A 72089-nucleotide genomic window follows, 5' to 3' on the forward strand; every position below is an offset into this window, starting at 1 on the left:
CGGACAAGTATTGTTCTGCTGAGAGGAGACCGTCGTTCCATTCTGCGACGCCTCGTGACACTCCTGGCTTCCCGCCAATGGACAACCGACATTCTCCCCCATCTATGTTGAGCAGAGTTGATCCAACGCTCGCTTTCCGCATGCCACGAAACACCTCTCGTCAAGATGCTGGATTAATCCACCGAATGCGACTCGATGTTGCCTTTACAGCTCAGTGGCGTTACCGCTTGAGACAAGTTGACTCTCCCGCCTGCTGCCACTGTGGTGCTCTTGAGGATCTGGAGCACGTCCTTCTTCATTGCCCTCACTACCAACCTTCCAGGACCTCACTCTCCGAGTCTCTTCGTCAGCTGGACTCTCGTCCCCTTCTCCCTCTCGAAATTGCTTGGTCCCTGGCCCAATCCAGCCCAGCAACGATCAGCGCTAAAAGCACTTTTGACATTCCTGGACACCACCGCACTCCGATCGTTATTGTGAAGGGGCTCATTATTTTATTCCCCACATCCCCACCAGCAATGGGGTAGAGTATCGCCTCTGGCGATGAACCTCCCACTCTCCTTCTGAAAATAAAGTTGTTGTTGTCGCTCGTCTGTTATCACCTAATCAGCACACATATCTTTGCAGTTTATGACCCGAGTTCGGCTTAAAAAAAAGGCTTCAAAAAAAAAAAAGAAAAATAAAAGAAAAAGGAAGCACCAATAATAACTGCAGATTTATTATTGTTCCCCGTATTATATTGCACTAATGAAAATCCTTTGTGATGTACACCTTGTTTAACACGTTATCATTTGTGTACTAAATAAACCGACGGTGAGGTCAAATGCCGGGAGTTAGCTTGTAGACACCATGACACAGAGTTTGCGTATGGGATACAGACACTAGCTTATACCCACCCGCCTCCCTTCTGTAGGCAAACGTTTTCATGTGCAGGAGCTTTCGAGCACATCATAAAGTGTAATTGCATACATATATAAAATGTAATATAATTCATTCCGATTCACACACACACACGATTTTACATTTATTACACTTTACTTACTTTTACGTTACATTCACATCCTACTAATAGTGCGCGGTGTTTCGACTGTCCTTGGAAAAAGAACTTGGAAGTCTTCGGAAGTCTGTCCCGGGGGTCTAGTTCGTCTTCTGTATTCTTACGGTATCGTTGTATTCTGGACACATTGAGCTTGAACACAGATCTGAAACAATTTGGTTGGAGTTGTTGTTAGCAGTCGAAAATTTATAGAACTATCGTAATTTCAAGAAAATTTGCCTGTAATTGTATTTCATAAACTGCGAGGGAAACCTTACTTGTGTATTGCTTCGTATTTCATACTTATCGAGAGAGCAACTGAATATCTAGAGCTACCACTCCTCTACACATAGAGGGTGTTTCACTTAAAAGTGACCCCCAATTATTTAAAAAAAAATTACTTGAGATAAAAATTAGAAACCTTTTGCGTCGTACTTGTGGAGATTTTTGCCGCCTAAACAGTGGTTTTCATCAGTGTACCTCATTAATGTTGGCAAATAAAGAAAGCGACAACATACGTGCATATAGCGCGCGCGCTCAGCCCACTCTGCGCGGGACGGTTGAATAAACCATTCTTGTTCTACCGTCACTGGATTGCTTTCCTCCGATCCACATCAATTAATTTGTCTAATTAGCTTAATTGAACTCGAAAAATTCCTAAGGAAAGGTAGCTTTTTTTACGCGAACTAGAAAACCCATGGCCACAACACCCCATTTGAGTCACAGTTACAGGATCTTTCACGATCTTTCCACAAAAATTTGACACCCGAACAACCGTCGCTCATCAAGTCCGTGCTCGTCCAAGTTGCCCCGCCTAAAGTATGGGTAGGAGGAAAGGACAACACAGAAAACAGCAAAGAACATCCGATGTCTGTGATTATCGGTAACTGATGGCCACGGACAGATAAGCTTGCGAAGACAAAATGCATGATTGGGCCGGTCCCCGCCCTCCCTTTATTTTTGTCCTGCTTTTCTCGTGCTGCTTCCATGCACAATGGGAGTGACTTCGGGCACAGTTCGGGCCTTGCCGATAGCGCCGCCACTGATGAAATCCGAAAACGGACTTGCAGGTTTCGGGTGTCGAATTTTTTGTGGAAAGATCGTGAAAGATCCTGTAATTGTGACTGAAATGGGGTGTTGTGGCCATGGGCTTTCTAATTAGCGCAAAAAACGTTACCTTACATTAGGAATTTTTTGAGTTCGATTAGGATAATTAGAAAAATTAATGAAGTACATTGATGGAAACCACCTGTTTGGGCGGCAAAAACCTTCACAAGTATCGCAGAAGGTTTGTAATTTTTATCTCAAGCACTAAGTGAAACACCCTGTATACATATGAGGGTGGTTCCATAAGTTTCCGGCCCGAGGTAGAAAATGCGCGCGAATTTGAAAATGCGATTAAGGACGCGTGGCGCCATCTGTTGGAGGGCCGGAGCACCACCTTCAACCCTCTCCATGCTTTTGTTGGTTGGAGAGCGGCATTTCAAACAGCCATGGTGCACTGTTCAGTTCAAATGGAAAAACATCGAGTACCGCGCTGCGATAAAATTCTTGACAAAAGAAGAACTTTCGCCTAAAGAAATTAAAGCGCGACTGGACAACGTGTACAGGGAAGCTTCTCCGTCGTACACAACGGTAAAAGACTGAGCTAAGCAGTTTCGACTGGGGCGAGGGTCCATTGAAGATGATCCACGCGATGGTCGTCCAGTGGAAGTGGTGACACATGAAAATTTGTCTCTTGTCGAGGAGGAAGTGCTGAGCGACAGGCGCCTGAAGGTGAAGGAAATCTCAAAAAGGCTGGGGGCTTTCCAAAACAACCGTTTTTCGCATCATCGGCGAGGGCCTTCACATGAAAAAGGTCAGTGCGAGATGGGTGCCACGACTTCTCTCGTCAGTTCAAAAGCAACAGCGCGTCGTCTGTGCCAAAGAGTTTTTGGAGCTCTGTCAAGAGAACGAAGAAGAAATATTGAAGTCAATTGTCACAGGCGATGAGACTATGGTGCTCTACTATGATCCCCTTTCGAAAAGGAGTCGATGGAATGGCGCAAACCAGGAGAAGCACCCCCAAGAAAAACCAAGGTCACACAATCCACAAAGAAGATCATGGCAACAATATTTTGCGATTGTCACGGGATCCTCCTCATCGACTTCAAAGAGAGGAACACCACAGTGAATGCGACTTATTATGCTTCACTCCTGCATCGACTGCGAGACGCCATCAAGGAAAAGAGGCGCGGCAGGTTGAGTCGAGGTGTCCGGTTGCTCCAGGACAATGCCCCTGTCCACATGGCTTCTGTTGCTAAGGCTGCACTGAAGGAGTGCGGCTTCGAAGAAATCCACCACCCACCCTATAGTCCAGACTTGGCACCCAGTGACCACTTCCTGTTCTCAAACTTGAAGAGGGATCTCAGAGGACGGAGATTTCAAAACGATAGTCAGGTGCAAGAGGCAGTTTTTCAGCATTTTACGGACAAAACTTCGGACTATTTTTTCAAGGGTATAAGAATGCTGGTTGAAAGGTGTCAAAAGTGCTTCGAAGTTAAGGGTGACTATGTCGAAAAGTGATACACTTGTTTCGTCTCTATGACTATTAAACGTTTGTCGGGCCAGAAACTTATGGAACCACCCTCGTACACCGTATATGCCGCTCCTTCACTAGTGACTTACGTTCAGGGCCTAGAGTTCGACTCCATGTGTCAACATAGTTTAAATGCATATTATGAAATGTACTTTTTGAAAAACAAAGAAAGCAAAACAAGACATTGGATGCATTGAAAGTATTGAAATTATGTACTGAATTCAACCTCAGCGTTTTATGTTTTGTTTTGCATTGCGTATGTGGTGCTTAAACGTGTTTGCAACGCGTCAGAGCTTTTCGGAACACTCTTGAGATCCACGCCAACTGTCAAGAGTCCCACAATGGCCACATCAAGTATTGCGTCAGGCATTAGTGCGATGTTGAGCCTTAATTGTTAATCCACTCCAACACAACATACCGTAGTTACAGTCGTAGAACGCGAACGCCGTCTGTCCTAGTTGTGTGTTTTCTCGTGTCTCCCTTTGCGTTATCTCACATTGTGCAGTCGCAAACGTATACAGGGTGTTTCACCTAAGGTGATAAAAATTCTAGCTCGCCGGAGGATTGTGGGACTTTCGGCAATTACCTTCTGAAACCTTTTGCCACCATTAAGGAAGGCTTTGGACAATTTTCAATTGCGGGAAATTTGTTTCTTCAATTGAACTTTGAAAATTGCCAAGCAAACCTCACTTTTTTTTACAGAAATTTGAAGCCCTCCACGGATAACCACAGACAATACAAAAACTCTGGACAGTATCGAACAGAAATAGTCGACAAAATTAGCGAAAATTACGCATTAGCCCCGCCTGCTTGAATTTCGCAAAAACGCGCGCGCGGCAAGTGCGTCTAGAGGATGAAATGTCCCCGCCTTCATTTGTTTTTCCTTCCTTGTGATAAGACGGTTGTTTGGTTTTCTTTGTGATAAGTCGGTAGTCACCAGCATCAAGGTCAAAGCGGGGGAACGAAAGTTAAAACAAGAGGCGGGGACACTTCCTCCTCTCCACGCACCTACGGCGCGTTCTTCTTTGCGAAAATCAAGCAGACGGGGCTAAAGCGTAATTTTCACTAATTTTTTTGTACTATTTCTGTTGCGATACTGTGCATAATTTTTGTTGAGTCTGTGGTTACCCACGAAGGACTTCCTATTTCTGTAAAAAAAGGTGACGTTCGCTTGGCAATTTTCAAAGTTCAGTTGAACAAAATAAATTTACCTAAATTAAAATTTGTCAAAAGTTCGTCCAAATCGCCAGTTAGAATTTTTTATCACCTTAGGTGAAACACCCTGTATATCCCCCAGTGGATAATATTGTCCGCACATCGCATGGGGCATACCAGAACATAGCTGACACCAGACAGAAGGAGAAGCACTATCGCAAGTTTTATTAGCACGAATATTTCACAAGGTACGTTCCCAACAAACAACAGATGTCCTCACGACGTCTGCAGGACATCCCATCTTGGACAATAGGATGTCCCTGGGAGCAGCCTGAATATCCCATAGTTATGCATGCGACATACACGAGACCAGGATATGGGCACTGTTTGAACGTCGCAGGTATATCCCTGCGAGGTCACATCGGGATATTGAAACAAATGTGGGACGTTTATGAACCGTTCTCTGAACTGTTAAAGTTGACTATAATGTGCACGTGCTATTACTTGATACATCAAAAGTGACGACGCCACGGTGATATGAATGGCAGGTACATACTTACGAATCATATACATATGTTAATTACTAAACGTTAGAGGTGCTCACGCTCTAAAAATAAGAGCAGTCTCCCTGTTTGACCCCATCCACCGCGTACGCGGAGGGAGACCAGAGCATTAACAATAGCGTCTCGGTTGCCGAATGGCCGCAGCATATGCTAAAATACAACTTGTTGGGGCATCTTCATTATAAGAGTATTTCGGCGTTAGACATTCGTAACGGTGACTGAGTGCGTCTTTGCAATTGACTCGTGTATCCGCAGATTCAAGGTATAAACAATAACGTTTCTGACATTCCTTCCTATCTAATATTGTGTTTTTCATACAGGCTATTGTCTTTAATGTGATTACCTGCTGAGTGGAGCTGTAAAGGTGATCGCATTGGTTTGATTCCTTTGTTGCTTGACGAGTGCTCAGCACAGATAAATACGTTCCAGTACCATGTGAAATCCGTCTAATAAATCTCTCCCACACAATACGTTCCACGGGCAGCAGCACGCGAACGATAGAGATATAGAACGATTTTAGTTGTTCCCCATACCTAGTTAAGGTTCACAGAAGTTTTTGCTTGCTCTCAGCACAAGAAAAACGCTGCTGTCGAAACAAAATGTCAAACGTCACATTTATCCGTATATCTCCAGGCGACGTCCTGGCGACATCCCGCAATTCAATGGTTCAATATCAGTGCCCAAAATCTGATATTACTGGATCTTCCCTGGATACCCTGGGGATTTGCAGGCTGTTGCTTTTCAAACATTCAAAGCGCGATATCCTTCTATGTACCTGGGACATCTGTTATTTACCAGGTAAAACTCAAACGCGAATGTTGTTCTGGGATATACCACAGGTATGCCCATATATTCAAGACGTTCACGACCTTGTAGGGATATCCTAGGGATATTACTGGTTTAGTGGGTTAAAGGTACCAGCACTCCACCCTCAGACCAGATGTTTATGCTCTGCTCAGTGTTAGTTGCTTTTCACGAACTAGTATCGCTCCATCGGAGAGTTGTACCGATTGTCGCGCACAACGTGCTATGGTGATTAAAGACCGGATGAACGGAACACATAGTTGACAGATTTCTCGGACGCAGCAAAGGTTTATTTGCAGAACTCAATCCTATAGACTAGCACAGTTCCCAGAGCTGGCTATCTCGATACCCTTTTAGTGGCCTTTCAAATCTGTCTGGTTCTCCTTACGAAGCTACTAAGTAACTTAGTGGATCCGTGGAGATAACCAACGCGGGGACTGTGTAAGAAGATCCTCACTTGTCGCTCTCCCTCCCCCTCAGGATTATCTGAGAGTATGGTGTTGGGCTGTGCAAATAAACATTTGCTGTGTCTCCGAAATTTGTAGCGTCATCTTGGTGCTCCGTGTGTCCGTCTTTTGTCCAATCGCTATGCACCAGACAGTATGTGCCCTTCGCAGTCCTTTGATGTAGACTAGCGTTGCATCTCTCCTCTGCATGTATCGTATCTCTTCTAGGCGAGTGCTACAGGTAGAATTCCTGACCTGATAATAAGAACAATTCGTGGCTGAACGTCGCGGGACAACTATGATCATGAGTGACGCCACAGTGGTCGGTTTGTGCGTAAATTTTGCCCACCTCAGTGTTGTTTACCGTGCGCCGAAATCGCAAGCCACACCGTATTTAATGTCCCTCACAAAACAACCACGAATGAACCACCTAACGTCCATACTTGAGCCGAACGTCTTTGCCGTTCTGGGACCAGCTGTGAACATCTCTGTTTGAATCAGCTTCGCGCGATCTCAAAAGTACGGCAAAGATTCACCGTGAACGTATGGGGGGTGGACATGCTTCGCGCTACCTTAAAAGTACGGCAAAGGTCCCCCGTGAACGCACGGGGGATGGACGGCGCGCGGCATCCCACCGCTCAGTAGGTGGCACTCGCAGAAATCTTTGGAATCACGTGATCTTCGTAGTGTGCGCATGCGCACCAGGCGAAGCCTGCTTGCCGCAGTGAAGACATTAAGCCCAGTCCAGCGACTTGTCGTTTTCATGATCCCCTGACCATCAACTTGTTCTTGCGCTCGTCTGAGGTATGTGTCTTATTTTGATACAACAACAACAACATAGATGAATGGATGATGATGATGATGTGGGATGTTTCCCTGTGATGAGTGCAGGACCCTACCCCATTCCAAAAAGGTTCACATGAAAGGATGGCGAGGGAAGGAAATCCCTACAGTTCGTGAAGGAGGCCGGTGGCCCTCAGAAAGGAAAGAAAAGCGCCAAGTGCACGGCACTGATGTCCAGGATTACTCCATGGGCCGAGAACTTTGCAGATGTTGAATGGCCTCTGATCCAGCATTTCAAGTTGACATTTAAAGGCCCGTCGCTCGCGTACGTACTGGCTGCAGTCTTCGAGAATGTGTCGGATTGTTGCCGGGAAACCACAGGTTGTACACAGCGCCGTGTTGCTGTGGCCCAGCCTATACCGTAGTGCAGGGGTGAATGCGACGCTAAGTCGTAAACGACGTACGGGAGACGTAGAGAGGCGAGGGAAACCGCCTGGCATTTCAAATAAAAGCGTTGGGTCAACAGCATACAGAAGCGACCACCGGGTGATGTCATGACACCATTCCTGATGGGCCCAAGGCGACGTCAACGCGGACAAGAGGGACCGCCTATCCCCATTCGAAAGTAGGGTAGGGACTGCTGAGCGGCGATGGTGAGCCGCAGCAGCTGCCCGATCCGCTACTTCATTGCCTCTTATTCCAATGTGACTAGGGACCCATTGGAGGGTGAGCCGGTGGCCCCTGTCTTCTAAAACCTTGAGCGTCGTCAGGATGTTCACTACCACCGGAGCCAAGGAGCCCGCGAATCTGTGTAAACCACCCAGAGGCGGGGGTGGTGACCCAAAATTGACTTTAGGAATAGCAGGATGGCATACAACTCCGCAGACGTGGCCGATGTGCGGTGCGATAGGCGGAACCCACGTGAAATTGACTCCTCTGGAATTACAAATGCCGCAGATGAGCCGCCAGTAGTGGAGGAACCGTCCATTTATACGGCGGTTTGGTTTCCGTATGCAGCGTCCATCCACTCCAGAGTAGCCTGCTTGAGGACTGGAGCAGGGGTTTGGCTCTTCGGCCCCTTGATCCCCGGGATGTGATACGAGATGGATGGTTTCGGCAGTGTCCATGGTGCTACTGAAGAAGAAGCGGTTGGGGCAACAGTGAAGGCAGGTATATGGTCCGTTAGTTCTTGCGCACACTGCGCGATTTTGCTGCGGTTCCGCTTACGAAGCTTATGTACCAGTGGGTGACGGCGATGGTGAGCGCGCAATCGCAAATAGTGGCGGAAAGTTTCTCTCTTGCGGAGGACGCCAATTGGGAGTTCCCTGGCTTCGGCTACCACCATCCTCGTCTCAGCGCAACGCGGAACGCTAAGACAGGTCCGCAAGCTGCGCGCCAAAACGCAACGGAGCTTGTGTTCGGACGTCCGTGAAAGTCCGTGCAACACAGGAAGGCTGTAGACTACTGAGCCACGAACAAGCGCTTTGTGGATTGCAAGAAGGTCCCGCTCAGTACATCCCCAGCGCAAGCCGGCAAAGTGACGTATCACATTTCCCCTACGTTGCGCCTTTGAAGTGAGATAATCAATGTGTCTTGCCCACGACAGGTTGGGGTCCAACACAACACCGAGGAACCTGTGGTGCCTGACCTGCCTTAACGGGGATCCCACGATGTGTACTTGGAACCGGCGCATCTCTTTCCGGGTAAACGGAAGGGTAGCACTTTTCTCAGTGGAGATGTCCATCCCTGCGTTCAGGAAGTAGGCATGTATGGCATCAAGTGAGCTCTGGAGTCAACGCTGAATTGCAGGGCGGGACTTGCCCACTATCCAGATGCAGATATCATCAGCATAGATGGACAGATGCACCCTCCGAGGAAGGCACCCCTTGAGGCCCATCAAGACAATGTTGAATAACAGGGGGCTAAGGATCCTTCCCTGAGGAACTCCCTGTGGCACAGTGATCTTTTCCGTGTCCCCATCGCCTGTAGTAACGAAAATCTTTCGTTGACGGAGGAAGTCGGAGAGCCACATCAGCGCCCTATGAGGCACCTGGGCCTGCAACAACCCATGAATAACACAGGATGGCTTACGGAATCGTACGCCTGTTTGATGTCCAGGAAGACAGCCATCGCTATTTGTCTTCGCGCCTTCGCTTCTTCGACCGAAGAGACTAAATCGAGCACCGAATACATGGAGATACGGTGCCTGCGGAAACCCGCCATTTCCTGAGGAAAAACAGATCTTCGCTCCAGCCACCACTCGAGCCTGTACAGTATCATACGTTCAAGGACCTTGCCTAAGCAGCTGGTAAGGCTCACGGGTCGGAAAGACGCCAGATCAGAGGGTTCTTTTCCCGGTTTCAGGATGGGGACTACACGTGCCTCCTTCCACGCAGCAGGGACCTGCCCATCCCTCCATGACGTGTTAGATTGATAGTAAGTATTCACTTCCCTTATTTTTACGATTGTGCCGCGTTTGGGGTGCGAGAAACGTGCACAACAAAATGTCTAAGAGCACGCGGCATCAGCAGCTATAACTGACTAGGCAGTGTTGCCACATCTACAGGTTTGTACGGAGATCTACAGATTTTCGGCAACATCTACAGATCTACATATTATTTCTGAAATCTACTGATTTTTTTACTCCATGATGAAACAAGCATGAGCATGACACAAAATACACGAACATACACAATGACTTTTGTGTGTGTTGTGTATTTTGTGCAGTCCATGCTCACGCAGGCTTGTTTCATCGGTTTCATGAACCGGCTAGTCTGCGTTTACGCTATGATGTGAGATTTTTAAACAATTCTTAAAAAGTTGTGACGAGAACCCCGATTCACGATGCGTCACTCTTGGGTGAAAAAAAAAACTAATTTTTAATTTCATGCTTGGCCCGTGTTGTTCGTGTTAAAAATGACTGTCAGTATAATCGTTGATATTTTCTATCACTCGTGGTACTGAAGCTGTTCGTACTTAATCACACTATATAGATACCAATCAACATAGTTAGATAGCGCTTATGTGTTGATTTGCCTGATGATGATGCTTGATTTGGTTGTTCATTCTTGCTGCCTCCACTGTAAGCAAATGGCCCTTGCTGTCGTCCACTGTCCTCCAGGATGCCTGCATGGCCGTATAACCTACCTGGTGAAACGGCTTCGATTTTGCTCTGCTAGTTTATAAACAAATTATGTAACGAATAAACAAAACACCGTCCATATTTATTACTGCGCGCCAGCGGAACTAATCCTTACGAGTGGTGCAGTTCACGCGAGCGAAAGAAAGAAAATAAACGTAGCAGTAACAACAGATAACACTCTGAGCCAAAAAAAAAAAAAAAATGATGCTAAACCTCTGATAAGTAGGTACCCTAGCAGCACAATTTCTTGCCCGGACGTTGTGGTAACTGAAATGGTGCAAAAACGTGGCTAATGTCCTCTTGAAAATCTGCGGCAGCAACGTTGCTGGAAAACATTTCTGCAACATTGCGACTGCACTAGAACCATGTTTTCCCAACACAAATACAAAATTGAGGCAACATTTCCATCATGTTTCCGCAATATTGACACTGTTACAGCAATATTCTTCAACGCAAACACGATATTGAGGCAACATTTAGGTAATGTTTCCGCTGCATTATAACACCGTCACAGCCATATTTCTTTAACACACCACAACATTTAGGCAACAGTATTGTTACGTTACCGCAATATTATAAAGCGTTACATCCATATTTGTCGAACATAACACCAGGTAGCACAGAATGGTACGGCAACATTTCACCAATGCCATAGCGCGATGTTGCCCAACCGTCGCTAATGTCCACGGCTTGAACTTCATTTGCAACGTTCATTTGTAACACTCGGGAAACGTGTACGCAACACCATAACAACATTGCGGCACTGTATGTACACATTTTCCAACGCGTGGGAAGCCCGATGCATAGCTGTTTCCAGAGGTACCATGCCCTTCCCTCCTGATTTGGGTGGGGGAGACTCTTATTGTCATCAAGCAGGGGAGCTACCCATGGATGTAGACTATGCTGAGGAAACCGCTTCAGCATCCCACTGTCTGGAGTAATGCTGTCTAAATGATGCAGAAATACAAAGCAAATGTTGACTCCACATTACTGTGTTGGAGAAATATGGGTGTAACGCTGTGTCTACGTTGCAGAAAGTAAGAAAAATGTTGCATTCATATCGCATTTGTATTGAACTAATGTGGCTGCAATGCCGTCTCAGTTTGCAGAAATACAACACAAGTGTCGCCTGTGCATTTTAAATATTTTGGACAAATATGGTTGTAACGCTGTCTCTACGTTGCAGAATAACACATAATTGCATGACACAAATATTGCCCATATCGTATTTGTGCTGAAGAGATATGTCTGTAATGCTGTCTGAATGTTGCAGAAATACAACGCAAAAGTATTGCATTGTGTTGGAAAGATATGGTTGTAATGCTGCCTCAATGTACCAGCAACATAACAGAAATGTTGCTTCAATATTGTATTTGTGTTGGAAACATCTGGCTGTAACGCTGTCTCAATGTTGCAGGAATATTACACAAATCTTGCCTCAATATTATATTTGTGTTGTAAAAATATGGCTACAACGCTGTCTCAATGTTGCAGCAACATTACACAAATGTTGCCTGAATTTTGTATTTCTGTTTGAAAAATATGGCTGTAACTCTGTCTCAATGTTGTCTCAATATTGAATTTGTATTGGAAAAATATGGCTGCAATGCTGTCTCAATGTTGCCGCAACATAACACAAGTGTGGCCTGAATATCGCATTTGTGTTGGATAAATATGGATGTTAACGCTCTCTCAATGTTGCAGCAACATACATAAATGTTGCCTAAACATTGTAGTGTGTTGGGAAAATATGGCTGTAACGGTGCCTCAATGTCGCAGCAACATAAAACAAATGTTGCCTATCATGGAATTTATCCACCAGTCTGCATTTACGCCATTCTGTCAATTACCGAATATTGTATTTTGCTGGAAAAATATGTCGGTAACGCAGTCTCAGTGTCGCCGTAACATAATACAAAAGTTGTCTCAATACTGTATTTGTGTTGGAAAAATGTGGCTTTAATGCAGTCTCAATGTTGCAGCAGCATAATACAAATATTGCACCCATCTTGTATTTGTGTTGACGGAATGTGGCTGTGACGCTGTCTCAATGTTGCAGCAACATAACGAACGTTCCATCCATATCTTATTTATGTTGAAGGAATGCAGCTGGCACGCTGTGTCAATGTTGCGGAAATGTTCTCCAGCATCGTTGCAAAAATTCAAGGGGACATTAACCACGTTCGCACAATGTTTGAGGTAGCATTTCCGCAACGGTCTTGCAAAATATTGTGGGACTATAAGGTACGCCCAGGTGCTTAGATGAGTAATATCTGCTCGAAGGTGACTGAGCAACGTTCAAGCACTGTTCCTCGGCAACATTGAAGAAACATTGCACTGCCACATTACAGGAACATCGTAAAATCGATAGTAACGTTGGCCCTCTTTGCCAATATTATAATAATGCTTACCAAACATTACATACGACAAAAAAATTGTAAAACGTCGCTCCACATTGCGTAACATTCGCAATATTGCTTGAACGTCGCGGTAACAACGTGTGCTACTAGGGAACTATAGCAATGAACATCGCGTCTGGATTCACACGCGCGAAGCATATGCATATCGTGTTTCATTATATGTAGACATTGGAAAATATCCACATCTGTGTCACGAACAAAATCATGGAACTCATGCTCTACACGACTCGAGCAATGTCTATGATGGACAGAAGGTTGATGATGATGATGATTGGAGCTTTTATGGCGCACGAGCAACTCAGGCCATTGTGCGCCAAGGGGATTGTTGTTAGTGACTAGGTAAAAGCAGAAAGATTAGACTAAAGTTTGCATTTCACAAAAATTCAGACCAAAGACAATATGAGCAAAGCTGGGTAAAACAATATAGCATTTAAATAGCCAATATCTTTAAAATAGTTATAAATTATCGTGAAGGGTAGAAGGGGCTCATCACCCCATGCAGTGTCAACTGATATCGGTAGAACTCTTTAAAGTGATACTGACGATGAGGTTCATGTACAAGACACATGACTAGGATGTGCAGCAAAGAGAGCTGCTCCCTACAGTGCGTGCATTCGGGTGGTTCCTCTCGGCGCAGTCATGGTGGTGGTCGTGGTGGTGGTGGTGGAAGGACTCGCCGTTGTCGGCCTCACAGAGATGGGCAACGTCACGACAGACGCCCTGGGGGAATGTGCCTCCTGGATCGACTTCTAAGGGAACTGTGTCGACATATGTCTGAAAGCGTCTGAGGAAAATCCAGAAAGAACCCCAGACAGCACAGCCGGCACCGGGATTCGAACCCGGGTACCTCCCATTCTCACCGTGACCTGGCGCGTGTGTCCAATGCGTAAACGAGTAAAACCACTGAATGTAAACGGTTTTCAAAACTGGGTATGGTTCTCAAAATTGTGTTTCTTGGCAACCAAGGCTTGTTGTTTTCTCGTGTAGCCCACTCTCGTTACCATTAATTTTCCTCCTCAGGATGGACCTGAGGTTGTGAGAGGGACTCTCCAAAAGGATCACTTCGCTTGAAAGTGCAGCTGCAGCCGCTGCACCTGCAAGTTCATTACCGGGTATCCCAACGTCGCTGGGCACCCAACACAAACCTAAGCAGAGACCTTTTTTCAATACTTTGTTCGCAAGATATTGGGGGCTTGATACAAGATGATTTTTTTGTTGGCGTATTGTACAGATAGCTTGGAGAGAATTTAGCGAATCGCTATAGACGATTGAAGACTTGATCCGACGGTCTAAGATGAAGCTAAGCGTCATGATAATTGCTACAGCTCTGCAGTAAAAATTGATACATAGTTCGGAAGCCGCTGCGACTACGTGTAAGATTCGGTAACCACTGCACACGACATCGATGTGTTGGTCTTTGAACCATCGGTATAAAAAGCAATGTGATCTCCAAAGCTTTCTATGAGATAACTGAATTCTTGTTGGAGAATACACGGCGGACTGCCATGTTTGTTATACGAGGGGCGTTCAAGTCAAACCGGGACTTTCTGTCTCCTGAGTACACAGATGGCTCGCGCTACTTCTTTTTCGTCATTTTCACACGCGACAGGCCTCCGCGTTCACCCCGTGGCGGTCCAAAATTTGTGCAAAACAGAAGACACGAGCTGGACAAGATGGCAGACAACGAGGTGTGCGTGCACGTCGAACAGTGAACTGTCATAACGTTTCTCGTGAATGAAGGCGTAAAGTCATCTGAAATTCACAGAAGACTTCAGGTTCAGTATGGCCACGATACACTTAGCGGCAGCAAAGCGTTTGAGTGCTGCAAACGGTTCCGAGACGGCCGTATATCAGTGCAGGACGATCCCGGCCGGGGCGGCTCAGAGCCCAGTGTCAAAGTTCCAGAGAACACCTAACTTGTATGGATAATATGTCTCGAGCTAAGGTACCGGTTCGACACCGAAGGACAGCCGCTCCCTGATCGGATCATCACGTGCGATGAAACGTGGGTGCACCATTTCACTCCTGAGTCTAAACTCGCATCAAAACAGTGGAAGCATCCGGGCTCGCCAGCTTCCAAGAAGTTCCGGAGCACCCCGAATGCGGGTAAGGTCATGACCACGGTTTTCTGGGACAAAGCTGGCGTCGTTCATGTTGATTTTCTGCCCTGTGCACCACCTATAGTGCATCAGGGTGTCGAACCGCAAAAAATACGGGTTCGGTTCGGGTTCGGGTTCGCGTTGTTTTGATTTCGTTCCGGTTCAGTTCCGGTTCGGCCAGGTCAGAAATAGAACCGGTTCGCAAACCGGTTCGCAGCCCCGAACCGGTTCGCGAACCGGTTGAACGCTTCCGTTATATATGTTCCATAAAACTGCTTTTATCAGGAAATGCGTGGCTAATAGCTTACTGCTGTTGTCTGCGTTGACGTCTTTAGCGGTGAGGTAGCCCTTTAGTGAGAGAAATGAGAAATGGATGAACACTTATTGCAACTAGAGTTCACGCTGTTGAAGCGGTGTAGTCCTGCTACTTTCTGTTCCTAAAATATCTTTTTTGACACGCACAGTGCCAGCAAGATACACTTACAGGAAGCCTAATAAGATGGACAGCGTAACATAGACGACAGTACTTGCCGGCACACTGCCTTCGTAGCGTGAATCGATCTGAAACCGTACTGAAGCATGTCGAAAATAAGCCTGCAAGCCTTACTCTGTCCGAGCTCACAGCAGTGTACTTGTTAATCTACAACACAACGGCAATGTGTCACGACGACACAACTGCGCTACCAATAAGCAGAACCACATTTACTTTTCAAAGCACGACCAATCAAACAGGCACCGTTCTGCTTACGCTCCTTCTCCACTTCTCATGTTTCTGACTTGTTTAATTTGTGCTGCTCACGTGTACAGGGAAATCTTGGGCGCTTATTTGATCACATATTCGTCCCGTAGAGCTATATAATTGGCCTACTCCATCTGTGCTTCATTCGTCCGCGTGGCACCTGGTCTCTGAAGAGTAGACGCCGCACCGCGTGCGTGGGGCGCTAGCCGCGGCACTCACAAGGACAACTGCGCTTCAACATGTTAAAAAGACGCTGAAAGTATACTTACTATACGTCGTCGTCTGACTGCTAGGTGCACATTTCTGAAATTTATGATATAGGCGCGTGATGATGATACCAATGTGTCTTCGTGCGGGGATAGAGAGGAACTCTTATGCTGGCTTCTTTTATGTCCGAACCGTTTTGTTGCGAACCGGTTACCGCTATTATTTTTTACGGTTCTGCTCCGGTTCGGGTTCAACAGTGTCATGAAAATTTCGGTTCGGGTTCGGTTCCGGCAAAAATAACGGTTCGGGTACGGTTTTCGGTTCGGGTTCGGTTCGACACCCTGGTGCATATTACTGCCAGGTTCCAGGGATGTGCATAAGGCGCTGAAGCAAAAGCGGCCGGGCCTCATCACCAAAGCAATCCTCCTCCTACAGGACAATGCACGCCCGCATACCGCGCATCCCACGAAACGCACGTCACAGGAACTTGACTGGGAGTTGCTGCCACATCCTCCTTACAGTCTAGACCTCGCCCCCAACGATTTCCATCACTTCGGGCCACGGAAGGCGTTCCTTGGGCGCCGCCACTTCAGCTGCGACGACGAGGTCAAGAATGCGGTCCGATCATGGCTGCTACGCGCCGGTAAGGATTTCTACGCTGCTGGCATCCAAGTCCTCGTGAAACGCTGGGACAAGTGCATTAGTGCAGCTGGAGATTATGTTGAAAAATAAAACTAATTTCTCGCCTGGAAGTTCATTTTACTTTTGCGAAAAATGAAAAGTCCCGGTTTGACTTGAACACCCCTCGTACTTAGCTAAAGAGTAATTGCATTCTGGAGGTGCGTCCAATGGCGGAGCTCCCACACACGCTTGCAAGATTGGGGTGTGTTACTAAGGAAGCTCATACGCTTCGATTCTCTGTAGCATACGCATACTGAAGGGAGGTATAACCGTGGGTTTTCTGAGAAAGAACTGTTTAAAATGTGCCTTCTTCACACATGGGAGCGCTGGATGTTCTGGGTAGCCTCTCACTCTAAGTACATAAGACGCTGAAACCCACGTCTCTCCAACGACCACTCCTTGGATTCGACATATATGCCCTCAACCGGTGATGTGCGAAAGGCACTGGTGCCAGTGCCAGTGCGCAACTCCTGGTGGTGTACTGGGTTCAAAATGTTGAGAACAGATTCGCGGGCAGATACGAAGACAACGCACTCCTTGGAGTGCTTGGCCTTAGTGGCGCAGGGAGCTTTATATTTCTCGCTGTTTTGCTTTTTAAACCGCGGCACCCATTCTACGTCATGGGAAATACGCTGAACAAACGAAGAGGAGATACGGAAAATGACAAGCTCGTGGCCGACGTTGAAACATGCAAAAAAGTTGATTACTACAGAAAACGTCTGCTCGCTTCTAAAAGAGAGAGATATATAGAAAAGTTTTAGTCTAGCTCCATGCACAGGAACAAGATCCTATGATGCTCCTGATTTTATCCCACATTTGCCCCCATGTGTTGCCCGCAGGATCATCTTTGGAATCTCGTTCTATCTTTTCAGACAAATTGGGGAGCCTGCAGGGATGTCTGCAGGATGTCATTTCTGTCCTTGAGTGATATACTCAGGATGAACTAGGGACGTTAGCGTGTTCGGCGCTAGAAAGTTGAATTGTTCGTTGAAGGCATAAATTATACATATGAAATTAAATTTTTAAAGGAGCATGGAAATGATCGGAATAAAATATCACGGAAGAAGTAGAAATTACGATTCTGAGCCCTGTGATACATATTCCCACAAAGAGTTTGAGCGTAGCACGCAATCCTGGCGCGCGAGGGAGCTTTGAATCTCGCGGCAGAAATGCCCCCTCACTCGGCTGCCAGCCGCTGACGTCATATGGCCGCGCCGTCTTTTCCTTTCTTTTTTGCGATTTCTCTGGCGTCGCGGCGCCGGCAAGCCGACCGAGCAGAAAGCGTTGTTGTTCATCGGGCGTCGTGGAAAGGACAGGTGATGAACTGAACACTCTTTAGGCGACACGTCTGCTCTTCTTGACGAAACGTTTTATGGAGTTGGAGCCTAAGCTCCGCCAGCTTCGATTTCGCCACACGAATGTACCGGAGGCTGGTAAGTGATGCTGCTCAGTGTGAACGAACATTCGGATTGAAATATAGTACTTCTTCTTGGTTACAAATGCACACTCATGAACACGCGGCGCAGTGACCAGTGTTTTCATTTGAAGAGGTCGTCGACCATCATGACTTCTCGGTGTTGTGGTCAACACTATGGGCTCTGAACCGCATGGACACTGGCATCTCCGAGGCGAAAGAGCGGACCGATGAATGCATAGCTGTGTAACATTGAGCTTACCATATCTTACTGATACCAGGAGCGCGACGTCTCCACAAGCACAACAACATGGATACCAAAATAAAGTCAGTAGAATTCATCTGCTAGCGATCTGTGGGAAACCCCAAAACACATGGCCAAATAAGCGTTTCCTTTTTTTGAATGGTCATACGCAGCATACAACAATGGCACATGGAATAAATCTCCAACTGTGAGGTATGTATTTAGTCGTATCCAGACCTATAAAAATTACTTTTCCAAAGTAATTGAATTACGGTTACATGTTCACAAAAGTAATTAAATTGCAGTTACAATTACTCATTTTCTATTGTAATTCAATTACGATTACAATTACTGAAAAAGTAATTGCATTACACTGAATTACATTTACAAAGTTGACTGCAACATGCAAATGACGTGCAAACCGCAAGATTTCGTGTACACATTTGTTGCACATGTTCTGAAAGATGGTGGTAGTTGGGCTTGTGGTAGAGAAACAAGTTAGAGAAGTCTAACCGAAGGACAAGTTCCTTGCCATGTTAAAGTAACGCCGAAAATCACAGTCAAAAGGCTTTCTTTGTTCAGGTATGTGAACAAAGTGCAGATCATGAGTGCATGTGTTGTGTTCCTTCTTAAAAGGGTTGTGAATCCAAATCCAAATATTACACAAAACTGTGTTTGGAATGTAGATTTATTGGTGCCAAACATTTCCGTCGAAACGCTATCACGCTGCGCTCCCGCGCCACTGAGTTATGGCGCTTTGAATATGAGGAGATACTTTCACTCTTGGCTTGCCTCCTCCTCGCCCGATCTCGGTATGACGTAGTACCGAGCGCGCCACGGAAGTGCGGAGTTCCCGTCCTCATGACGACGCCTGTAAACAGGGACGCGGCGAGCGCTGGGACGCGACGCGGCGAAGTGAAATGAGCGGAAGAGCTATGACGTAGAGCCATAGAGCAACTGGTCAAGGCGTCACTTCCCGCCCACTTCATGGAGCTGCCCGGCACCGTTTGGCGCCACGGTCGGCGGGGGCCTCAAAAATGGGAGATTTTTGAAATTTTGTGGCATAAAAAGTAATAGGAGGTGGGAGGTGAGACTTTGGGTACGGAGTGCGTGGAGTAAGGCGTACAGACTCTGCCAGAGACAAAGTTCTATCCGTGTGGTTTCTCAACCCCTTTAAGTCCTCGTCTTATAGCGCTCAGCAGCAATATGGTCATGAGTGCAGCTTGTAACGTCCATTGGGTTTGAGGAGTAAGGTATTCTCAAAGTTATTTTCTGTAAGGCTGCCACGTCTCCTTGTCATAACAAGACCACCAACCGAAAACAGACGCTCCACTGGTGCACTGCTGGGCAGCCCAACATTGTACTTCATGAACACCTCGAGATCACAAGGAAGATCTTTCAAGCACTCTAACGGCTGAAGTGCGAGTCGATACCCACAATTCGTACTCCTTTTCCCAAGGCGCAAGAGTTTTCCTTCCATATTGGAATGTAAAAAATCTGTACCGAAACGAAAAATGTACCGATCTGAATCGAGTCTTTGGGTAATCACTGTGAAAAAAAAGTAAAGAAACGGCGTGGAACTGACCCAAACCTTAAACATTGGGCCTTCCCAAACAGCGTTCAAAGTAATTCCGAAAGTAATTCAAAATGCGTTACGCGTTATGTGTAAAAGTAATTCAATTACAGTTACAATTACATAAAACCTAATGTAATTCCGGAAGTAATTAATTACTAAGAAAGTAATTAATTACAGTAATTCAATTACTTGTAATTAATTACTTTACAGGTCTGGTGTATCATATATATGCTGCACACACAGGCAGAATACTGTTCACTAATTAACGACACCTCAGCAGAATCGGAACAGAAACCACAACCGCGTACGATCCACCTCAACCCGGGCCGTCACGGCAACACAGAGGCCTAGCCACACCTTTTACACTGACCGCAGTCTTGTTTTATGCAAAACGTACGAGACAAATCATGTAAGAACGCAAGTGAATGTCAAACGCACATAAATATAGCAACAGCGCCTCAGTCGGTACGTCGCCACGATTGCAGAGCTAGCAGACGATTCTGGCGGGGAGCGGACGCTTCCGGCAGCCAATGAAGTGGTCGGCCGCCTGACGTCACCACACGCCACACTCGGCTTGGGGGAGACTGTCGCCGCGGAGCGCATTCTCGCAAACTAATTTTCTCAGGAAATTCGCGCTTTTCGAAGGAAATATTTTGCGTGACAGTTTATGAAGGTAGTATGTTGATATCAAGCGGGTGAGAAATATATTTTCCAAATGATTTCCATGCGCCTTTAATGTTATGAAATTTCCCACAGTTCTTCGCATTGCGCTACCTGCAGGTGATGATGATGAGGATCTCCTGCGTTTCAATGCATGAGCAAGGCGAAACACGTTAATGTTCATAACGCTAACGGGCATATTACTTTGCACTTGGTGTTACAAAAGAACCAACGTGTCAGTCGTTTCAGTCATCTCCGCTGTGTGATGCACAGCAGGAGGTTACACTGCAGGTTACTTCAGATATGCAGCTTAAGAAACGCCTTCTCCCGAGTCAGTTATAACTAGTGATGTCACGAGCCTGGCAAGGTTCGAGTTCGCAAAAGTTCGAAACTTTCTAACTTTTCTCAGAAAAATTCGCAAAAGTTCGACTTCACCGCGCATGCGCAGGCGTGACCTGCACGGAAACGTAAATAGTCCAGCGTACGCCACTCTAGGCTTAATTAGGCTTAATCACATCAGACAATATGTCTTCCTGTACCGTATCTTCGATAAATCAGTTAGCTTTCCTTCGATTTGTACTTTTCTAGCAAGAGAAACTTACCTGCGCCTACCACGGTACCACCTAGCATTCCCACATACACCTTCGCAAAGTAAACAGACAGTCGGTAAGAAAAACAAAGCACGTAAGGACAACGGCGCAAAACAGTTAGCAGTTCAATCTTAAATATACAAACTTCGATTACCACGAAGACAGAACACCAGTGGGCTCTGGACGACTTCGCCTACCTATCATCCAAAACCCAACGAAAAAAAATCCGCTCAATTCAGCTTGGAACTTCTGGGAAACAAACAAGAAATTCGAAGGTTCGTCGAACCTTGCGAACCGCCATGTTCGCAGTCGAACCGCGGGATCACAAAAAGTTCGTGACATCACTAGTTATAACTGCTGCCGGGTGCTCTTACACATTTTGTTGTGCGAGTTTAAAAATATAAAATTGGGAGTAGTTTTACACATAGGGTGAGTCTGCCTATTTGTGTGGCCTCAGCTGCACGTGCCGCATGGTAGGACTGCGGATAATTTCGACCACCTGGGATTCCTTTGACCTTTCTTCCGCGCCACACACGGCCCAACTGTACAGATAAAATAAATGAATACTTGCTATCAGACTAGAACGTGGACCTCAGTCTCCACTACTCTCCACTGCGGCGAGCAGTATTCGCCTAGCGCATGCTCGCACTACGAAGATCACGTAATTCCAAAGATTTCTGCGAGCGCCCCCCGCTGAGCGGCGGTATGTCGCGCGCCGTACATCCCCTGTATGTTGGCGGTGAACCTTTGTCGTACTTTTGAGATAGAGCGAAGCGGTATTCAATGAGATGCCCACAGCACGTCCCAGAACGGCGGAGACGTCCGGCCCATGTATTGACGTTCGTGGTTCCTTCGTGGTTAAGTGGGTTGTACTCTGCGGCCAACTGCTGGCGTCCCCGACCGCTTTCGAACCGGCAACATTCATGACATTACATGACATTGGACCACCAACAATTGCAAAAAAACTGCCCTCAGTTCGTTTGTGGGTTCATCCAAGCCTAACGTCGAATAATTTGCGATAACCCCCACGGTGTCACTTCTGCCTCAACGATGTTTCACAATAGTTTACGATACAAGGTGACAGTGCTGTTAAAGTGTCCAGCCGGCTTGTTCCTTAAAAATTAGTATTCCGCATTAAAAATGTACTATTGGAGAACCTACGAAAATTTTTGCGAATTTGTTTTTGTTTTGTTTTTTAAGGCAGCCTTTGTGGTCAATGATATTTTTGATGCACGAAACTCATAATTACTCACCTTCTTCGAGCCACAAGGCCTGCCGTCAAACGCAGCATACCTTACAAACCTGAAGAAAACGGCGCTTGTAACTTGCTCTAGATCGCAGCAGTCGAAGAAGCAGCTCGTAGGGTCGAGTACTGGCAAGCCCCACCGTTTGACTGTCTTTTCGTACTCCGATTTCAAACGACCCTTGATGTCATAGCGCTGTAAGGATTCATATGTTGCAAGATTAGTCATTCTTTTCCGCCATCATCTCCACAATGTTAGTTGGACACACAACACCGACCTGGCATATATAAGCGAAACGTGATCCCGCGTGTAGAATGATATAATTGTTTTTGGTGATGCGTTTTGGTGATCACGTGGTTGGCTTAGAGATGATATGGTTGTATCATGTGTTGGAAATGGAGTCGTACGCCATTTCTTGACACTTAAGGGTAACTTCACAGACAGGCGTGCGTATGTCTCACTGCCCAATTCAAGTCTGATCTTATGGCTTTTATTCTATGCATGGTTGACCTTTTGTTCGAGCAACGGAAATTCTGCTCGTAGACGGCCATTTGCGAAAGTTCCAGGGAGCAGCGCGCGCCCTGGGAGGGCATGCCGGGAAATACTGTGCAAAACGACAGCGACGCTACAGACACCAATACGACGACGACGACGATCAGAGACGAGAGCAAATCGCTGTCGTTTTGCAAAGTATTTCCCGGCACGCCCTGACATGGCGCGTGCTGCTCCCTGGAACTTTTTCAAATGGCCTATACACCATGAAAGTGCGTCTCAGCGCAGGGGAGAGGGTAAAGTTTGGACAAAGCACGTGACAACGTCAGTCCACTCAGCAATAGAGGAGCAATAGGCAGCAAGGCAGCAATAGAGGAGTATTTGTTGACGGGCATGGGTCTCCAGATGGGCCCACATAAGAAATCACGTGCGCCTAGGTGGTGGTGTTTGACGACAACCGGCGCCTAGCTGTGCTGTTCACTGTTACCTCCTTATTTGGGAGAGCAACCAATGCAGTCGCTCCACTGAAAATAGGGGAACAAGGGAGCCGCGCAAGCAGCTGGCTTACTTACATAGCGTATTCCATACTATAGACGATTTTACTAATCCCCTTGTGGGGAGCGTCATATTGATTGACCACGGCGACGTCTAGCGGCGCGTCCATCTTGGGCTGTGAAAATCGCTCCTGCCGTAATAGAGCGTCGTACCGTCTCGCGTGTTTCTAGCTTCCATCGTCGTTAGATATTCCACTTTTGTGTCGTTTTGTTGAAGGGTCATTGTGAGCTTCAATTATTTGTTAGTAACATAACTGTTGTTGCGTGCAATTTGTCGTAGCGATCGGCAGCATCGCGTCGGCATGGCCTCATCGGCCTCGTCGTCGTCGGGACGGTTGTCTTCGAAGCCTCCAGTGATGGTGGGAGGTAAGTGTTTGTAATTGCATTTCTGTTTACCATGCTCAGGTTTCAATTTTGTCGTTTACGCACAGTAGACATAGCTAGGCCGTCACAAACAATGCGACGGAGGCTTCCTACGTTAATATGGAAGCTCAGCAATAATTATTGCGCCTTTCCGTGACCGTGAATGAGCTTTAGGAATTAACTACAGTGACAAAGTTGTATTTAATGCACGTGTTTGTTGTTCCAGACGGTCAATACTACGCACACCCCGATGACATCTCGGCTTGGACCGACGATCTTCGACTGTGGCCGAACACAACCTCGGGGGACATCGTCTACTATTTGGTGAACTCGAAGGCCTGTGATTTGCAAGATGTTAAAGCGTACAAAAGCCTTGAATCGTATAACTACCTGCAGTGCGGATGGGTAGGGAAGCTGCTGGCACATAAGATAAACAACGACGCTGTGTACGTGCAAGGGGACGTAAGGCCCTCCCAGGCCGTCAACAACAAGCCACATAAAGCGTGGATCTGTGCCAGATACAGTGGTGAAGTTGTAACAGCAGGATGCACGTGTATGGCCGGCAGGGCGAGAGTATGCAGCCACGTCGGTGCGGTATTATGGAAAATTGATCTGGCAGTTTGCAGAGGGCTTACAGGCAGCTCATGCACAGATACTGCTATGCAGTGGAATCAAGGAACGAAGCGAAACGTCGAACCAGCTGTTTTGCAAGATATAACCTTCAGGGTTCAGAAGCGGACAGTTGACAGCGAGGTGAAGCAGGATAGAAGCAAGGATGCCCGGAACAGCCATCCAAAGGGTGAAAAGGCCTTCCAAGATTTTCTGAAGTCATCGCCATTCTCTTTTCTCTTCAACATCAAAGGTACAGTAGCCCGCTTTGCAAATCAGAATAGCTAGCTGTACACAATTGGGAATGGTGTGACACACAAAACACATTATTTCGGACACATAATACATAGCAGGGATAATTTTGTGCAGCTGTACACAATACCAGCTTCATTCTGTTTTGCATCTTGTAATTTACTTTCGCCGCCTCGGTGGCTTGGTTGGTAGCATGCTGGCCTTCGAATGCCAAGGTTGTGGGTCCAATCCTGGCAGAGGCCAGCAGTTCGAAGGCAGTTCGATTGCTTACACACACCCTCCCCGGGAGGGGCGTTAAGCAGTCCTTGTGTGTGTGATTGCACACATGTTAAAGAACCCTAAGGTGGGCAGAATTAATCCACAGACCGACCACTGCAGCGTCGCTCATGATTGTAGCTGTCTCGGAATTATGATTTACTTTCCCATTGCTAATGTGCATTTTCTTTGCACCCAGGTACACTTCTCTATGACACTATACATGCTTCGTCACGGGAACAAGAGGAAAGCAGCAGCAGCAAGGCACGCCCGTCACCAGCACGAGAAGAAAACAAGGATGAAAGTGAGCAGGACCACAGCAGCCATGACGACTAAGAAAATCTGCCTACCAAATGTGAACCATGCAACAAATTCTTCAACAGCTTTGTTGTTCTTTCAAGTACTGCAGCAGCTGTGCTTGAGCAGCAAACACGCGGGCAGGACACAGAGCTGTGGCATGAAGCGAGACGGTTGAGGCTCACAGCATCAAACGTAAGAAAAGTGCCGAAGAAGGAGACAACCTCATATGAGCGAGCAGCAAACGGTATTGCCAACCCAACATTCTTTGGAAATGCTGCCACAAGACATGGCAGACGGTACGAAGATGCTGCTCGTGACCATTTCATGAGGAGGACTGGCTTAACAGTGGTGAAGTGCGGAACATTCGTGCATGACGATTACCCATGGCTCTCTGCCTCCCCAGATGGACTTATTGAGGCCGAGGATGCCATCCTTGAAGTGAAGTGCCCACATGTTCAAGACTGTAAGGCCATGATTGAAAAAAGGAAATATGACGTCAAACGGACAAGTGAAATGGAATATGTTCTCGCAGAGAATGGCCCAAATGGATATTTCGCACAAGTGCAATTTCAGCTGCTGTGTTCCGGGCGGAAACTGTGCTACTTTTATGTATGGACTGTTAATGACAATGGTGAAGTGACAGACCTAATTGTTAAAGTGTCTCTGGATGCCAACTACCTGGCCCGAAATATTGTGCGACTGCGTAAATTCTATTTTTGTGCACTTCTTCCGATCATTGAGCAGCAGCATAGGAGAGGAAAGTGGGAGCTTAGCACTGTGTACAGAAGGATACTAAAGCTTTGAGTAGCATTAAAGTTTGAAATATTCTAGTCTTGTTTCGATGGATGTTACATGAATAGGGTCGCAGGGAGATGAAGCTACGTAGTACTGTTATTCCTGCATGATACCGTACTAAAAGGTGCAGAAACATTTGCAAATTTTTTTTTTTCTGGCTCTCGTATGATCCAATTTGAGGAGACTGAACACGAAAGTTTTGGTGAAAAGCATTTTACTCAACTTGCTGAGCTTTCTTGTCGCGTTGTCTAATCAACGGAGGTTTTAAGTTACATAAGCCTGCACACACAAACACAATTTTGCTGATCAGTTTCTTTGATTTGATGGGGAGAGGCTGCTGCAGGATGCGGTAGGTTTTGATACGATTAATGGCACGCTCGACGTGGATCCGTACAGATGCAATCCTACGTGTGGAAGTAACATCCTTTTCGCTCAGCTGCTGTTTGCCTGCCAAAGAGAAAAGGAAACCAGTTTTAAAGTAGCCAACAGAAACCAAGCGCAGTTCAGTACATAATTTACTTGGCATGCTTTCTTACCTTTTGTAAACGCAGGCATATTGAGTTTCACACCAGCAACCTGCAAGTGAGTACTAAGGGAAAAACCCCTGTCAGCCATAACTTGATCACCTGGTAAGAAATTGTCCTCTATCCCACAGCTCCTCATGATGTACTTGTCAGACGCTCGGCCTCCGTATGTCTGAGATACGAACATTATCAGTCCATTCGGAGCAATTGCTGTTAGGAATTTTACAGTGTTATGTGCCTTGTAGGCACTGTACGTCTGTGCCCTCGGCATGAGTTTCTTCGGTCGCTGCAGAGTTACCTCGGTGCAGTCAATTATGCAGGTGGTGGCTCCATGCCCGCTTTCCCTGAAACTGGCTGGCATACTTTTCTGTATGTATGAAGCTGGCAACCATTTCACGACACGCTGCATCACCGTGTGAAGCACATCCATTATGTGAGTGATCGTAATGCTCACGCATGGCACAGACACTTTGAATATTCTGGAGAGGTGTCCAAGTAGCAACCCGAGTCGCAACCTCATGAGAGTCATCAACACTTGGTCTTCCAATGTGAGCTGCTTGGTTCTCTTCTTGTCAACTGTAGCAACAGCACGTAATAATTGGTGGAAAGCATCGTAGGACAGTCCAGTGTAGAAGTGGATGTCGTCTTCTGATAAGTTGTCAACCATAGCTCCTTTGTGGTGGTCACTTCGCCGGGCTGGCTTGGCATATGCGTGGTCTGGATCAAGTGCCCTCTCACAAGGTCCCTGTAATGACAATAACAGCATTTCATTATTTCCATGCAGAGTGACATGTTTGGCTTAAGCACGTGTCTGTTCATGCCATGTGTATGAGAGTTCACTGTAGTAGTAGTCATCTCTTTATCAACGGTGAGTTACTTTTGTACATTTGCTTTACACACCTCACTCGACACGCTGTTGGTGCTTTTGACGTCCTCTGCAAGAGGCAGTGCTACTGTGTCCTGCTGGAGAAGGGTTGTTATTACAAGGTGCTAAGAATACAGCAGTTACCAAACGAATGGACCTTGTGACCACTGGCAAACTTTCAGTTGAGTCAATGTGATATGAACCACCCACAGAACCAGTAACCGCCCCTGGACAGCCGACAAGGGTCCGAGCATCCGCAGCCTAAAGTGAACATCGATTGAACGCCTCCTGGACGCGTTAGATGGGATGCTCCAATGAGTATACGTCAGCAGACGTCCCACGTATATTACCCTGTGGACACCGTGCGCACCCCATCCGCAGTGTGTCCACAAAGAGCCGTTTCAGCATCCCTTTTCGCCTTTCACACTCCAACTCGTTCTTCTCTCCCGGTCTGTCGTCTGACTGCGTCGCCGCCTAGAGCAGAAATCTGCGCAGAAGGCTTATTTTTTCCGCAACGCGCAGAAGAGAGAGTCACGTGATGCCATAGCCTGTTGTGCGGATGATTTCAAACGCCGCTGGAGACGCTGGAGAAACATGGCGGCGTCTGGAATGGCTCGGAGTAATACGGTAATTTTCAACGCGAACAGCACCAGTACAACTTGAATTTTGTGAAGAGTTAGGAGCATATGCCTTGTACGTAACGGATTCTCCATCGGGGGCCAATGTCTATGACCCAAATGCAGGTAAACGGCCGTGGTGCCTTTGCTTCCTAGCGCTCGCGTTTAAGACTCATTTGTTCTTCAAGTCGCTTTAGCCCACTGGCTAGTGAAAAAAAATGCAATCGATCCTAGCCATGGAGGAAGGAAACACAGGAGCGGCCCTTCCAACTTTTTGCCATTGGGACGGGCGTGCCAGCTTCGCACTGCATTCTGGGATGCTCCTGTCTACCATGTGACCGCTCACGTGACCCCAAGAGCATGCGCAGGCCAGCTCCCAAAGCAGACGATGGGACGACGGGAGCCGTGATTGTCTTGCAGTTCAGATATCTGCATTGTGACGAACGCCGCGCGTCCAGCTTTATTTGTGTGTTCGGAGGTTTACTCTTGGTTTACCCTTCTACTACAAGACCGGTCAGGGTCTGCAGGACAACCACGCAGGACTAGAAACATCATTCGCGGCAGCGATGTTTGTGTGACGACGTGGCCGCGTTTTGTGTGTTTGTTGCTGAAGTGGTAAAGCATGCCAGTAATCAACTTTGTACAACGATGGAGGAAATCAATTGAATCTGCAGCTGTAGCACAGCTTGCAAAGGAACGATTGAAGATGACTCTCTCACAGACAGGGGTACGAAACAACCGGTGAAGTACGTGCTTACGAAGGAAACGTTATTCCCGTGACACAGCTGCTTTCTGTTGAACGACAGCCGCAACCGCGGTAAGAACACGTTAACAAAACGTTGTTTCCGCAGTGGTGCTCACATTTTAAGAGTAAGTGACTTTGGAAAAGCATAAAAGCACGAAAAGCAGCGCGAGCAACAAAGCGTTGCCAAACCGAAACTTTAGAGAGGATCACGTGGTGGACAGGAAGTAATGGCGGTTTTGACAGGAGCGACCGCCAGAGGGGTCCCACGGAAATCTGCTCGAAACGGCCGCTCCTGTGTTTCCTTCCTCCATGATCCTAGCTGAGCTTGTAATATAGGCATATTAGCATTGCGTGCTACTTTTATTTTGTGGTTCATTCACTGTGTTCTTGATGTTCTTTCAGGCATAAAGGGCTATACCGCTTAGCATCGGTCATTCATTGCTGCGTGCGTCTCAGCGTCTCACAGAGAGTGTGGAGTGTTTTCTCTATGAGCAGTCTTGGAATTATTTACTGTCTTATGCGTTACAGGTAAGAATGTTAGGTAAACGAGAAGTACGGCCAAACGCTGATATGCGTATGTGCCATAGGCAGAGACCAATGATGCCTGATTATGTCTGTTGTTTTTATCAGTGTGCCTCGGTGGCAGAACTTGGCCAATGAGTTACAGAGGCCGGAAGACACAGAAAGGAACAATATCAAGACACCGGTAGCCATTCACAAGACGTGAAGGAGCGTGAGGATACAGTTGCGTCGGTTTCATGCAAGATGCCAACTAATTATACGGCGAGTAACATGGATGTTTTTTTTTCTTTTCTAGATAACGTGGTGATATGGTGATCACGATCTGTATGAACTGGAATGATCTGGATATGGCGCCTTGTCACGTGTTTTCATTATTTGTACTGCTTATGTGCCAGCAGGCATGTACGAATGCACATGTAAATAAAGTCCACATAGAAATAAAGTATTTTGGTTGCACACTTGCGTCCTTCTGTTCATCTCATGATTAAAATTGCGATATTTCCATAGCCGCGCGATACCTATAGGGCCGAGATAGAGATCCTCCACAGGTCCCTCGAAGATCCGCATCGGCGGTCCTACGACGTCCATTTCGCATAATTTTCTCTTGATTAGCACGGTAGTACGGGCGTAGTTAAAACGTAATCGGGAGCAAATGTGTACGTTCGTGAGACGTACCCAACATCCACATCCCGACGTTCGCTGGATGTTGACGGGCGGTTAATGGTTCTGTGGGCAGTTAGTTAGTACATATCCCATGCAGATGGCTACTGATTACACTGAATTGAACCCACCTCAGTGCCTTGACCAGAGGCGCTAAGAGTAACATTTGCTCCCACTTGGCATTGTGATTCCAAGAATAGTGATGCTTGTGGAGGTACCTGAAGTGGGAAAACGGGCACAGTGTGAAGGCTGCAGCAGACAGTGGGCACGCATTTCGTCAGTTAGAAACTATTGCATCCTCTCTACAGAAATCATATGTTGTCTCCCAATTATCTTGTCAGCAGTTAAAGACTGCTGCCCATTTTGCCAAGTGCTTTGTGTGTACCCCCTGCTGTAATATTCTAGAAAGTATTATTGATCTGTCATCCGTACTGTGCACGACACAAAAACACCTAAGGCAACTCTTACGTAGACAGCTGATCAAAACAAACCTCAGCGGTGGTAGGAACTTCCTGGAGCTCCTCAGCTGGCAGTCTGGGTAGTGGTTCCTCTGCTTGTCCCTGCACCGCACCGTACGGCTGTGGCTATAATTTGTTTCAGACAAGTAATGGTGTGTTTACTCGGAAACAAAAATTTATAAAAATTGATAGAGACGACTGCTGACCTCCATGTTGCCGCTTTCAGCAGGCTCTCCAGCCTCAAGTTCACCTTCCGTCGACAGCGACGCATCTGCCGCAGCTTGGCTCACGTCTTCGTCCTTCTGTATGATTGTTATTAACCGGGGTGAGATATTAATGATGAACAGTAGAGTAGGGTAGAGCCTCAAGAGCAAAATTGAAAAATTACACACACCTTTTGCTTCCTTGGTGGCTCGTAGTCCATCCTAAGTAGACGGCGGCGTCCCACCAACACCTAGAAATCGTCAACATGTACGTGTGTGTATTGTCATCAGGTAAGGAACCTGCCTAAACTAGAGGCAGGCCAGTACGTCTGTATTGGCATCGGAGCGGAAGACCAGCCACACAGACTGGCCACCCGAACTTCAATATTAGCACATACACAAGCAAAAGAACACATACCTTTCTGGGGTATCCCATCTTGACCATGGGCACTGGATTTAGCGGTGTGCGCTTTCCGTCCACAAAATGATCGGAGCATACCCGGGCCGACGACGACGACGGTGAAAAGTCCTTGCGATTCATTGATACCACCCACTGATGCTGTAGCTGTTTGTCTGCAGGAAAACGGTGTAGCAGAAACATGCCACAGCCGCACTCTTCCCGCCTAACGTCGTGCTCGGCACAGATTTCTTGAGAGAGGATCTTCCGTTTTCTTTGGTTGTTGGTGCATCCAAAAACAACACAGTGGTGCCCGGACGACCCGTCGTGAGTGTACGGCATCTTAGTACCACACGGGTCATGCGACTTGACGCGATGAACTTACTTCAAACAGTTGAAAAGCACACGCACACAAGCAAACGCCATAAGAGATGCGGCAGCTTCACAGCCCGAAAGGAAGAAAGAAGCCCGCTAAGTCCCTGGTTCATGGATATTTTCTCTCTCCCCCGCTGACCCCAATAAAACGGTCTATAGGGACGAACCTTAATCGCATATGGGACTGTCCTGGCAAACCACTGCACCGCATCACTTGGTTATTATGAGTAAAGGCCGAACCGCATGATGCGTTTCTCAGGAGTCACCAGTTGCCTTTGTCAATCGGAAATTGGCCCCAGGGCCATCAGGTTAGGCCATCTGGCCATTTCAATTACCGGAACACCCTATTGATAGAGTCCTGCACGACCCCCTCTTGTTGCGGATGGCGGGTATCGTGAGGGTAGTGGGTACGGTGTGGGCGTCATCGTTGACGGGGGAGCGGCCAGCGGGGCGGGCGCGGTGCATTTTACCAAAACACTATTACAAAGAGCTCCGAGTTGCTCAATTTCTTACGTGTCTGTTATAGAGTCTCTTGAAATATGACCTAAAATGTCGCTCACAAGGGCGCGACACATACACAAAGCTTTCGGGTACAACAGCGCCTGCGTGTCCGTCCTTGTCTATGTCGCGTTTGTGTATTATCATGCCTCAAGCCACACACCAACACGTATTTTCACCTTCTTGCCTTCCTGCGCTGCTCTTGTACAGAAAACCATACACACAGACACATCTAATCATCATGTATAGACCAGGGAGTACTCTGAGTTTACCGGGTATCCGCACCAGCGGCTTTTTCGGGCGAGACCTCGGTGGAGGCGCGACGGCGGGTGAGGTTTTGCGAAAAAAAAATATGCGGGTTGCAGGCGGATGCGAGTCTCATTTTGTAACGGGACGCGGGTTGCGGGTCGGGTGCATATTTGAACCTGGAGGTACGGGTCGTATGCGGGTCAGATAATTCCGACCCGCGCAGGACTCTACCTATAGAAGTCAACCCACGGTATTGCTCGGGTGGACAGCGCTCGGAATCAGGAGATTGTTGCGGATGTTAAAAACGCAATTCTTGTGTGAGCGTCCGCAATGCAGCATGGATGCGCGACAGATTAATAAAGATGTCAACTGAAATACTGGTTGCATTCGCTCCGTGTATTTGGGTGCCTTCTGAACAGCGGAACAGACATTTACAACAATCGGCCTTATCTGTACGCATCGCAACAGCATCTTTTTCGCTACGAGGTCCTATCGCGTAAGCACCTCCGTTTTAGCACGGTGAGCACTTGTAAACGCGGTGTCAAGCCATCTGGAGTTTAGTTCACTGAAAGAGTACGGAAACGCTCGCATGGAACGCCGTCCACGCAACGTTTTGGAAACCATGGATGCAGCTTGCGAGAACGTCGCTTGCCGCTGAGAGAAGCTGGACGTTCTGCGGCTCGAAGAAAGCTGTACGTGGTGGAGTCTTAACACCCGCCTACAATTGCCTACCATGGCGCTACCAGATATACGAGGGTGGTTCTATAAGTTTCCGGCGCGAGGTAGAAAATGCGCGCGAATTTGAAAATGCGATTAAGGACGCGTGGCGCCATTTGTTGGAGGGCCGGAGCACCACCCTCAACCCTCTCCATACTTTTGTCGGTTGGAGAGCGGCATTTCAAACAGCCAGGGTGCACGCTTCAGTTAAAATGGGAAAAATCGCGTACCGCGCTCTGATAAAATTCTTGACAAAAGAGGGACTTTCGCATACAGAAATTAAAGCGCGACTGGACAACGTGTACAGGGAAGCCTCTCCGTCGTACACCACGGTAAAAGACTGGGCTGAGCAGTTTCGACTGGGGCGAGAGTCCATTGAAGATGGTCCACGCGATGGTCATCCAGTGGAAGTGGTGACACAAGAAAATTTGTCTCTTGTCGAGGAGGAAGTGCTGAGCGACAGGCGTCTGAAGGTGAAGGAAATCTCAGAAAGGCTGGGGCTTTCCAAAACAACCGTTTTTCGCATGATCGGCGAGGGCCTTCACATGAAACAGGTCAGTGCGAGATGGGTGCCACGACTTCTCTCGTGAGTTCAAAAGCCATAGCGCGTCGTCTGTGCCAAAGAGTTTTTGGAGCTCTGTCAAGAGAACGAAGAAGAAATATTGAAGTCAACTGTCACAGGGGATGAGACTATGGTGCTCTACTATGATCCCCTTTCGAAAAGGAGTCGATGGAATGGCGCAAACCAGGAGAAGCACCCCCAAGAAAAGCCAAGGTCACACAATCCACAAAGAAGATCATGGCAACAATATCTTGGGAATGTCACGGAATCCTCCTCATCGGATTGGATTGGATTGAGGTTTTACTGGCGCATGAGCAACTGAGGCTATAATGCGCCAATACTGCCTCCTCATCGACTTCAAAGAGAGGAACACCACAGTGAATGCGACTTATTATGCTTCACTCCTGCACCGACTGCGAGACGCCATCAAGGAAAAGAGGCGCGGCAGGTTGAGTCGAGGTGTCCGGTTGCTCCAGGACAATGCCCCTGTCCACACGGCTTCTGTTGCCAAGCCTGCACTGAAGGAGTGCGGCTTCGAAGAAATCCACCACCCACACTACAGTCCAGACTTGGCACCGAGTGACTACCTCAGAGGATGGATATTTCAAAACGATAGTGAGGTGCAAGAGGCAGTTTTCTAGCATTTTGCTGACACAACTTCGGACTATTTTTTCAAGGGTACAAGAATGCTGGTTGAAAGGTGTCAAAAATGCATCGAAGTTAAGGGTGACTATGTCGAAAAGTGATACACTTGTTTCGTCTCTATGACTATTAAAAGTTGGTCGGGCCGGAAACTTATGGAAGCATCCTCGTACTTATTCGGATGTATCCAGAGATATCTAACGCTAGCTGTGAACCGAAGCAGCACAAAGGATAATGAGTTTCTTTTGAGACGTCGCAACATTCGGGTTAGACACTTCTATAACGTAATAGCGCTAAAACCAGGACGAACACAATACGCACACCACATCGAGCGCTCACTTTACAACTCAACAACTTTACTGACACGGCACACGGAGGTTGCTTATAATCATTGTAACAGGAACTCCCTTTCAGATATCGAAATACTTTCCAGGCTAACACACGTGTTGCCCGCTTTCTTGATTTTGGAAGCCTCCTAGATCTCTCTGCTTTTTATACCTCCCTCCTATCGCTGTTTTACTCTCTGTGTATATACAAGTTACCTTTTCATCTCAGGCGTTTTCGATAAAACAGAGATAAGAGGGAGGTATAAAAAGCAGAGAGATCGAGAGATCTGGGAGGCTTGCCTAATCAAGAAAGCGGGCAACATGTGTGTTAGCTCGGAAAATATTTTGATATCTGAAAGGGAGTTCCTGTTACAATGATTATAAGCACCTTCCATGTGGCATGTCAGTAAAGTTGTTGAAAGTGAGCGCTCGATGTTGTGTATGTAGTGTGTTCGTCCTGGTTTTAGCGCTTTCACGTTATGAAAGTATATCACCAACAAGCCCTAAGGGATGTTTTAATTAGACGCTTTGGTGTGGTGTTCTCCATAGCATTACACGTAGCCGAGAAATTAGAGCCATTCGGGTTGCTGCGTCAGATAACGTGCAGCAGAAAACCAGATTTTGTGCAAGGGTTGATGTTTCGACAAGTTATACATTGCAGGAGGCAAAGAAACAAGTGCAAAATTGCAAAATTTCTCCATTGACACACTGTTAGGCAACGTTATCAGTTGTCGACTCACTTTGCAAGCGCCCCTCATATAATTGTGGTTCTCCATGCGTTTTTCTTCGACGCAAAACTTCTCTTCGTCAAACATGGAGTCTGGGAGGCCACCGTAGCCCATACTAGTATTCCGGCTGTACTTTCTATAGAAGCAATCTCTTGCCAACGTATCGTTGTCATTCAGTAGTTTTCTGTAATCGTCGATACACAAATATATGTACATTATTCAGTTTGGTTCCTCGTGCATGAAACTTGGGACTATAGCGTTTAAAGTGGTCTAAAGTTCTGTCGTCGTCAAAAAGCCTAATCTGCCAGTATCACGTCACTTCAGTAAACAAGGTCACTATATCACCAACATACCTATTTTCATCCTACAATCAGGCGTTCCATCGCAGCGGCGCAGGTAACAGCGCGAATCTTATCTCATCCATAAATTCCAGTGTCAGATTAACGAAGACCCAGGAATCCTTTCAACTATTCGTCACCTACATTCTTAGTCCTTCCACAATACATGCGCTCTTTTGTCTCCTACCAGGCTCACGGGTCAAGATCCTGCTGCATAGTTCCTGTCATTCACCTTTCACATGTCATTTCCCAACCTATGTTACTCACGGCAAAAGCGCATGCGCTGCACTCTTCCCTTGTACATAACCCTCTCCCATACATAAAGCATCTTCTTGTCACCAAACCCCAGTCCCGTCGAAGGCAGCGCTGACTGCCGAAACGTCGACCCCTATCCCTATATGTGTTAATAAACTCCCCTTTGTGTTTTCCTGTAAGCTCTTCGTAGTCTTCTGGTTTTTCGTGCTTATATATAGAGAGAGTGTCTTTTTTTTTCTATTCAGATTTTTCATAAAAAAACATTCTCGTTTTGAATGCGAGCTAGCGCACTGTTGCCAAGTGGCGCAGGCAATGAGGTACTCACGTGAGATGATCTGTAATATTACCCACAACGCAAGTCGTAAGGTTAAATAGCACATAGTTGCCCTCCAACGAATAGTACTTTGGTGTGCAAGCCGTTGGTGCACCGAGTCTGGAAAACAGAAAATTGTACACGGCTCAATATTACTGCAAAAATATTCCAGAAGCCAGGAAAGTCATGATGAGAAAAAAAATAAATAAACGAAGTTGCACACAGGCTGGACACCACAAATAACAATTAAATTAAGTGAATTGCATTAAACTGTTATTTGTTGTGCCAAGCCGGTGTGCAACTTCGTTGCTTTTTCCGGCTCAATATTATCAAAATATGTTGTGATTTCTGCCGTGAGAAGAGAGCGGAGCGTAAGCTTTTCGTTACCATTGTCATCAATGCAATGTGTCACAAAATGTGTACGTTCCTGATTCTCAACAGGTGAGGATAAAGAACGGTCGTGTTGCGAATGATGGTTAGCTAAGAGCTTGTTATGTGCTTCTGGTTTTCTGAAGCATGAAAAGTAGAGCTAATGCGATTTACTTACAGGCGAGCAAGCTGGAACCCAACGTTGGGCAAGGCGCTGAAACGCTTCCCTATGTCGCTAACAATGATAAACTTTCTGCTGGCGTTGCATATTCCTTTCTCCCAGGTGAGACCTTGAATCAGAAAAGAAAGTGCACATTCTTAATGACTATAAACACAATGTGCTGATGCGTAAACATCTCATGTCGTTATCTCAATGGCAGCACAATGCGTAATACTTTTATATTTCGTACCTTGTGGACTATAGATCTTGTTGCTCCCTTCACGTGTGAATACTTTCCGCCTACGATATGGACAGAGTAATATGTTTCAAAAGCTGCCAGCGGAGTTTTAATCATGAAATTCGCACACTTCAAGTATCGAGGGCAGAATGATGGGATTAATCAGTTATAAAGGGCGTATTTTGCACAGGCTCTGCATTTCGAAGATCGACTAGCAATTTAAGTAGCGGTAGTAAAGCGCAGGGTCGACCGAGGAAAAGTTTCATTTTGTGTTGGAGGATGAAGTTGGAATAGGTTAGGACTTTAGTCCAAACTGCGGGGAGACTATTATATTCTCATCACCGTGTATTCACACGAGCGACATCCTTACGGAATATTCTAGTGGAAGAAAAAGCAAAAACACTGCTTACAGAGACGAAGTTCCGTCCCGTGTTATGTGAGCATTCACACGGTGCAGAATATCGGGCGTGGCGTACTGCACATTTAGCAGACGACACTTTAGCAGACGACACCGTCAGCGTGTTTCCCTGCCGTCCGCTACGGAATGTCTTGTGGCCGTGTAGCAGGATATTCCCCACGGTTAGCAGTGTACGTGAAGGCACGACGTTGAGTGCTCACGCTCACGTGACAGCACAAAGCTAGATATGACGCTTTTCGCATCTTCCGCTTCTCGCTCGTGTGAATGCACTGTTAAACCACCTGAAGCAGTGCGGTAGACTAGCGCATAATGCGATGCTATAGCTGAATCATTGTCATTGAAATTGTAGCGATCGGTCCGGAAGGATGACACGACACCAGAATGAGAGCCGAAAGTTTGTTTCAGGGGCCACTACCTACAAGCTTCTTTCCTCAGGTGTGGCGTACAAAGCTTTTAGCGTCGTCTACGGACGCATCATAAGGGCCCTGTGCGCTTAGGGCCGAGAACGACGAGGGTTTGGTGTGGAAACAGGGATGCGAGTACAAGCTCGAGCCCAGGTAACGGTTTTCAGCTCAGCAACTGGTGCGTCGGAGGTTGATGTCGAGATAATATGTGGCGCGTTGGACGCGTTCGTGAGACAAGCAGGCTTGTGCCATTCAATGGAACTGATTCCGGGTACCCACGGACGTCGATGATAAAGGTACACAAAACTAAACAGAGACAGGAATAGGGTGGTTCAAGGATTCGCCGACTCCTGTCGGTGCGTAGAAAAACGTAACAGGAGGAGTGAAGTTCGGTAGAAACAAAGGCGGCGACTGGGGTTGGCATATCAGGGGCGGATCGAGACCCTCGGTTTGGGGGGGGGGGGGGGGGAGGTCCCTTTGTCGAAGCTCGTAGTGGGGGAGGGGAGAGAGGAAAATCCAATGTATAAACCGGCGTTTTTGGGGGAGGGGCGATCGCTCAACCGCCCCCCTCTTGGATCCGCCACTGATCAGGGGGTAAGGGCAGTGCGGTACGCTGCTGAAGATGAAGCTGGTCAGGGGACGGAGTAGCAGGAGGTGTGAACACACCAGAAGGAAGCCGTAAGGTTGTCCCGTAGACGAGTTCAGCTGAAGATTACCCAAGGTCCGGCTTAACGGGCCGCTCGAGTTCTATGTAGAATTAGCGGCGGGTACTTCTTCCAGTTGCTCCGTGCGCCGGTTTGAGAAATGATGCCCTGCTTCAGGTGATGCCTGGATGGTATGTCGAGAGTCGATAGACGGATGGTGCCGAGGAGTCGTCTGGAAGCCACGCAGAGACAACTTTCAAGGCACTGACCTCGGCCGGCTTGAGACTTCAGTAGGGGCTGGCTCTGGCCAGCGTGTCAATCTGGCGACGCAGGTCACAAAGTAGCGATCGCCCTCGGAGGGAGGCAGACGCCCCACAAGATCAATGTGTACCATATGTCATCGGCCGCCGAGAGTAAAGCTGGAACAACGGGCCGAGGACCGGCCTGAGGGATGTCGTAAAGTGCGGTAATATCGTATCCGGCAACAGAATCTTTCGGAACATCAAGGTGGTCGTTTGTTGGGCACAGATCTGGAACGTCGTCCTCTGGTGACCGTTCCCCGGGACAGGCTCAGGTTTTTGAAATATTCACCTAGTTACCGCGAGCACACCACTTGAAGGTGCAGTCTAGAGGCACACAACTTTCTTTCTGGTTTTGGTCGGTACGGAATGTTAGGTGTCCGAAAATAGTTTTCTCACACTTGGTACAACTGTAGCGAACTTGCCATGCCTACAACAGCCCCCCGAATCTCTCGTGAGCGAAACGCCCTCCTTCGTCTTCACGATAGACATGTGACCAGCGCCGCAACGCGCTTCGCTATGTAACGCGTGTGGAGGGGACGCTGCTCTTTGGATCTGGGATCACATGATCGAAGTGACGTCGGCCATCGTCGGCCACCGAGGTGACGTCGGTCAGGAACACCACTCAGCCAGGAGCGTCTGCAACCGCTTCCGAGAAACTCAGACATTCTTCGGTTGCGTGGTGTCCTAGATGAGGGATTCGAAGGCAACCAACGACCTCGACATTCTGGGGACGCTGACACCATTGAAAAGCGAGCAGTACAACGCGAATCTAACTGTGCGTTGTACAGCGAAAACCCCGTTCATCCGGGCATTGTGCGGCTCTATGGCGTTGGACCTGTCGCGTCAGAAATCTCTTCGGTGACGCCACCGGGACTTGACAACTGGTGTGGAAATCGACACGTGAGTTGAACTTAAGGCGGAGCATTTGCTAGGTGTACGTGCAGCAGCTGAATCATTATGCCACCAGAGCGGGAGAATATCTGCTGCTGTACAATCGATGGCGTACGACAAAAACGCTCGGAGGTGACTGAATTGACTGAACACACGTCCCCGTAGACACAGGAACTAGCTGCTTCTTGAGAACCTTGTGTAATTGAGTTGCTTTGTAATGGGGCGAGTGATCGGGGCTCGATCATGTGCCTGAATTCGGAGTGGGCTATTTTATATTTTTCGGGAGCAAGACCGTGACGCCTGGAATGAACCGGCAGTCTGCTTGACTGGGTGTGATGTCAAAGCCTGTAATTAGGGAGCATGGTAGCGATAGGCGACAGAAGCGAATAAATGGCTGTACGGAGAAGTGGTTGATGATATGCTGAGCGGAGACCGAATGTGCGCAATATCGTCGTTGAGTCCACGAACACCTTGCTGCGAATGTTGAAGACTAAGCCGATATGATGAAGAAAATAGGCTCCTAAAACTTTACGTTTAACTGCTGCAAAATTGAAAAGCCACGGGATATTACTATGAAGTTCGAGAGCCAATGTCACGGAGTTTTCGCCGTACACTGGAGTTCATAGGCCGTTAGCAGCGACAAGATGCTGTCCGGGTGTTTATGAGGGACCGATGTCTCTTGATGACCGTTGAGGTTCAGGTTGTCTTGATGACCGATGTTCGATGAGGTTGCGTGTTGAAATCACGTCCGGGTCACCGAGTTGTGAAGGAACGCTGCAGAAGGACCACACGACAAGTGCGTCAGAGGAATGACAACTGAACTGGTTCATTTCAAGCGCCACTGCGCCACTAGTTCCTTCTGTTGCGGAGAGGCGCTTAAAGCCATTCGCGTCGTCTTCGTGCACACCGCAACATAAATAGGGAGTGACTTTTTCGGGTTAAATGCCTTTCTCAGATTCGGGGGGAAAATTCGGGCGCTACTTTCAAATCTGTAATTCGGGAAGAAATGGGGCGATACTGTGCCCCTTCGGGTGTTATCGGGTGCTGTTGTTTCTCCTCTTGTATATTAAGTCCTTCCAAATATCTCTCCCAACTCTCTCTTTTCTGTTCTTTTGCGAGGTCGTGACCTTAGAGCGGTAATTCCCGAAGGCATAGGCAGTGTTGACACACATGGGTGTATTGCTATAGGAACGTAACGTAAGTGACCCATTCTTACATGTGTTACGCGCGCGACCTTTGTTCGTCCTCAGTGGGAACGTCACTTGAGGATTTCATAGTTGACTGGAATTCGGGGAGAAATCGGGCTTAACCCGAATTGGTCGGAGACCAGTTCGGGGTGGGGGATAACCAGGTGGAATCGGGTTTAACCCGAAAAGGTCGCTCCCTAAACATAAATTGTTCTTGTTTAAGCAAGAGAGCGGAATTAGACCAAAGCTGAAATAAAAGATTTTTGTTCGACATAGCGCACGTACAAAACAGGGGCGACAAATGCGTGTCACGAGATAAATCAGGAAAAAAAAAATTAAGGGATAGTTGGAAACAGCTAAAAGCTGGTTCACCGACTTCAGCATGCGATTGTCTAGGCTAAGTTCTGCTGAAGGGCTGGTTCTCTGACTGACTTTGCACTCACTGCGAACGGCTGAAGTACAAGAGTCGTAGTCATGGGCAAGCCTAATGTATGGCTGCTTTAAACAATGCCTACTATTAATAGTAATGTAGCAAGATAATAAGATAATATATAATGGATAATATACTCTCACCCCGAAAAGACGACCACGATGTCTGATGGATTGAATTGCGTTCTGTTGCTTGTGAATTTGTAGAGGGAATGAAGGCTTTTGTGAGCGTTCACTTCATCTCCTTCCAGTACGAGGGCTTCCCTTGTAAACGGGGCGTTCTGTAAATGCAGAGAATCCAAAATGAGTGTTCACATGCTTCAAGTTTTGTTCTGCTAGAACCGCAAGAATGATTTCAGAATCATCCTTCAGGAATCTCGGGTGTCCTGCAGGGTTGGCTACCGGAAACGGAAACGAAATTGTTTTAGTTTCCACTACCAGAAACTGAAACGGAAACGAAACTCAAAAGTGGTAACATTAACGGAACCCAAATTCGCAGGACATTTCCCTCAGTGTTTTCGCGTTAATATGAAAAGTATATATGTTCGCTATATTCCTCCAGTCATCATTCATTCATTTATTCATTTTTGCGACTTTCTTTCATGCTGAGCCCACTGCGCAGCAAGATGGACGCGAAAGCTTTGGATGATGTGTGACTTTGCGCACGAGCGGACACTTTTGAAACTTAAAGGCATGTATTTCCGCAACCTAGAGAGGTATCTACTTGCGGTAAGTAAGATTTGTGCGAACTTCGCATTAAAGTCGTAAGCGTTTGTGTTTGGTGTGGCTGTTCTTTTGCATCCATTATCTAACTAGAATATCTGACATGAAAGCCAAAACCAGACAGTATGACTTCCGGATGAGAAACCGAAACCAGTACCGAAATTACCTCGGAAACGAAAACGAAATTCTTAAAAGGAACCGCTAACAACAGAAACCGCGAACAGAAACCGCTACCGAAAATCGTCCAGAAACGGAAACGAAAAGCCGAGTTTTTCAGTTACCAGGAAACGGAACGGGAAACAATAAAAATTTCCGCGCCCAACCCTGGCCCTATGCAATGCGTGTTACTGCAAACCATGATGGAGCGCCACGCGCATGTCTTGATGGATTTTTTACCGACACTTTTTGAGCTAAAGGAAAATATGTGTGCGACTACGGTAAAAAATAAAAACAGTTGACGGGTTGAAAATGCGTGTCATATTCTTTTTTTATATATTATGTCATTACTGCGTCTCATTCTTTAATTCTGGGACTGACTTTTGTTAGTGTAGAAGGACACTTAACCGCTAGTAGCTCTCGTCCCCTTCAAGGCGGTTCCGCTGTGATTGTACTGAGGGGCGAAACGCTTTGGACGTTTTCTCAACGTCAAAACGTCGCGCGCACGCCATGGCCTTGCACATGCGGTGAAGAAACGCAAGCGAGGCATCCGAAACACATAGGACGCGTACGGAGCGAGTGACGCTCGCCACTGTTGCTATATTCGTCGGCCACAATTATATGTTAGAGCATGCTAATGCTCTTCTTTACTGTTGTTCTCGCGTTCCTTCATTCCAGATATAATTAAAATGTTCACGTAAATTTAGCGTGATGGATAATGTCTCAAAAATTTATGCGAGCTGCTCATACGCAACCTTGTCTGCCGGTGCATGATTCTGTCTTCTCGGAAAACGCGCTCAGACGCGTATATCTGTAGCCAGAAGCCACATCTGTAGCCATATCTGTAGACAGAATATCTGTAGCCGACAGATTCCGTCATACGCCCTCCGCGCGCGTTGAAAAACTTGTTTTTACGCGGAAGGGAGTTGCCTCAGGACAGAAGCCGCCGATATTTCGAACAGAGACTGTTCTTCTTCTGGGCACCGTCCTCATCATGATGAGGACGGTGCCCAGAAGAAGAACAGTCTCTGTTCGAAATATCGGCGGCTTCTGTCCTGAGGCAACTCCCTTCCTACATTCTACCGGTTCGCTGGATTTCTACCCATCTACCTTGTTTTTACGCGGTCACACGCACGCAGAGTGCGCTTGCGCCCTGAAAACATCGGGAAACGTCGCGTTCCCGCTACTGACGAAATCACGTATGATAGTCATTTTTTGGTTAGCCTTAATTTGTCTAGTCGCATCTCCCGCGGTCTCGCGTTTGTCGTTGCGTTGTATCGCGGTTTGAATCTATTGAGCTTCATGAATCGGCAAATTTCCATTGCTTTCTTCAGTTGCGGGAAGAGGAAGAAGTCACATGGAGCAAGGTGAAGGGGTAGGAAGGGGGCGGGAGCTACGGGTTATTGTGTTTCGTCAGAAATTTATTTGTAGAGGGAGCCATCTCAGCTGGGGCATTGTAATGATGCAGATTACAGTTGCAGGAAGCCATTTCTCAGGACGACGTCTTCGCAAAGCGTTGCGGAGGCGTTGCTGGGCTCTTCCGTAGAATTCCTCATTGGCCGTCCGTTCTCTATATAGAGACACGATCACAGAACGAGACCACTTCACTTTTTTATATAGTGTCGTTTAACAGTCGTCTCTTTTTATCCCAAGTTTCTAACGTTGTCTCATTTGACGAGGATGAACGGTGAAAAATTCAGAATTATCGGAAAATAATAAACATGCCAAACAACAATCCAAGACAACCCCGAAACTCAAGCTTAAGTAGGAATTAAAAAATGTTGAAACGTTCGATAAAACAGCAAGTTTATCTCGGTATCCCATGTTGTCAGTGATAGGACCTGGATGCGTACAAAGCGTAGCTACCACGTTGGTGCAATGATTCTTACCTGCGTGTTAAACATGACGAACTCGAACTTGATTCTAGGATTCTGCATCTGTTGATATTGGAGGTTGATCTGAAAGTTGAAATTAATTTTACAATTTAGTGGCCGCTACCAACCACAAGCAGAAGTCGCAACCTAGACAGGGAGTCCCACGTGGAGTGGATGAAAAAAAAAGACTTCGCAAAATGAACAACGTACGGTGCATTTATCTCACTTAACGTACTTTTTTTATTGTGTGTTAGCGCCAACTGTCGCTATGAGCGGTATACAGACGTGAACAGGTGGAAAGATGACAGCAGGAAGCTGAGGAAGCCAGGGGATTAGTGTGCCCTCTGGTCAGAGTTCAGGTAGAACTGTGACGACATTCGTCTAGAAAGTATGCCGGGAAAACCAGGGAAAACCTCAGACAGCACAGCAGATGGTACGGCACGAACCCACCACTTCCCAGGGTACAGAGCGACTTACATTGTAACCATCAATGAACAGGTGTTTTTATCCATTCGGCTACACCGCTGGTTTTAGAAGATTAAAAAAAAGTATTTGGGTGCGGGCCTCGGGTACCCACCCCTGAAATTCCCTGGTGAGAGTTTCAAATCCGAACAACTTTATCACTACGCAATAACGTTTCCTTCGATTACTGTTCCTGCACGCTGACGAAGCTGACTCCGTGCTGCTGCGATAGATACTGCTCCATGTTTTAGATTACCTTTTTTTAAAGTATGAGTAGCCCGCCGTGACCGGAGCTGTCTCCCCATGTTTTCGTTTTATTCCTAATTACGTGTCAAATTGAACTTGCTTTCCAGAGTGAATTTTGACCCGTCCTCCTGCGTCTGTTTCCCTTGGAGTCGAAAACAAAAAAGATGAAGGAACGCTTATCCTTGTACATCTGGCAATATCATGCCGTGTTGCGGAATGACAATCCAAAAAGGACGTGTGTTAAAAGTAACATCGTGCTTATATAATAAAGGGGAAAGCTCTGGGTACTAAGACATCAGTAGGCGTTTCTTCCCACCGTCTAACATCATTCAAACGGCACAATGTAATTAAATGTGACTTACCGCACGGAAGAACACGCTCACGTACTTCTTGGCTAAATTTTCGTCGCTGAAATTGGTGTGCAGGACATCGTCGAAGGCGACGTAGACTTGAAACGTAATTTCTTTTGGGAGTTCCACCTTTGCTCCACCTGTGCAAGAATGGGAATACAATTCAAGACCTCGTCATAGTTAAAATCTTCACAGTAAAACTATTTCCACCGTAAAGGGTGTTCTCTAAGCTTTCCCATGGCGAACACCTTTAGGGGTGTTCCTGAACACCCTTCGAAATGCTGTTCATATGGACACCCTTTCAAAAAGGTGTTTTAATTTAAAACGCTGAGTCCACATATATACAATGACAGCCGCCTTAGCTATGACCCAGTAAACCAGAAATGTCCCAGGTACGTCCCACAAAGGTCGCACACGTCGAATATGTCCGCCACGTCTATGCGACGTTACCTGTACGTCCACAATGTGACTTTCAAAAATATCTTACTTTCTATATCCCTGGAACATCTTATAGATGTAAAAAGAAAGGAGCAAGCACGCGTTATTTTTCAGAGCCATCTAGGGCACGTGACCCCTAGTGGCATGACGTAAGCATGAGGGAAAATTTTGGGGTTTGCTACCTTATTTACCAAGCAATCACAGTATACACAGTAGCTTCAGTTAGAAACACGATATTTGCCAACATGGGGTGTCAGGAACGTTCACAGGTATACGGTGACGTCGTTTGCAGACTCACAAGCTAAATGCAAAGACGTTGTCACCGTTGCAAACGTCATACACCCACTACACTTGATGAATGTACACCAACAATTTGTATTTCAGTATATGGTCGCTCTGGTATCTCTTTAAATCCGCGTACATGGTGGAGGGACCAAAAAGGGAGCCTGCGTCTTATATGGTGAAAGGCGAAAGCACATTTATTAACGCGCGGTCTGCATTCGTCTTGGATTAGGGCCGAAAGGCCTCTGGGCTGCCATTTACCACATTACAATACGCGTATGGTGCCAAAAGCCTAGCCATAATGTAGCCTTGAAATAAAACATTGTTACATATCTTATGAGAATGTGTGGCACCCCACTCCATAGCATATAGCACATTTCTGAAATAACACATTTATAGCGATATGTGCAGATTTGAGAACATCCTGTGAATATCCAAATATCCCGAAGCTGACGTCCGTGGAATGTAGAAAAAGTGGGACAAACCATAGTCGCCAGGTCGTACATGCGACGTCTATGGGCTCTCTGCAATGATCCATGGGATATCCAAACATCCAATTTGGGATATCAGGTGGACATCTCCTAGACGTCTATGGTTTACTGGGTATGCGTTCCAGAGCCTCAATACCTTCCCTCTTTTGTTTTTATTTTTTAATAAACATATATTGCTCCCACAATCCGATTCCCTGCATTCAAATGCTGATTGCAAGAACGTGGGAATTCAGACATCCGCAGACACTAACACAGTCATAAGGTGTTTTTAGGGTGCTGTTAGGGTGTGTTTCTAATGTACACCCATAAAACACCCTTGTAGTTTAACAAGGGTGTAACTGAAAAAAGTGGGGCATTTTCTACAAATTACACCCCTTTTACACCCTAAAGGGTGCAAAAAAATTTACTGTGTGATTGTTTCTATACGCCGTAGTTGGCGAGATACACATCCTAGAGCAGATTTCTCCATCCTGCTCTGATATCAAAAGTGTACTGGTTCCCATAGTCACGTGAACTTTCGTGTGGCTGCCTGATTGCCTGAGATTCCTACCGTGATTTCACGGCCGTATGCGTGCCGGTATTAAGCTGTGCTAGTAGGTCAACTGTTTGCTTGCGCTTAGCACTCGATTGTTGTTCTTAACGCCAAGGCCAAGGATGTCAATATGCCAACTGTTCTGGTGTTTTCCTACCTTCGTATCCATCCACCACTTTTCCGAAGGCAAGCAAATGCTGCAGGTGATTATCTCCTATGCCTCGAAATCAGTGCTTTTAAACTCTAAAACATCGTAAAGGTCCCCCCCGACATCCTAATAAGTGTGTTCTTACACCTAATATTGAATGTCCGGTAGAGATGTCAGTAGCCGGTCTTGCGCCACACAATCTAAACTTGTCGAGGGACGGGATACTTAAGCTCATCACTAATTTAGACATAAGAAAGTCTCCCGGTCCGGATATGAGACCTAATGACTTTCATAGAAAGTATGCATTAATCGTGTCCGAATTCCTGCACTTGATATATAAGAAATCCTTGTCCAGTGGTGAAGTTCCGGAAGACTGGATGATCGCTAAGGTTGTTTCGCTTTTCACATCTGGTAATAGGGAAAGAAGTAAACAACTGTCGTATGATATCTCAAACCAGCCAGTCCTGCAAGATACTTGAGCATATAATCAATCACTATCTCGTGAACCATATGGAGGGTCAACATCTTTTCCTTTCTGATCAACATAGCTTTCGGAAGGGCCTGTCGTCAACAACCCAATTATTTGAAGCCGTTCGCGATTTTGCAGCAATATTAGATAAAGGACTACAAGTTGATATCCTATCTCTAGACTTCCCAAAGGGCATTTCATACCATACCTCACGTGAAATTACTTGACAAGCTTTTACAAACAGGTATAAACACACGTATTCTCAGTGGGTTGCTTCTTACGTTGCAGATCGCTCTCAGCACGTCGATGTTAAGAACCACTAATCTGATGTTATACCTGTTACATTTGGTGTTCCCCAGGGTTCCGTGCTGGGGCCGCTATTATGTTTGGTATTTATAAACGACAGTGCTACCTGTGTCTGCTTGCCTGCCATCATTACAATGTTTGCAGATGATTATTTACTGTACTGTGCTGTTGAGGAAACTATAGATTAATTGTCTCTGTTACATATCTGGAGAATGTTACAAAGTGTTGCTACGATTGGTGCATGACAGTTAACTGTAAGAAAACGGTACCTTGCCATACGATTGATTTGTGGAACAGCCTACCCCAGTCAGTCGCCTGTGTCAACGACGTAAACAACTTTCCCAGTCTGTTACCTAGGGCTCTTGACACATTATCTCGAACATGATTTTGTGGTGCTGTCATATTTCTTTTATTGTTTATCTGTTTGCTTATACTTAAGTTATTTGTTTGCTCTCATCCGCAGAGCAAATCTATCTCTACCTCCCCCGTAACAGTCTTGACAAGGAGTAACAGTATTGTAAAATAAATAAACAAATAAATAAATATCACCATGCAAACAAAACGGCCCAAAATTCCTCGTCTACTATTTAAATCAAATTCCAACAACAATACCATTCCAAGTACAAAACAAGCTGCACCTCCTCGGAGTAATCAGGGACTTAAACAACACTTATACATTTGGTAGTAGCGCAATACTCGGTCATACTAGATGCAACGTAGCTACATACAAACATCCCACAACGCTCTTTGCAAATCGAATACCAGGAAATACTGACAAATACTCCTCGCACTAGTAGTCCTCATAGTAAAGCTTTGTGAGTTCAATAAGGAATATTACCTACAAATACATGGTACACGAGTGAGTACACCAGATGCACCCACGTACGATCTTCGAAATGGTAAGCATATCCTTGAGGCTGAGGAGGAAGCACAAGACACTGGAACATAAAAACACAACAGGACGGAGCATGCCTCAACCGCTCTCTTGTATGCTTGCTCCTCAGACTCATGAATATGCTTCCCGTTTCGAATCTTCACCAGCTCGCTTGCGCTCTTATATTTCGTTGAAATATCTTGATATATGAAATTATGTTCAAGGCGTTCCTAGAAAACAAGACCCTTAGCGCACTCACATTGACACCCATTGTGTACATTAGATATATCGATGACATACTCTTGATCTGGGAACACGGGGATCAAGAATTTTCAAAATTACGTAGATTAGGAAATTACATGCAATACACTTCCCAGCATGCTCAGTCAGATTCCACAACACTACAACGTCAATAGAAAACGGCGACCTCTACAAAAAGCCAACTGAGCAGCAAAAGTACCTTCACTTTTACAGCCACCCACAAAACTCCAAAGTTGAAATATCTAATGAACAAAGTGTAACAGCACGCTGAATTCGTTAAAAAATATTATGCTGACAAGCTTTGCGAACTCTGCAGTACACTTGCCCAAAGGGAAATCCGAACATATGCCTCCGACCAAAAGGGGGACATAAGTGGTGGGGGAGGGCATTGGCTGTCAGTCAATCAACCAAATACATTTAACATCGCCACTTTTTTCGCTGTTATTTTCCCTCGGTTTTCGATTTGTATTCTTTTTTCGTTTATCTATCGCATGCATTTGATGTACTGCCAAGCGAGTTAACCAAAATGCTGTCGTCAGAATGTATTCCGTTTACTGCTCTTAATACTTGTAGATATGTACGAAAAGTGTTGCACCGAATTTGCTGAACATGTGCTTCCATTTTATTATTATTGTCAGCGTCGTGATGATTGATCATTATATTGAGATTATGCTCCCATCGATGCAACTTCATGAACAAAGCGTGCGCAGGCGATCTTTGCTGTCCATGGAGTATTGCAGAAGGAATAGCTCGTTGGCAAGGACGTCATTACGTTCCACTAAACTCAACTGCAGGGTACATTTATGCTGCTCGGCATCTATGCTGAAGGGGCTCGTTATTTTATTCCCCACATTCCCACCAGCAATGGGGTAGAGTATCGCCCGTGGCGATAAACCTCCCCACTCTCCAAAGCCAAAAATAAAGTTGTTGTTGTTATGCTGCTCTTCCTATATTTATAGCTTTTTGATACAGGGTGTCTTTTTTTAGGCAATACAGATTTTCGATAAAAAACTGTAAGGGCTATAGACATGCTGTTTTCACTTCTATCATCTCTGGGCCGGCGGACGTTCTTGGCCATATGTTGCACAACCGTCAGATGGCTAATTACGTAAAAATCGTTAATTACCTTCTTAATTATAAAAGCTACTAAGTTGCCCCAATGAGAACATCTGTTCCTTTCGGTGACCTGATATTGTAGTCATTTTCAGAATAAAAATCCGTTCAGTAGATCGTCTGCAAAAAACTTGTGAAGGAACCCCATTGTTTTCTTCATTTTGTTCATCGCCCATCTTCGGAGACCCGTCTCTCCTTCACCCCCAATGTGAGAGGGGGAAAGAGCACACTGTCGCCTCTTGCATCCTGGAAAAAGATTAAGAGAAAGTGCAGCCGAAGATAAGGGCAGTTCCGACAGCGTCGCCGAATAAATGTGTTTTTGTTTTCTTTCGGTAAGTTAAAGCTCATCTTCGACGCATGAGGTGGTACTGTAGAGGCATCTTCGACGCATGAGACTCCTTCACCATCTCATATTGGGGTTGAAGGAAAGACGCGTCCCGGAAGATGCGCAATGAAGAAAATAAAGAAAAAAATGGTATTCCTTCACCGATTTTATTGCGGACAATCTACCAAATGGATTTTTGTTCTGAAAACGGCTACGATATCAGGTCATGGAAAGGAACCGATGTTCTCATTGGGACAAGTTCGTAGCTTTTATATTTAAAAAGTTAATTAACAATTTTTAGATAATTAGTGATTTGACGGTAGAGCAACATATGGCCAAGAACGTCAGCCGGCCCAGAGATGATAGAAGTGAAAACGGCATGTCTATAGCCGTTATAGTTTTTTTAATGAAAAATCTGTATCGCCTAAAAAAGACACCCTGTATATAAAACTATGTAAATGACAAATAAAAATGCCCGGTATAAGTAATGATAGACCAAGACTTACGCATGAGAACATATGAATGCTGTTGCCAGCCTCACGAAAAAAAAAGAAGTTTGCCGCAGAGTTTAGGCCTTTTACGCGCATCACTGGAGTTGTTTGGCAGTGACTTCCACGCCATTGAGTTTCGAATCGCGCTGTACGTCCTAAGCCTTTTCTCCGTGTTGCCGCATGTTTATAGCAGTGTGTGCCTAGCATTTTGTGGTTGTCATCTTGTGTTGGCTGTTGTGTGGTTAGCCCAAATCAATCCCCCTTAAGCTTTTTCTTCATCCTGTCGCACGTTCAGCATTTGCCGTGCATAGTGGTTAGGCCTTTTCCGTGGTGTTTTGTACACGCTCTCGCATGTTTGGAATTGTTTAGCAGTGTCTTTCTTGTTGTAATTTTTACCCGCCGCTAGTATTTTGTTATTCTTTGTCTTTCTCACATAGAGCTATGAGGGTGGCACCATCTGCTGTGATGCCTTGCAGTTGGTGGCCACCTGTCGTCGATCTCTGCAACTACCGGCCGTCAACAAGCAACATGGCGGTCGCTGTCACTCGGCCATTCTGTAACAATGTCTTCAATACGGTATCATTGATTTTTAAGTAAATTGTTTCTCTTGACTCCATTTTTATCTATTTTTTCTTTTTTACGACCACTGGTTGCAATGGCACGAGTTAGATGCTCCCCAATAAGTGTGGTGACTCCCTGGATGGTGCCAATTACTGTGGGGAGTCCTGGAGGAGGAGGAGGAGGAGTGTCGTTGGGAGGAACCCGAGAGGGAGGACAGCTGCGTCCATGGGCCGACTTCAGGGGAACTGTGCCGGCATACGCCTATTACACATCTGAGGGAAACCCAGGAAAAACCCCAGATGGCACAGCCGGCCCGCGGATTCGAACCGCGGACCTCCCAGTCTCCAAGCGCACGCGTTACCGCTGCGCCACCGGAGCTGGTCTGGAGAGTCCTAATTGGCTGTAATTGGAGGAGGAGGAGGAGGAGGAGTGTCGTTGGGAGGAACCCGAGAGGTCTGCCTGCCTGATTAGGTGGCATGTTTCTCAGGAAGGGAAAGGAGGTGGAGAGGAGGAGAGGAAAGGGTGAAGTGGAAGACCAGCGGAATCCGCTCAGGGGGAGGATAGCTGCGTCCATGGGCCGACTTCAGGGGAACTGTGTCGGCATACACCTATTACACATCTGAAGGAAACCCAGGAAAAACCCCAGACGGCACAGCCGGCCCGCGGATTCGAACCGCGGACCTACCAGTCTCCAAGCGCACGCGTTACCGCTACGCCACCGGAGCTGGTGCTGTAATTGGTAATTTAATGGTGTCCGCATTCCTTGTGCGTTGTAGGCAGGCAGTGGTCAACGCTTACTACTACTGTTATACTGGGTGTCCTAGAAAACGTGTCATTGAATTATAATATAAATTATAATAAAAAAACTACGCCACCTAGAATCATGCGGTAAACGGCATTTGTTCTTACTAGGTTTTTGCCAAGTCCTGATGTGAATGTCATGTATCGTAAGTTTAATTATGTAAATATTTGCGAACTGAACTCGGACATTTGCCAAGTAAAGGTCACTTTTTCACCCCACCAATCTGAAGAGCGTGCCGAATTCACTCAAGTTTATGATAATTGACAGTGATATTCACGAGCTATCCCATCGGAAAAAATAGCCGAACATCATGCTTTTCGTAGCACCGAACCATAACGCGCGACGACCTTTTTGAGCGCAATCGCTCTCAGTCCGACGAAAGGAGGTTCCAAACCCAGCCCACAGAGTGATAGTACAAAAAGTAACAGTTCCTGAAATTGAGAGAGGGAAAGTGCGATCTCAGCAAAAGTCGGACGCGATAAGCCATACCTGTGTTATCTCTTTCTGTGTTGCAGGTGTGGACTGGGTTTCCAACCTCCTTTCGTCGGACTGACAAGGATTGCGATGAAAAATTTGTCGCGCGCTAGCTCCGTAGAGCATGATGTTCGGCTATTTTTTCTGATGGGATGGCCCCTGAATATCCCTGTCAATTATCATTAATTTGAGTAAATTAGACACGCTCTTCACGTTGGTGGGTTAAAAAAGTGACCTTTACTTGGCAAATTTCCGACTTCAGTTCCCAAAATTTAACATATTTAAACTTACGTTACACGAAATTCACATCAGGAGGTGGCAAAATCCTAGTAAGAACAAATGCCGTTGACCGCATGATTCTAGGTGGTGTAGTTTTTTTATTATAATTCAATGACACGTTTTCTGGGACACCATGTATGTAATGAAGTCGGTTTGTATAACGAGTAACTGCGGAAAGCCGTTCGAATTAACAAATGGTACGTGGAAAGGACGAGTAGAAATGAGACGTACTTTAGCTAATGGGGCAGATTCTGCAGGAATCTTGCTACACAGTCGACCCGCGTTTATCCGGACGGCTAAATGTCCGGATAGCGGGGGAACCGGATAAGTGAAACACGAAAATCCAGAGTGATACTAAGAGGACATCTTTATTGTACATTACATATAAAACTATCGACTGTCATCTGTTTCGTTCTAATACACGCATCCAGTTCTTGCAAACCTTTGCGAATGGCATTGACTTGCGAAATATTGTTCTGTTGCTCGAAAAATCATAGAGCTGTTCTCAGTGCCGCCCACGCATTTTCTACCGTCACAGCTAGTGCGCCCACGCTTTCATCACCAGATTCTTTTTTAACACTATCGGAAGCGGTGGCACTGAGGATGTCGTCATCTATGATTGCAGCACAAGGGTCCTCGTTGCGAACCTTCTCAGTCTGAAATGATCAGACTGCCCAGTGGATTACTTTTGTGTAACGTGCAAAGTCGGAAAGGGAGAAAATTCTTCCGAGCAACACCGTCTTTGTGTCAGTACAAAGAAGGCCACGACCAGGGTTCTCGACCTCGCTTGACCAGGTGTAGGCCAAGTGTCCTTCCTGGACAATGACCAGATACCTGAAGCCGATTGTTGGGCATTGGTCACTTCTGCTCCCTGGAATTCTCGTCCGAGTCCGGAAGCTCAAGTCCGGATAAACGAGGGCGAAATACATGGGGAGAAATCCGCCCCCATGCCTTTTTGTTCGGATAGCGCAGGGTCCGGATAAATGAAGTCCGGATAAACGCGGGTCGACTGTAATGAGCTCGAAGTAAGGACAATGGGCCAATAGATGAGTTACAGAGGATTTTTTTGCAAAACGCATAAACGAAAGGACCTTCTATGAAGTATGCAGCCCACCAATGCAACTTCATGAACAAAGCGTCTGCAGGTGGTGTTTGTTGTCCACGAAGTATTGCAAAAGGAATAGCATGCTGGCAAAGACATCATAATGTTACACTAAACTCAACTGCAAAAACAACATCTATGCTGCTCTCATAGCTTTTTTTATTACAAAACTGTGTATATAATGACAAAAAAACGCCCTCTATGAGTAATGATACACTAAGATTTACATGTGTGAACATTTGAATACAATGCATCCCCTGTTTCCGGCCCCTCGAAAAAATGATCTTTCGCCATGGCGAGACTGGCCATGATAGCGTGAGTGCTAGCCGGAATCAGCTACGCACCAATGATGTCTTGTCTTTTCGGAACGAACCCGTTAGGTCAACTCATTGAAGAAATGAAAACGGCTAATCACTACGTGTATATTTAGCTCTAGGCAAGAAATTTACCTTAAAGTGAACCTTCCTAATTTCTGTGTGGTCATCACGATATCCTCCTCTTTCGAGTTCTCGAAACCTGTGATGACTGCATGTATTTCAAATTGATGTGCGTCATTAAGCGTGGTACGATTTATTTTTCTTTTATATTTATTTTTCTGTTTTCGTTTGGTGTTGTTGCCCTGGGTGGTAGGTATGGTTCGGTCAGGAAAAGCGAAAGGTAATGCAACGTAAACGAACTCCGCGAATGGAAACGCGTCAAGGCTAATTATGCACCGCTTATTATTCATCCTGGTGACATCATCTCTGATGATGATGATGATTCGGGTTTTTATGGCGCATGAGCAACTAATGCTATAATGCGCCAGTACTGTGAGATATGATCTCTTTACCAGTTAAAAGAAAACGATCAATTTAAAACTGATATAAACATAAAAAATGTATGTGAATTCAGATATCTCTTAGGTATCTGGATACCTAAGAGATATCTCCCTAAAAAACTTGTAAATACTGCTAAAACTGACAAGCGGCTCATCGCCCAGCAAAAGGGCTGGGTGAAGAGGAATTCTATACCGGTAGAACGCAGAAAAATGAGTTTGGCGATGATGGTCCTGGAGAGGGCAGCTGATGAGAATGTGAAGAATAGACAATTGCTCAGCACAGTGCACACACTGAGGTGGGTCCTTCTGGAGAATTAAAAGTCTATGTGTGAGAAATGTGTGGCCGATACGCAATCGAGACATGACTACTTCATAAAGTCTCGCTTTAGAAACTCCTGCAGGATTGCCTACATTACACTTGATCAAGTGTAATTTATTATTTGTCTGTGTGTCCCAGTCATGTTGCCATTTCAAGTTAATTGCTCTACGCAAGGCAGACCTCAGATCCTGTGCTGGTACGTCAAATGGGGTTATGTCACCTGAGAGTGCGTTAGTAGCCGCTGTGTCCGCGAGCTCGTTACCGGGTATCCTAACGTGGCTGGGCACCCAGCAAAGTGTCAAGGAAAGACCTCTGTTTATTATGCGGCTAGACAGGTGTTTTGCTCGAAGAACGAGCAGGTTTTTTGGTGGCTGCAGGCTACATATAGCCTGCAGGCAACTAAGTGAATCAGTGTACACAACTGATGACCTGATGGAAAGTCGTAGCTATGATTAAGTGCCAAGATTATGCCATAGACTTCTGCGGATCATCTCTGACATCATTTATTTACAATCGTAGTAGTCCACGCAACGGATGGATGGCGCTGTCCGTCTCTGTCAGGCCATTATTCTGTAGACGCAGGAGCCCATGGGAGTTTCCCTACCTCTCTCTGTATAGCTTGGCACACACACGCATAGGCGGAGCGGTGCGGTTGACGACTACACCGACCGCCCTCACGCGGCGTCATTGCTGAAGCGGTGTCGCATCTCCCACTGCATACGCGCTCGGATGGCGCTCTGCCCAATATGGTATACACCATGACACGAAGGCAGAAGTGTGCCGCCATATCACCGCTACTAGGTATTTTTCTTCTCGACTCCGCCTCGTCGCTGCAATCAGAGCGCTGCCGTCGACTCTGTAAGTCTGGCGATGCTCGCGCGGCTTCCGGAGTGTCAATGACGAAGTTTTAACTTTTGCGCCCTTACGCGCCCTTCGGTACACGTCTGCGTCGGTAATCTTGTCTGCCGTCTCAGCTAAGGCGTCACGGGAAACCTGGTGGACGTGTTGTGTATCATGCGCACCGCACTGGGTGGTCATGCGTTAAGGATAGACGATTAAATAGACGATTTTAAAAAGATGCGCGCGCAACCAAGCGCGAGGCGGAAACGAATCCTAGAGAAGAAGCGATAACCCTACTATGCTATGAAGGTCTGTTCAGAGAGGGTAAGGAGGGTTGATGTGAGGAAGTACGGTATGTCAACTCGAACCGTTTCAGTCGGGCTCATGTAACCGCGGCTATTGTAGTGTGCTCACACACATCTGCCGCCATTGCCCTGAAATAATTACCGTCTCGTAAAACTTCCAGGCGCTCGAAGTTCCCTTGCGTGCCACAGGTGGCGCTTGTTTTTCTGAAAATGTCTATTCCAGGAGTATTGACTCGTCGAGGGAAGTATAGCGCGCTCGCCCAGTATAGATGTTGCAGACTCCGGAGGAGATGTGAGCTTATGGTCCCCGAGGACCTCAGCGGTCAAGGAGCTGACGGAACCGCTCATGTTCCGACGCAGTAGTGGATCTGGTCTGAACAGTTTTCAGGACATCTTACGGGTTGCCTTTCGCTTCTTACTAACTTTTCTTACTTACTTTTGCCTTCACATTTTAGAAAAGTGTGAGAGGAAAACAAATTCCATCATGCTGTGACTTAGTTTTATTTATTTAGCGTATAATTTTGCGATTACTCATTACGGAGGGTGTTGCCAGTAACGTGTCATAAATTTCTGTAAAAAATGCACTACTTTTCCCTAAAGAACATGGGTCAACGTCATTAATCTTCGGGTAACTTTTGCCGCGCCTTAGGGATACTTTACACGTCGTCCTTTCGGCCCATGCGATTTTAGGACACCAGCCACCTAGAACAAAGTTCAAAGGCGCTTTGTTCGAATATATTATGATAGGTACATCGGCCGTAGAGTATACCATGATTACAGTCGCCTACATATGTTAAATATAAGCTCGTTGTACACGCGCAGGGCATCTGGCGATGTTCTTCCCCTTTTTAAATGCCTTCACGATACGTTAAATTGTAATGAGCTATCAGCATCTATTGCTTCCGTATTCCGTTTCCTTTCCGTTCCGTATTCCTTTTAAATGTTTTCGTGGTTCCTCAGTGTTTCATGTTCAAGTTCGTTCACACCTGTCTCCTATCTCGCGGATTATGATTACATACTCGAGACTTTCCAGCACTTGCTATTTTTAACGATTATATTCGTCGGGTTCGAAATGTTGTAGTCTATAGTCGTAACTCCTAATCGCTTTCAACGCTGTTTTCATTCAATCGTCACACTTTATTAGTGCACCATTATGGACGCTCTTGCTGCTCGTGGGTACTTTAAATAAATACTGAATACAGAATAGTCTCATTCGCAGATTCATTTTTATTTTGCGTTCGTAATGATTTTGCGATTACTCATTACAAAGGGTGTTGCACCTAACGTGTTATAAATTCCTGTCAAAAATCTACTTTCCCCCAAACAACATTGGGTCAACGTTATTTTTTCTGCGGGGAACTTTTGCCACGCCTTTGGGAAACATTATGTGTCGTCCTTTCGTCTCATGCGATTTTAGGACTCTAGCCATTTATCCAACTAGAGCTCCTGTGGCCTAATGGCTCCCGTTGCCGCCTTCACATTCAGTCTGGAAACAAACCCTTGTTCCAATCGGCTGTGTGAGTTTACCTTGGATTTTTCTCGTACTCTATAGTGAAACCAATGGCATAGCTGCCAATGAAGTCCGCGCACCATCCCCCGAAGGTACACACAGGCGTACCGCTTGGAAATTGAAGGCCAGAAACAGCACCACCATGGAAGACGGTTATCTTATTCTATAAAGTCAATGAAGCCAACTTCAACGCTTCAACTTGCTGGAGTTTTCAAAACAAAAGCTTCAGGCATACCCGATTTCCTGTGTCTGGCAGCAGCACCGCAGAGCACGCAAAGTATAAAAACGCACCACTTCATTTTCTGGACGCACGTGTTCGTCAGCGCTCAAAACCTTCACACTAAATGCCTAGACATGGCATTACCCAGATATATAGCCTTTCAGTAATAATGCAGGGCAGCTTTCAGCAGATACCAGACGTGTCACGCGTAAACGTGCTTGAATATGTTTCAGACAATGGGCAATGATTAACGAGCGTCGAAATGCGGGGTAATTGGTAACAGTACATAATGATAAAAGGAATAGCAGCCACGGACAAGAACTAGGAAGCGCACAAACAAACTACTGCTGACTCACAACTAACAGAAGTTTACTTGCTGTGCAGGCTTAAACAGAAAACAAGTCGGTAGACAAAAATTAGATACTAGGACTTTGACACAAAAACTTTATCACAATAGAAGGGCAACAAAAACTAGATACGCAACACACGCTGGTTCCGATCAGGGGTTGTCTTAAGATATTCCATCTTGGCTGATAAGAGGCCATGCTTGCCATTGACACGATCCCAAGCCGCACAATGTACTGAAAGTCGAGTGCAATGGGTCTGGACGGGTAGGCGGAAGGCCTTGAACAGACTCGTGAAACTAAAGAACTTTGATGACACGTACTGCCCAGGCAGCACAGTGTACTGAAAGTCGAGTGCAATAGGGGCGGACGGTACCCAAGCAGCACAATGTACTGAAAGTCGAGTGCAATAGGGGTGGACGGTACGTGTCTTATCAATGTTCTGTAGTTTCATGAATCTGTTCAAGGCCTTTCACATACCCGTCCACCCCTATTGCACTCGACTTTCAGTGCATTTTGCTGCTTGGGTATGTGTCTTATCAATGGTCTTTAGTTTCACGAGTTTGTTCAAGGCCTTTCACCTACCCGTCCACCCCTATTGAACCCGACTTTCAGTACATTGTGCTGCTTGGGGACTCTGTCTGCTTTGACAACAACCCTTTAACACGTGTAACGCTTATGCTATATCAGACATCAAATTATAAGACTACGGAGATTACATGTGTACGAGGTGTGTAAAGAAAGCAATGAGACTGATTTGTTACGATTTTTTTATTCAATTAAAATTACAATTCCATATTGTCTCCTTCAAAGTTATTGCTATGGGAAGCCACACAACAATGGATACAGTTTTTCTGCTCTTCATAACAGTGCTGGAATTCGAATACTGAAATTGCCCTCAGCTGGTCGGTTACGGCCGTTCGTCTTAATGTTTTCTAGTACACCAAAATGAGGTGCTGTGAGGGGAGTTTTCAATCTTGGGAAGAGAAAAAAGTCACAGGGACTGAAGTCGGGGGAACAAGGGGGCTCAGCAGCCACAGAGATGTTTTTACTTTCCAAAAACTCATTAATTGAAAATGCAGTGTGACAGGGTTTTTCGGGACCATTTTCGCGCAGATTTTCCTCATCCCCAATTCATTGGTGAAAACCTCATGAACTGAGGTGTGAATCAAATTCAACTGTTCCCCTATCATTCTGACTGTCAAGCGACGATCAGAACGAAAAACATCCCGGATTCTGGCAACGTTTTCGTCCATTATTGCCGTTGCAGGCCTTCCGCTGCGAGGTTCATCTTCAATCTGTTCTGTCTATCTGAGAATGTCTTACACCACCTGAAAACCTGAGCCCTTGACAAAACATCGTCTCCATAGGCATGCTGAAGCTTTGTAAAAGTTTCTGTTGCACTGTGCCCAAGTCTAAAGCAAAACCTGATAGCACAAGGTCGCATGTAATTTATGTCACTCATTTTCAGAACCGACTTGAGAATAGCGGTTTACGAAACAAATTCCTACAGACAGTCAAATGACTCTACTGAGTTCAAACTTGAACTGGCGGCGTATCACATGTTCTCCCACATTCCCTCCAAACTGGAAGTCCCCACTTTTACCAGATCGAACGCTACGCTACCAGACTCATTATTTTATTTATACACCTTAGCTTTGTTGCAGCCTAACAACTATTTCAACAACATTCGTCTTAAGGGTCATTGCGTAACCGGTTTGCTGGTACGGGTCAATCTTAGGGCATCAGACGTTATTATTATACGGTATTTTCTAATTGCCGCTTAATAGTCTACCTGCTCGGCTGTGGCCCCCCGGCTTCCTGCTAATGAACAACTGGCATTATCCCCATTATTCCCTCATCTATGCTTGGAAGACTTGATCCGACGCTCGCTTTCCGAATGCCACGAAGCACTTCTCGTCAAGACGCTGCATTGATTTGTCCTATGCGACTCTGAATGGTGTTTGCAGCTCAGTTACGACACCGCTTCCTAGAAGCTAACAATCCAGGATGCCGTCACTGCGATGATATAGAAGTTCTAGGGGACACCTCCTGGTCAAAAGACAACAAAACAGTCTGATGTAACCTCAGAATTCTTGGTGTCACACCAGGAACATCTACTGTTCAAAGGGATTTGCTGATGTGACATCAGAAGGGTCTGGTGTGCTGCGTGATATCCTCTAATCATTGGTATTGGTGGTGCGACATCAGAGAATCCTGGCGTGCTCCTCTGATGTTCCGGGAGAGCGCTGATGTGACATCAGACAGGTCTCGTATGCTCCTTGATGTCTTGAGAACGCACTGATGTGACATCAGGAAAGCCCCGACGTGCTCTGTGATGTCCTTGGAGCGCGCTGACTTGACACCAAGAAAGCCACGTGTGCTCTTTGATGATCGCTTAGGCGTATTCTATATTCTCCGCGATTGCAGAGGTTGTAAAATGCGGTTGTAAAATGCAGAACAGAATATAGAAAGCGCGGGACTCAACCTTTCCTACACACCACGCTGTATTCCACAGCTAGCTTCCGTGTTATAGAACTGTTGCGCCAACTTGTTAGTATCCAGCGGCTCACACATGTTTTTCCATGTTAGTGCAAATTTCTGACTTGCGATATTCTGATTGCGACATATTGCGAATTTCTGATTTACTATTTGCGATAACTGAACTTTATCAGAAACAACTTGTCCGCATCGAAGTGTTCACGTGCCTTTCCGTTTGCACTGGCGCACGCACGGCAGCCGCATCGCCATAGAGTTAAGAAGTGCCACCATCATTTCCGTTGCTCCCAAAATGGCACGCTAAATTTACGCGACGTTTCCGACTGACGTCAATCTTTCTCTGAAATACTTCACTTATCATTTCATAACGCGTTTTCCAAACCATCCCAAACTAAAAGACAATCGCAACTTTTTTATGACACCCTACGCGGAAAATATCCGCTGGCCGCTTCCACGACCTACTCTATACTAGAGACCTCGACAACTGGCGATCGCCTATGGGGGAGCCGGGTCATGGGATAGGTACGGTATTGGCCACTGCAGGCGCCACATAGCATTATTGGGGAGAGGGAATGACACCCTTGCCACCGCCATTCGTGCTGTGCTACCAGGCTGTTGCTAAGCACGCGCTATTCTCTCTCTTACAGCTCCGTCGTTGTCAACACAGCCCACCATGCATTGCCGCGGTTTCGGCAAGCCACGTTGTAACGAATAGTGCGAGCTAGCGACAAATCCCACGGCCAAGCGGCGATTGCCAGAACTACTACCCCGGTGCTGGGAGCTTTGCGGATGTCCAGGTCTCTAGTATAGTAGTAGGTCGTGGCCGCTTCTTTGGTTGTTCGATTCCTGCGATGTGAAGTCGTCATGCACCGTCGACCACTTGATAAGATGGTATCGTTGCAAAAACCAACAGTATGGCATGTGAAGATGTCTCTCTTTCAGTGAACTTGTAAAACGAAGATGACATTCGCAATTGAAAAAAGCTCAGATATTCTGCTGCTTGTAACTCCAATCATATTGACGGTAGAACATTGAGGTCGTGCTAAAATAAAACATCTGACAGACCTACAGCACTGTCCCAATTTGAATTTTGATTGTTATTATATACAATATTTAATAACCTTTTGAAATGTGTCCAGAAATCTTCTCACAGCATGTACAAATGCGGATTTCTGGGATGCCCATGAGCAGCACAAAAGCTCGGTGGCTTCCCGGCTTAATAACTGGTGCAAGTTTATTCCCTCTATGGAAGAAGTGGTGTGGTGCTCTCTCCCATTCATATTTAATTTTGTGAACATACCTCATATCCCCACAGAAGGATGAGAGGATAGAAAAATACGAGCATCACAAGTGAAGAACAAAAAAAAAAATATAATAACTATTTTCTTAGTTGAAGGAAACTACATGACTCACTGTTGTATGTGATGAACTCGGTTTTTATAACGAACAAGTGGGAAAGGCCATTCCAATTAAAAAATAGCACGCAGAAAAAACGAGTTACTTTAACTAATGGGATTGATTTTGCAGGAATCGCTTCCAGGAAGTATATAATGAGCCCGATGTAAGAACAATGGGCAGTTAGATGAGTCACAGGGGAATTTCTGCAAAACGCGTAAACGAAAGAACCTTCTATGAAGTGACAATACTGGTGAACAGAGCAAGGATTTAAGGAATATGGCACCGCCTGTGTGCGACATATTGTATCTACACATGAGGAATGCACGTGAGAAAACTACTGAAATATAAAATTGCATTGTTCCCTTACCGCGCGGCCGGTTCTGTCTGTTTTAGGCATCCTAGTAATTCTAATTTCTATGTCAGGCTATGTCCAGGAGCTTACTGGCGCTGTGCTCGGTCTCTGCGTACGGTGGCTGTTCATGACAGCCTCAGCAGAAGCAAGAGGGTGCACAAGCTCACCACAAGAGATACAGTGAATGAGTCACTAAAGCGTACTGACAACTCTGCAAAGCATTAACTGCAAGTGGACAACAGAAGGGCTTCAGTGAATGTGTAGAAGTGGTCTCATACCTAGGATTTTTGGTTTTCGGTGCTTCTTTCGCCATTAACCGGTGGCTTCTGTAGAAACGTAGGGACGGAGAAACACGAGTTTTCCGTGCAAAGGGTACTCCAGGTTCTTTAGCCATTTGAACAATATAAAGTGTCATAGAAGGATTAAAGGGGTTGGGACGCTTTCATAGATGTGGTTCGTCACATCATATGTGCATGTATTTCACATCACACTACTGATAAAAAATAATTCTTTTTTATTTTTTTACGTGCATACTTCGCGAGATAAAAGCTCTCGAACTGATGCCCTACTAAGCGCAGATGTCCCAGATGTCAGAGCTACAGCCATTCCCATTGGTAGCCGTCAGGGCTGTGACACCAGAGGCGCAGGTGTTTCGGTATTCAGGGTGTCCATTTTATACACTTCTATTCCCGTCTCGGTTGTAAAAGACACATTGGTACAAAGAAGCTTATTTTATGTTTATGTGGGATGTTGGCGTTGCAACCCCTTTCACTAATTAGTGGGGAATGGCCTCATTTTGGCATAAGACTGACCACAGGACTCCTCACCTGCACCGGGAATTTGTCCATCTCGCAGTTCACCCGTGGTGAGCATTATGCAGGTCAATCAGACAGTTGTATAATATCTGTGTATGCAATAAAATTATGGTCTGCTCAATGTTACATGCAAAACCACAGTATCTGTGGAATGTGCGGAATTGTGCATTGTTACTAGAAGTAACCTGGCTGCTGAAACCAACATCCAGATCTTGATGTAATAATGATGTAGCCAGATGATGTATGCAAGCAACTCGTCATCGTCATCTTTTTTTAGTAGTTGATTAATGTGTTGTGGAATGAGTGCATTGGTCCTGTGAACCAGCGGAAGTGAGATGCAAAGATATCCCTGATAGGGTAAAGTGGGGCTACTTGAAGGCGGGGGCAAATTGAGGACAGTGTGGGTTTTTCTTTTGTGGGTAGTTTCTTTTCTCGTCTGTTACACCAGGGTGAGCACAGCCGTTGTCTGGGCTTTGAAGTAACGTGTTGACGTTCTGCACTTGGCATTTTAGAAAGACGTTTTGCAGATGTGGTCGAGGTAAGAGGGGCCTTTTTTTGTCCCATCTGTAACTTTCGCGAGCATTGACTTCCAATTTGCTCATTTCTGCGCCTAATAAATATGATCTGCGCCTATATGATGCGCCTGATATTTCTGCGCCTAATGAAATAAATAAAATATGACCTCACCGTTATGATGCTGTGTCACTGCCCTGTGTTTTCACGTGCACTACTCGCGGCCGACCGTTTCGGCTGGCCCAAACGAAAGACAAAATTTAAACCCGGTATTAATTTTTTGATATCCTGAACTTACCCATATGGTGGGGTAAGTTGATGAAAATATGTAGCCCGTCATTTTTGGCTCCTACGAAATAAATATCTGGTATAGCACCACAGTAATTTGTGCATCATTTCTTAAAGGTTTGGGGATTCAGTTAACGAATTATGGTACAATTTTAGCCATTTTTTTCTGACTTCTATTAACAAAATAGCACAACTGTCTTCAACATAGACTACCTTACCCTAATTACACTTTTACTGTGTGTATGTGTATGTATTATGTGTATATACTTTACTGTGTATTTGTAGTGTGCAATGTGTTACGCCTTTATTTCTTCCATCTTTCTCTTTTTGTCCTGCTCTTGAGGTCTCAAAAGCCATGTTTCCCCTCATCTAAATATCTTGCTTGCCCTCTCGACAACGCACAATTTCGGCAAATACGTTCGTCATGAATCTGCCGCTATAGTTGTCATTCACGCCCAATTCTTACGTACGTTTGTACAGATGTACAGTGTGCATACGATACCATGGCGTTGCCAAATACAACTTGTTCGGACGACTATAATGTCCTTAAGAACGCATTACTGTTCCTCGAACGTCAAACGCCGTGCATTCGCGAGAAACAGCGCAGCGCGTGACTTCGCGAGCAGCAAGTGATGCAGTGGTAACGATACGAGAGTGAAATCTTGCAATTCAGCAAGCAATTGACTTACTTTACTCTAAGAAAAAAAAAAGTATGGTTTTCTACCCATCTCGGTAGAGCTGCATTGCAACCACATTTCTACTCCAACCAGTTTTACCTTTTGTGTATAACTGCAGAGTAGAAGCAAACTACTGAGTAGAAACTGTCGTTCTACAAGCTTGGCTAGGAAATTCTACCCTTTTTTTCTTGGAGCGAACTTGAGAGAGAGGAGCAAGGGAAAGGGACACCGCCGCTTATACCTGCGGAGGAAAAGGCGCGTGTGGATTGGCACGAAATGGTAGAACTACTCTCGTTCTACCACACTGGGTAGGAAATTTTACCTTTTTTTCTTAGAGTGTGCCAAAGATAACTACAATTCTAACAAAAATACCTTCCGTACGTAGGCGTACCACAGCTCGGTTGAATATACGTGGCGTTCACAGTGCTCTTCGCCACTTAGCCGCACGCCGCTTACGCGAGAGCATGATTGCACGAATCACGACCTACTCTATACTAGACAGTGTTGTACGTAGCGCCGTTACTAGTAGCGGCGCTACCGTATCCGTTACTTTTTTCGGTAGCGGAGTAGAGATCGCGCTACTTTTCTAAACTGGTAACGAAAGAAGTACTTCCGTTACAAATTTGCGGTAGCGCAATCTTTGAGCGCTACCGCTACCGCTACTTTCCGAGCTGGGGTTCGCGACAACTCGACTTCGACCTATCATCAATCCTCCACTGCCTGCCTTCCAACAAGCTGCCCGATATCACAACTCATTCTGCGAAGACCGGGCAAATAGCCGAAAGGAGGGCACAGAGGCCGTTATCTTACAAAGAGGCTGTGTCCTCCACGTGTTCCCTATTTGGGATTAACCTTCTTGAAGATTTGGTGTATTGTCGGAGTTGTCTGCAAACTGACGTCACTCCTACCGCACTGGTGCCATCTTCGCTAGCTATGAGTCATGACATTCCACATGACATTGCACCACGTACGCTTAGGTGCTTGACCGTTGCCATTTCATGTCCGCTGCAATGGAATGACCATGGCCTGCTACAGCAAGCATCTTTGACTATAAGGAGGAGAAAGAAAACAGTAGCGTGGTGTTCAGATGTCTACTATGCGCCTAGGTGGGAAAGCTTTATCTGTGCGTCAAGGAAGTCAACGTCCAATTTGAAAAAGCACACCATGGTATGTTTACTAACTTCGCGTTCCGGGCAATCTGAGTTCTTTTTGTGACAAAGCTGTTGAGCCTTTTATCGGTAGACTTGCTTTGTGCTTTATTTGCTTTAGAGGAAGAGAAAAAGATATGCAGGATATCGAGTAGGCTTTAGTAAATCTGTAAGAAACGGTTTTCCAAATTTTAGCCTTCAGGCGACCTACGTGTAACCTCCATTGGACGTCAATTTATTATTTTGGGATATTATTTTATTTTATTATTATGTATTATTTTGAGCTATTGTTTTATTTTATTATTTATTATTTTAAGACGTTTGAAGTACGTCATCAACGATACTGTTTGTTTCTTTCCTAAAAAGTAGCGCATGAAGTATCGCGTTACTTTTTACGGGTAACGGTAGCGGTATTTCGCTACTTTTAGGTACGTGTAACGATATCGGGATTTCTTTACTTTTTGCTCAGGTAGCGCGTATCGGTATTGCGCTACCTTTTTCGGGTAGCGGGTACAACACTGATACTAGAGACCTGGACAACTGGCGATCGCTTATGGGAGAGCCGGGTCATGGGATAGTTACGGTAGTGGCCACTGCAAGCGCCACATAGCATTATTGGGGAGAGGGAATGACACTGTCACTCTTGCCACCGTCTTTCGTGCTACACAGGCTGTTGCTAAGCACGCGCTATTCTCTCTCTTACTGCTTCGTCGTCGTCAACACAGCCCACCATGCATTGCCGCGGTTTTGGCAAGTCACGTGGTAACGAATAGTGCGAGCTAGCGCCAAATCCCATAGCCAAGCGGCGATTGTCAGAAGAACTACTACCCCGGTGCTGGGATCTTTGTGGATGTCCAGGTCTCTAGTATAGTAGTAGGTCGTGGCACGAATCCTAAGTATAAGCAGGTTGTATCAAGAACGTGTTCTGGCATTGGCAAACCATCCCACGAATAAAAAAAAAATCACTGCCACCATCGCGAGTCTACATTCACGTATGCTCCGCAGAGCGCGCGCGATAGCTTAAAAGAACGCTGATATCACTCACGTCAGCGGTATAGACCGCCCAAACCACTGCCCTCATAAAAATGGCGGCCCCATGTCTGTTTCGGGATGGTTAGTTTACAATTATTTAAAATATGAGCAATTTTCTGGAAATGAAGAGTTGTCTCAGACACAGTTCGATATGGGCTTCCAGAATATTCGTTACAGTTTCAAAAAAGTCATGGCACCCCCGGAGCTGACCTTTAAGACCTATAGCAGGTCATGCGAAAGCAAATACTAAGAACTCAGACCGGGAGTGCCCCCTACAGAGGCAGCATAAACTTGGGAACTGCCGAGCATTTCGACGTAAACCCCTGAGAGAACGATAACGGCTGCTAGCGGAGTATGCGGGCTTGCTTCAAATGTTGCTCTACATAACACAATGCCAAAGTCACCAACTCAACGATCAGGTGCACTGAGTGCGAGAGCGCGCAACACATTACTGCCGTTCATCCTGATACAGTACACCCACATCCTCATCCTACAGTGGTCCCCCCACGGGAACATCAAGACGTCTCGATTGAGATATACGCTCACATCAAACTGCACATAGTTTTGCGAAATTTCCCGTTCAGGGAGATCGTACTCGAAGATATCTGTCGTCAGGGTGTATCCACAGGCTTACCCAGACAAATCAGTCCACATGTACGCTCTTTTTGACGACCAGAGTAACAAACCACTGGCCAGACCCGGCTTCTTCGAGCACTGCAACATACAAGGGCGTCGGTACCCATATACACTCAGAACGTGTGCAGAAGTGGCGTAAGAAATAGGTCGTCCTGCTGAAGGCTAAGTTATTGAAGGCATTACCTGCGACAAGCCTTTCCTTTTACCAACGCTGATCGAATGCGACGAGATCCCTAACAACAGAGACGAAATATTCCTACTCCAGATGTTGCTCGCCAACTTGCCCATCTGAAGACGCTAGCCGAAGTCAATCCGCCATTGGATCCCAACGCACAAATTATTCTGCTTCACGGCAGATACATCATCCAAGTGCACAAAGTACGTCAGCAGCGCAACGGACCCAACTATGATCCTTTTGCTCAGTGACTCTACGTTGGATGGGTTATAGTTGGTGACGTTTGCGTGAACAGCCTGCGCACGCCTAAGAGGGTCCATGCCTTTGCTGCTGTCATGCCGGGAAACTGACAGCCTTCCTGGTTCACGCCGCGCCTCAACCACATCCTTCTCAACGTCGATGAACGATGAGAAATTTGCCCCATCGATGGAAGATGGAAGATAAACGTTTTCGAAGCCTCGTGGATAACGAATTTCACAAGGATGCTTCGAATAACTGTGTCGCCCCCTTGCCCTTTCGTGAACCCAGGCCGCATCTTCCGGCCAACCGGGAACAGGCTGTATCCCCTTTCGCTTCTCTACGTCGCAATTGGCAAAGAAAATCCAAGATGAAGGAGCACTTTGTCGCGTTCGTGCAAGATATGCTGGCTGTGAAGACGATGCAGATGTGCTGAAATGATGGAAAAGCAACGGGCACCGGTTTCCGATGCTTTTTATGCTGGCACGGCAAGTGCTTGCAGTACCTGCAACGAGCACACCGTCAGGAAGAGTGTTCTGCGCGACAGGAAACATATACACACAAAAGAGGTCATCCCTGATGGGTCACAATCTCAAGAAGTATCTCTTGATTCATGAGAATTACTCTTCTCTGAAAAAAATACTCAAGCCGGAGTCGGACCAGTGATACCTAACGCACTCAATAGTCTAATTTTGTCTGCTTTCGAACTTTCCCTTTTCTTCGACAATGAAGTCGCAATTTTATTGCACGACGCAATGCGAGTTTGTTGTTCAAGACGTGTTTTGACTGGGCGTGAAGAGACAGGCAAAGGCATGCAATGGCTAAAGGCAGACTGAAAGAGAACGTGAGTGGGAGACGCGTTACAGGGGCAATAAACAGGTATGGAAGGTGCACTTTTTTCTAATGCTGTGTGATTCGTTTCCTACAGTGACGTTTAGCAAAAATTTGTATCACAGAAAAGTAAATAATGGCTCCAAACCGACCGAATATTCATTGCACTCTTTTGCACTTATACCCCGCCCTGCGATGCCCTGGCGACAATAGCCACACGTCATTTTGACGTCGCGCATCATCAACCATTCAAAATGCGGGACGCCTATACATTGATTTTGTTGTAATATCGAGAAGTGAGGTCAATTCTAAACATATTTACATTTTCAATCCCCAGGCAGCCAGATCAAAGGGTACCAAAAGCCCACAATATTCCATTTCATGTAGGCGCTATGTTTTCAACGCTGTTGTGCTCCGCGAGGTCACAGCGATGTTCCCACAACCGGTTCTCCCCGCACGCTGCTGCTTATGTCAACGAGGCCCGTCTTTGGCTAGGAGTAAAAAATCTCCTCCATCTCCAGTGACCGGAATGCAGCTTTGCTACACGTGCGAGCCGTGTGACGTAGGTGCTCTCCGAGTAGGAAGGAGAGACTCACGCGGATTATGCTCTTTGAATGGCATTGTTTCGTGGTAAAGACGCTCGCTAGAAGTAAATGAATTTCATAATTGGATATCGTGAGCCCCCTTCTTTCATAGAGCGCAATAATTGGAAAATATTCGTGGAGCTGTTTAGTGCCGCTTTAACACAATGCCACTGAGTCGGCGAAACTCGACCCTTCACTCAAAGCTCGGATGGCGCGTGCGAAGGAGTCTCCGCGGGCTCTACTCCGCAAGGTGGCATTTGTGACATGACACAGCGTCGGCCAGGGTAAGGGTAGTGTACGAAGCATTAGATAATAATCTTATTGCGACAGCACTGTCAGTGGATCTTTCTAAGGCGTTTGATGTGATAAATCACACTCATCGGCTAAAAAAAATTGACGCCATAGGATTTAGGGGTCCATTCCTTAGATGGTTGCAGTCGTACTTAGGAAATAGAGCACAGGCACAGAGGGTCAAGATAAAAGAAAGATTAAGTAACTTAAGTTCGTGTTTAGGACCGCTTTTGTTAAACATGTATGTTAGTGACCTGTACGAAGCAATTAAGGACGCTCATGTTTACCAGTATGCGGATAATACCATGCTACTCACAACTCACGTCTCCTATCCACAAGCTGTGAAATCTTTAAAATCTAATATTTGCCTGGCGATGGACTGGTTTCATAAAAATGATATTGCTGTTAATCCCACAAAATCGCAACTTATCTGTTTCCATAACCCGCTAAAGCCGCCTAACATGTAATTTATCAGTTTATCTTCATACATCGGATTGCATTGACTGTAACTGTGAGGCTATGGCGTATCTTTCTTCAATAAAACACCCAGGTATACACTTTGATAATGACATGAAATGGAACACGCACCTGGCATTTGTGGGTAAAAAAGTGCGCGCTGTTTCATGCCTGCTGTATAATCTAAAATCCTATGTACCTTACTCTGTACGAAAAATGATTTTGCAGTCCTTAGAATACTTTAGTTTGCGATATGGTATTACATTATTTTCTAACTGTTTGTTTGTTTGTTTGTAAGAAAAAAAACAACTGTTCTTCGGAATGGAGGAATAGAATTGATCGCATCCTCCTATCTGCACTTAGGAATTTATCGTATGGGCAACTTCCTGGGTCAGATTTGGAGGGTGCTGATACGTTTCATTTACACCGAATGTCTTCCTTTAAGAATATTTTTATTAGAACTGTTGTGTTAAAATTTTATTGAACAGACATGTTTGAGGCCTGTCGTCCATATTATTATGCCTTGAGGTGTCCTGAAATTTACTATGTACCAAGAATATTACTAATTGTGGTAAGGGTTTGCGGCGCAACTATGTTCCTAACATATTTAATACTTTGCCTACTGATTCGTTGGATTTGATGTCAATTCGAGCTGTTAAGGGTGTTCTGGATGCGTTGCTAGACTGATAAATTAATGGTATTGTTACTGTTATGGTATTGTTATGGTTATTGTTATTGCTACTAAGTCATTGTCTATTTCGAGCTGTTTAGAGTTTTCCGGATGTGTAGCTAGAGTAATAAATTAAGGGTGTTGTTATTGTTGTTAGTTAGTTTCCCACTTGATTGCCGGGTCCTGCCCGCAAACCGTTATGGTTTAGGTGGACCTTATGACATGTAATAACGATTTCATTGATGATAATAAAACTTCCAATTCCAATTCTTCCAATTCCAATTATAAAAGTTACGAAGTTGTTCCAATGAGAACCTCTGTTCCTTTCGGTCACCTGATATCGTAACCGTTTTCAGAACAAATATCCGTTCGGTAGATCGTCCGCAAAAAAATTCGTGAAGGAACACCTTTTTTTTGTTCATTGCGCATCTTAGGTGACCCGTCTTTCCTTCACCCCCAGTGTGAGAGGGTGAAAGAGCACACTGTCGCTTCTTGCGCCCTGGAAAAAGATTAAGAGAAAACACAAAATGCAACCCAAAATAAGGGCTGTTCCGATAGCGTCACCCGATACATGTGTTTGTGCCTTCTTTCCGCAAGTTAAAGCTCATCTTCGACACGTGCGGCGGCATTGTGCTCCTTCACCCTCTCACATTGGGGGTGAAGGAAAGACGCGTCTCCGAAGATGCGCAATGAACAAAATAAAGAAAAAATGGTGTTCCTTCACGAATTTTTTTGCGGACGATCTACCGAACGGATTTGCATTCTGAAAACGGCTACGATATCAGGTGACCGAAAGGAACAGATGTTCTCATTGGGACAACTTCGTAGCTTTTATAATTAAAAAGTTAATTAACGATTTTTAGGTAATTAGTCTCGACGGTAGAGCAGCAGATGCCCAAGAACGTCCGCCGGCCAAGAGATGATACAAGTGAAAACAGGGTGTCTGTAGCCCTTATAGTTTTTAATGAAAAATCTGTATAAAAAAGGACACCCTGTATACAAGAAATTCAATCACCTGTATACCCAAGGGACTGAAGAAACGAAAACCAAGGAAACGGGCTAAGTGGGTGTACAGGTATACAGCACCAAGGAAACCGTTTAGGACGTTCTTGTACTTCCTTTTAGGCATCTGCCAGAGTAATCAAACCTTTCTCGTTGTTGGTGTGAAAGTATCACTATTAAAAAAGAAAAGAAGAACTTCACCGCATAGCATTATCCAAGCCAACCACCAGCTCCAATGACACCGTCCTTTAACCCAGATTTCTTGAAAACGGGAGGCGTACGCCTTTTCTTCTTTTTTTTTTTGACACTTACGCAGTGCATACATCGCCAACCGAAG

General features: G+C 46.0%; 2 protein-coding genes and 3 long non-coding RNA genes across 5 annotated transcripts; 2 read left to right on the plus strand and 3 right to left on the minus strand.

The window, feature by feature from the left end:
* Positions 1 to 23726: 23726 nt before the first annotated feature.
* On the plus strand, positions 23727 to 25239 carry LOC135400439 (uncharacterized). The gene is made up of 3 exons (XM_064632272.1): positions 23727 to 23790; positions 24014 to 24649; positions 25103 to 25239. The coding sequence occupies exons 1-3, from the start codon at positions 23727 to 23729 to the stop codon at positions 25237 to 25239; spliced, it is 837 nt and encodes a 278-aa protein (XP_064488342.1).
* A 962-nt stretch (positions 25240 to 26201) lies between these two features.
* LOC135400441 (uncharacterized) lies at positions 26202 to 27189 on the minus strand. The gene is made up of 2 exons (XM_064632273.1): positions 26535 to 27189; positions 26202 to 26445 (listed from the first exon to the last, which is right to left on the minus strand). Exons 1-2 carry the CDS (start codon positions 27187 to 27189, stop codon positions 26213 to 26215), a joined length of 888 nt encoding a protein of 295 aa, XP_064488343.1. The 3' UTR covers positions 26202 to 26212.
* Positions 27190 to 27199: 10 nt separating this feature from the next.
* LOC135399519 (uncharacterized) lies at positions 27200 to 30511 on the minus strand. The gene is made up of 4 exons (XR_010424320.1): positions 30423 to 30511; positions 30063 to 30149; positions 27423 to 27482; positions 27200 to 27267 (listed from the first exon to the last, which is right to left on the minus strand). It is a non-coding gene; the product is annotated as an uncharacterized LOC135399519 (long non-coding RNA).
* Positions 29075 to 29727, plus strand: LOC135399518 (uncharacterized). Its single transcript, XR_010424319.1, has 2 exons — positions 29075 to 29277; positions 29380 to 29727. It is a non-coding gene; the product is annotated as an uncharacterized LOC135399518 (long non-coding RNA).
* Positions 30512 to 41185: 10674 nt separating the features above from the next.
* Positions 41186 to 44965, minus strand: LOC135399520 (uncharacterized). Its single transcript, XR_010424321.1, has 3 exons — positions 44858 to 44965; positions 43803 to 43871; positions 41186 to 41315 (listed from the first exon to the last, which is right to left on the minus strand). It is a non-coding gene; the product is annotated as an uncharacterized LOC135399520 (long non-coding RNA).
* Between the last annotated feature and the right edge of the window lie 27124 nt (positions 44966 to 72089).

This window comes from Ornithodoros turicata, chromosome 7 (genome assembly GCF_037126465.1).
Source record: "Ornithodoros turicata isolate Travis chromosome 7, ASM3712646v1, whole genome shotgun sequence".
NCBI lineage: Eukaryota > Metazoa > Arthropoda > Arachnida > Ixodida > Argasidae > Ornithodoros > Ornithodoros turicata.

What these genes read in the sequence shown, in the direction of transcription:
- LOC135400439 (XM_064632272.1), top strand. Translation starts at nt 23,727, where the DNA reads ATGGCCTCATCGGCCTCGTCGTCGTCGGGACGGTTGTCTTCGAAGCCT. An exon ending in GCCTCCAGTGATGGTGGGAG is followed by an intron (nt 23,791 to 24,013) that starts GTAAGTGTTTGT and finishes TTGTTGTTCCAG; the next exon opens with ACGGTCAATACTACGCACAC. An exon ending in TTTTCTCTTCAACATCAAAG is followed by an intron (nt 24,650 to 25,102) that starts GTACAGTAGCCC and finishes CTTTGCACCCAG; the next exon opens with GTACACTTCTCTATGACACT.
- LOC135400441 (XM_064632273.1), bottom strand. Translation starts at nt 27,189, where the DNA reads ATGGTTGACAACTTATCAGAAGACGACATCCACTTCTACACTGGACTG. An exon ending in TATGCCTGCGTTTACAAAAG is followed by an intron (nt 26,446 to 26,534) that starts GTAAGAAAGCAT and finishes TCTCTTTGGCAG; the next exon opens with GCAAACAGCAGCTGAGCGAA.